Below are 71,400 nucleotides of genomic sequence, written 5' to 3'. Positions count from 1 at the left end.
GACCATAAGTGAGAGAGGAGCAGATTTCTGAAGAGCAGACATCACCTATGTATTGCTTTGATACAAAAGTTACCCTGTCTACCACAGCCTCCCCAAATGAGCTGGTCAAATTCTCTGTGGAGCACTTAGCACCGGAACTCATTTGAACCTCAGCAGTGGAGGTAAAATTGAATTTCCCTGACAGAAGGAGGAGCTGGAGCCAGGGTACCTCCTCCAGCAGCTGCTGGAATAGTGAGAGGGCAGGACTATTCTTACAGCTGCCCCAGGCAGGTGGCCTGCATGCCAGCATCTGCTGCTGCCCTGGACACTGTCACCTGCCCAGGCCCTATCAGCATGGCCAGGGTGCTTTGCTATCCTAGCTGTCTGCTGCTGTGAACATCTGCTTGCTTTGCTGGTGCCTAAGCAGCAGGGGAAATCACCCAGTATGCAGAAAAGCCTGTAAACCCTAGAATAAGAATTGAGAAATGGGCAGCGGAAGTCAGTAGGGATTAGATCACTCTGCTTTGCCTTTCCTTACCTTTTTTTTTTTTTTTTTTAATCTCCACAATTAATCTAATGCATCTCCTTTGGTTTTATAAAAAGTGACTCGAGAAGTTAAAAGTACCAAACTTCAGTAGCTTTACCCATATGTGCTCCATGCCTCAGGCTAGACAGCACATATTGGTAGCCAGACTGAGAAGAACATTTACGACATTACCTCTTCAAAACTCACTTTATTTTTCTTGTTGAGCTGGCCTCCATCCAATGTGACACTCCAGCGTGAGCAGTGTAGTGACAGCAACAGCCTCCATGGAAACACACCCGAGCATGAGGCCAGCCGTGGGGTAGACAGAAAAGGCAGCTCTGTCCCTTGTCCTTAGTCTGCGTGTTTTTGCTCTGAAGAAGCTTTCTTTTCATTTCTAAAGCATTATTATGAGTACCTCTCCTATGTTATTTTGTCTTTGCTGTGTCTCTTGTAGCAGTGCAAAGTTATGCTGAACCTGGAAAACCTGGGGCTGTTTGCAAGGCATCACCATTCCTCAGTCTCAGAAACCTCCAGTCCTCTTTTACATGCTGGAGCCAGGAGGGAACCTGGCATTCCAGCTGAGACACAAATAAATGCTGGCTGCTGTGGGTGGAGGTTTGAATGTGCACTGTGGAGTGGCTGGCTCTTGTGGACAGTGCCCTGCTGGCAGCCGTGGTGCTGCTGTGCCAAAGACCCTGCTAACTGAATGCCTCTTCTTGGCAAGATGGAGAGAGCAAAGGAAAACAGCATCTCAGAAATTTCCTTGACGTCTCAGAATTTGACATACACCCTGTGTCATCTAGGAACAAGTGTATTGGGAAAGGGTGGGTGGAGGGGAGGTGATAAGCAGGTTGCTCTCCCAGTAGAGTACTGGGGAGACTTTGATGATCAGGATGCCCTGAGAACAAAACACCTCATCATCAGGGCTATCACCACGCTTTCCTCTCTAGTTGTCTAATGCCATAATAATATAATTCATTATATCATTTCCTCTTAATATTTCTCTGAATTTTTCCTTCTTATACCGTAGAAGTAAATCTCTCAGTCTGACTATCCACTGTTTGATGCAGACAGTGAACCAGGTAGCTATTTGGCATTGTTCCCAGTCTTCGAGCATTTCACAGACAACAGTGTAAATCCAGCAAAATTTGTGCACCTACATGGTAGCTGCTACTGTGCTAAACTTCCAGACACCTGGCTTTACTTCCACTGACAACATGAGTTTCACTTCACATCACTTGTAGGCTCCCAGCTCTGAATTCATACTGTGCAGTGGGAAATACCTATTCTGGATGTGAGAATCAGGTGCCACAGCCAGAGTACTGAGCAGGGAGTGTCTTACACTAATCAAGAAGAATGACTGAAAGCAGTTGTATAGTAAAATTTCCCATCTCAGCATGTAAGGAGCCTACACATGGGTTGCAATGCAGTAGTTTTTGCTGGGTAGGAGTCACAGTGTGGTTCTATTCTGAGCTGAGCACCTCAACCATCTTTCCAAGGAGCTGAATTAGCTCTTTTTTTAGTTTAAATGATACATCAGTACCCTGACCATATATGACATGTAATACAATATGTAACAAGCACATTTTAGTGTCTAATGCTTTAATACATGTTATGAATAATAATAATAACACATTTGTCAGATATCTTTGTCATATCAAACATTTCAATGGACATCAAGAGTCACACTTGGCTTCCACATGGACTCCAGCACTTCCGACACTGATTTGGTTGCTCCTCATGTCTTTGCAATCCCAAGTGCTTTGGATAGTTATGTGTAACACCAGGTCACTAGGCTAAGTCTGCTGTGAAATCTTTCAGGTATAAGAACGGATCTTAATAAATCTGGGCACTATTTCCTTAGTTAATTTCCTTGCCAAATTCTTTGTTCCCTGATGTCACAACACACAAGAAAACTAATTGTGCATCATAAGGGAACCACTCACCTGGCTTCCTAAGTGATACTTCTCATCTACTTCAATTACTTCTCCAAAATCACCACAGGTTCTAGAATTCCACTTAACACCCTTAATATCAATTTCCAGTGCATGAGCCTAGGTCCTGAGTTTGTATTAGTTTGAACATTTACATTGAGCTAGTAGTCCTCAGCATGTTTATCAAGTTGTTCATGTGGTCCATGAACGTGAGAACTTCCCAGGATCCTTCACATCACTTTTCACCTTTTCTCTTCCTCATCTATCTTTCCTTCTCATTCTAAGAGAGCCTGATCATTCCAGCATCTTTACAGTGTAATACATTGAAAAGAAACTTTGTTGGCTACCTTTAAAGTACTTTATATCGCTTTATATCACTTATACTACCATAGAAATACAGCAAAGAATGCCATCTAATTTACATAAATTCACACAAAGGTTAATTAGTATATGGAGGTTAATTTCAAGAAGAGTGCACTAGGAAAGCAGCAAAAAGCAATTCTTTCCTTAACTGGTTTTGTACACACACCTCCTTCTATGTTTTACAAATGTACTTAGGAATTTCTGTCTTCATTTTCTGGGAAGATTGCATGTCAGGTAGAAAGGAAGTCTGACACTATGTCTGTCTGAGTGGTTACTTGCTGAACTTTTGGTGTGGGATATAGTATTTGGAAATATTGCCATCACATGCTGTCACAATTGCATGGTGAGCACTGTAATGCTACACTTGCATGCATCCTTTGCAGTGGAACAAAAATAGTTCTCCTTCCACTTGAATAATTTGATACAAACATCACATTAGAAATAATACATGTTGATTCAAAACTCACATTAGCAATAATATGTTCCCAGCTCTGTCCACAAGGAATGGAGAGAAAGTGTTAATTTGGTGAGCCCACATGCTGGAGGAAAAGCAGGGCATTTAATGTTAGCAGGGAAGGACAAAGGTGATTCTTTTTCTGTGTGAGAAGAAACATTCTGGGGGCCATCAGAAACTGCTCCCAGGTGGCAAAGGAAGAAGGCGATCTCTGGGTCTTGCTGGATTAATCTCTAAATTTCAACATTCAAATCTGTTTATTAGCTCTATATCCATCTCTAGATCCTATGACTTCAGTGGAAGTGGTTATATTTTTCAACAAGAGCTTTGATGGACACATTACAGTTTAATTTGAAGACACTTTTTCTTTCAGAAATAATAATATACATTTCTACTATCAAGACCCCAAAACCATGATGGGTTATACTACAGTATTTTTAATGAGTCATTAGCGGTATCATTTATTGCAACTAGATATCTACTTGAGCTTGGTTCTTGATAACCTAGAACTACTTAATAGTATTGAGTTTGGCTGTTCAAATACATGCTAGAATCCTTGTGTTCACAGAGGCTTTGGAACTATTCTAATCCCAAAATGTTTCTTGCTCAGAAGTAAGTAGGAGAAATCCCTGCAGGAGGGTTGAACCACAATAGCAGACTACGAAGACTTCAGTGTTATTTCTGTTTCTCCACCAAGCTGGTTAGACACCTAACAAAGCAATTCCAGTGGTGCAACCAAGGACCTACTCAACCTCCTGGTAGAAATGGAGCATCTCCTGCTCCTGGATCCAGTGTCAAAACCATGGGCATCACGCTGCCTTCCTGACTCCTCCCTTCTCACTGCTGCAGCAAGGTGGTGGCTTCACCACCGCTCCTTTGAAGGATGAAGTGGGTTTGCAATCCTGTAAATCTTATTTCTGGTAAATATTTGTACAGAGGCTGCCTAGAAACCAGACCTGATGCAAGCATCATATTCATGATGAATGGATATATACTGGTACAGCCTCTCCTAGGTTACATAAAACTGGATGCTACATTTGGCAGTTGTAACAAGGTAGTCAGCACCCTTCCATTTTCCTTGTTGATGAATAAAACCATCCTTGACAATAAACATCTCAGTGTTCATTCAAAGGATGACATATAGTAAGAATACAATCAACATTGAACTTATTTATTCTACCTACATATCCATTATTCCTTATTATTCTTGGTGCCTAGGAAAATGTTCTTTCTCTTCCTCTAAACAAATCTTGTCCTTTGTTGCTATTTACAATCTCCTTATTGTTGCTGAGGGTTGTCCTATTCCCTCCCTGTCATCATTTAGCAAAGCTAAATGCATTTCATTATTTTAATCTTTCTTGAAAAGTCAATCCCTTAATTAGAATCTATGGCTGTGGAGCTCCACTGGTGTCCACAGGCTAAACACCACTAAGGCTATTTTCTTACTAATTGTGCTCACAGGCAGGACATTTGTTACTGTTGTTGACGGCATTAATTTGTTTGGGGCTTTTGTTTTTGTTTGGTTTTTTTTTTGTTTTGTTTTGGTTTTTTTTTCAAGACTGTTTATCTAGGTGAGAAGCAAAAGGCAAAATTCCTTAAGTCAGATTTTCAAAGGATCAAAGCCTACAAGGCTTAGAAATTTATTATTTTCTTGGTTGGGATTTTAAACTGAAACATGCAAAGACAAACCTGAAAGTCTGGGGTTTGTAGACTGAGCTCATCAAAATCTCTCAGTAAAACATGGAGATTTTAAGAACATGCTTTTAAAAGAAGGCTGTCAAATGCTGATCTGCTCTCTTCTACCAATTCCTAATGAGCATAAAAATGTGGAAACAATCCTTCATGCCTAATCTATGAAACACATTTTGCTAAAGAGACATTTGGAAATCCAGTGGAAAGGACAGTAATGCAAAAAAAACTTGCTTACCTTGTCATTTCTCACTTCTGTCTCCAGTTTAGTTCACTAATCACCCTTCATGCAAGTTTTTAGGAAGGATTTTGTTATTCTAGCAAGCAATTGAAGAAGAATCAAAGAACCTTTACAAAGACACCACAATGACTTACTGAAATAAGTTTGGATGAGCTTCACAGTTTGTAATTTCTTTTCTACAAACTTAAGGATGTAAATTTTTTACATATGCTACTGCTCTCCACAGCATCACACACACTAGTTTAGACAATAAATGTAATAACTACTACCTGAAGGATGTATCTTTCACCCTGCACATAAATTTACTGATGTTTGAATGTTTCTTGTGCTGCAATATGTCCCATTTTATTCAGTTCTATTTAAATCAATTTTTTCACTACACATAAGTTAAAGTTGCATTGTTTGGACATACAGACTAGTGGTATTTCATTAATGTGTGTTCAGAGTTTGTTTCCATTTGTCTTCTCTGGCCACAGAGATTGTTAGGTTCAGCTGTGTAGTGTGGCTTCCTCTACAGTGCTCGGAATTAATCCTGCCCTATCTATCATCATGTAGTCAATTCTCCTGTGTCCAGCATTGTAGTCTTCTACTTACTTCCAGTCTAAGAAGTAGCCTTTAAAAGGCATTTTTCCTTTACTTGGGAGATGAATCTTAACAGTTGGGATTTCCTAGGCCTTCCCATGGCCACAACTGATTTTTTCACATCAGTGCTAGACTTGATGTGTCCTTACCCCTGGTGACAAGTGCCAAAATAGCACCAGATCCCACTTAATGATTTAGCTGTGTGACTAATAGCATGCTAATGTTTGGACCTCTGCCCTGGTTGCCCACACAGATGTGGCTAGAGAAAAACTACCTATTGGGCCATACCATCACCATGCCTTTGGGGATGTCCCTGCCTTTGTATATGAGCTTCTCAGCATTCAGTAGCACCTGCAGCATCTATACCTCTCCTAAGGTGTACAACTGCTGAGGCAGACAGGCTTTCTCTTCCCTGTTCTCCTTCTGCCCATGCAGCCTTTCCTCCACCACCACTTAACTTGAACAGCAGAGTTTACTCCCTTTACAAATTTCTCCAGCATTGTGATTTTTAAAAACCAAACTCTTGAGGTTTTTAAGAGCTGCAACCTAAAAACCTGATAGGTCAAAAACCTTCCCATTTCCAAGGTGAGGTGGCAAACACTGAAGACCCTGAAAGCTGAACTCAGAGTCCAGTAGGTTAAGGCCCCTCTGGAAATTTCAGAACAGGTTGGGCATCTTGTCTGGTCAGTCTGGAGTATGAGAGATCTTAGGTGAAAGACATGGGGAGTGTCCTGACACTGGGCTGCATCTGAGCTGGTTCAAAACTTTTCTTTAAAGGATTTGACAGCTGGCCAGGATGTTTCTGGAGAGTAAATATCTAGTAAGTTAGGCAGTGCTAAAGAGACATCAGGCTGGATCCCTGGGATTTAGGCCTGTGGATTTTGTCCAAGTCCCAGTATAATTTTGAAGGGTGTGTTTTTATTAATGCCCGCTCCTCAAAAAATCAGGCAAAAGATTTAATGTGCTAACATCTATATACCTATAGCCACATATCTACTGACTTTGATTTTCAATGAAACCCAAGTTTACACAACTAAATTATCTGTCTGCATCAAGAGGCCCTTGGCATCCAGCTCGCTACTGTGCATTGCACACTACATCTCTGTCCCAGGCTGAGGGCAAAACTCCTTGACGTTCAGCCATCCTGGTACTGTAAATGGAGAGATTCATTCCTCCTGTGTAAATAGGAGCTTTTAGGTAGCACAGAAAAATAGCAGTGAATGCTTTACCTCTTAAAATAGTAAAAAGCATCTGTAGAAGGAAGACCTATCTTTTAAAAAGCATAAAAATTACTTAAATTTGGCAGAGAACAAAATATTTTGAAATTATGCAACATGAAACAGACACTGACACTCCTACTGAAACATGACACTGGTTCCAGGATGTTCAGGCACTCCTGCTGGGATAGATAATCTGCATTTAAATTACAAGATTCAGCCATATGTCTGGCTGGGAAATGAAAAGTGTGGAATGATAGATACTACCTTGTGCTTCTGCTCTTGGAGTCTTTTTCATCCTGCTCAGTCACTCTCATGCACTGAGGTCTGTTCCAGGATAAACCCTCTTCCTATTAGATAATATCCAAATGTCTCCAGGGCCTGTTTCAGAATCCAGCAGCTTCTTTTTTTTTGCTTTAGAAACTATATATCAAATCTTTGGTGGGAGCAAGCTTTTGACTAATACTCCCCTCTGGTTATTTAACTTGTAATAATGTATCAATTTAACCCATGCAACTTTTATTCGAGATTTAGGCTATGACATATGGTTGGGGATTCATACTGTTCAATTTAGGAAAAGACAGATCTTCTTCATTTACAAAAAGGGTACACCCCACCTCTCCACTCTTGTGTGTTTGTGTGTGTGTGCGTGCATGAGGTTTAAAATAAGAGATCAGTATTTCTCTATCATTCAAGTGATTATTTTTTCTCAACTTGTGTTGTCTGTCTTTTGCTATTATCTTTCAGGGAGAAAAATGTATTTTTGTTGGACCTTCAAGTCAAAGCAACATCTTCTTTGTAGCTGCTGAATATATTCTGTAATAGCTTGGATTTTACTTTGTTTAGACTCTGAGAAGTTGCTGTTATATTTCCAGTAATTTAGTTGCACATTCTGAACCAAAACATAATTAATTGGTGGGGAAAAAAATCTTAGTTCTAGTATTATAAAGAAGAAAAAACTAAAACAACTTTAGAAGAAATTATATTTGAAATATAGAAACTTTTCCCACATTTTCAATGTCTTACTATTTTTTTTTTTGACTGCCATTGCAAATGGCTTGGATTCAAGAAACAGAAGAATGCAGGCTTAGTAATTTGGTTATGGTACACATGTACCATAACCAAATTACTAAGCCTGCATTCTTATGGTAAAGGCATGGAATGGTAAAGGCACAATCTGAGTTTAGAAATCTGGTTTCTGTGCTCTTCAAATCTGAAATACTCTCGTAATTTATAGTAATCATTGCAAACCATGCAAGTAGTCAGGAAGGACACTGCACAGCACAAACCAATTGCCATGCTTGTAAATGCCAGTTGGGAGTTTGATAGGGATATTTTTAAAGTATGCATACAAGGAGCTGAGCTGAAAACTAGTGCTCTTCTGAGGGATAATCTGCTTTCCTGGAAAAGATCGTTTTCCAGGTGAGCAACACAGTGGTCAAAAGAAGCCTTACTGTGGTCTACATTCTGTCCATCCAACCTTGCTCTGGTTTGCCCTCCCTGCCTTTGATACCCTGCAATTGGACTGAGCTCCTGACTTTCCCCTGGCCAAATCAGTGTGGCATGAGGAGTGTCACTGCCCCTGGGAATGACAAGGAAAATCCATATGGTTCCAGGCTGCTACCTGGATTATGCTGTCTCCAGCCAGCAAAGCAGACCTTTGAACTTGGCCCTCACCTGCAGATCTCAGTGCTTTTATCATCACTTTGAAAAAAAGGTAGAAGGACCATTAGTTTAGACTAAGTATAAACTGATAAAAATTAATGTCCTTGTGAATTGCTCTTAGAATTGTCACTGGTTTCTAGTAAGAGCAAAGAAATACAAGAATTAGCATAATTACTCTGAAGGTACTTATTTTCATATACTCTTTGTTGTTGTTTTATTTCAGGACAGGTTTAATTAGAAGTAAGCACTGGCAGTAACCATATGGTATATGCTTCCTTTTGGAGCTTTGAAAGATCTTGCCTTGTGAGGGTGATAAATCATCTAAATGAGCATGCATGAAAACTTGTAAAATGTAATTTGGTACAGAATTTTTCCACACATGGTGCATGTCCCAGGCAAGTGTTTTATAAGTGAGACATGCAAGTTTTATGGAGCATGGTTTGGTATATAGCTTAAATAAACCAAACTTTGCATATAGGCCATACTCAAAATGCTATAGTTATCTGCTTAAAGGAAGACAGCATGACAAATCTCTAGGAGCCACAAAGTCTACCTGGTGCATATTAGGCATCTTAAAAACAATTGCCTAATGGATGTGCTGATGCCAAAAGAACCCTTTGGGTCTTTCTGAGAAGAATACATACATCAGCTTCCATGAAATATGTCATCCCTTTCACTCATTTTACTAAGGAAATACCAACAAAACACTGTTTTTAAATAGCTTTAAGGATCTGATATAAATCAACAATAGCCAGGAAATTTAAGAAAGCCAAAGACTGACACTCCCTCTTCAGCACATTACACCCTGTTTTTCAAAAAAAAAGCTAGAAACCTTGGGTATCCCATCTCATTTCCAGTTCTTGCTATGTCAGACTCTATGGAAAAAGTACCAGCAACAACAGAAGATTCCACCTCAGACCTTGCATGCCAAGGATGAAATCACAAGAAGTCATATGTGCTTTACACAAAGTATCAGTAACTTTTTCCCCTGACACATGACCATTCAGCATCTGAGACTGATTCCCTGTCCTACACAGCTGCTTTCACCCTGAGCTGCTGGTGGTGCAGACACAGTGGCCTGAGGAAGGGACAGACACTGTACACATGCAAGAGGAACAGCTCCCCAAAGCCTGTGTGGAGCACATTTTCCATTCTGGCTTTGAATTAGGGGCTGAGGTGATCCTTGGGCAGTAACACTGCCACTATCACTGCTTTGAGTCACACTGTTCCATATTTATTTGGCTTAGGCAGGTGATAATTATTTCAATAAGAACCTAGATATTTTAAAGAAATGTATAAAAATTATTAAAAAATCAGAAAAGAAACATAGTTCTATTCTTGAAATATGGGTTGATTGGATGCAAGTGAAACCTTCTGGATTATGACTTTACTTCACATCAGGCTTAAAATACAGAACATTTCCATCTGATATTTACGTATGAGAGAGATCAGATATAAAGACATAAGAAGACATGACAAGTTCTAAATAAACATAAAAATCCTAAACATATGTGTGCAGAAAACCAGCTCCTTGGAGCCAAAAAAATCTAGAAAGGGGATTAAAAGTTTTTAAGCCTTCCAGACCAGGCACATATTTACCCCTAGATTTACTGTTTAATCCCATTAAGCACAACTAACTATATCAACACAGAACCAAACTATTCTGTGAAAAACATCCAAAAACCTTTATTGGTCATTGTTAAAAGGCCCATGTGCTAGGTGCCAAATTGCCATAAATACTGATTCCCCTAAGTTCTTTTCACATTCCTGCGGTGGTGTGTTTTTCTTTCATTTGATATTTGTTTAATATCTGTTTCCCCCCCCCAACCCCCCTTTCCCTGCCCCTTTCCCTAGAACCTTCCCTGTCATTCATTCTAGCCCCCTCCTCAGCTTCCAGATGTTAGTTCTGCCCTAAACTCCTCCCCTGCTATTCCCTCATTGGTTACTGTTCCTACACCCGTCCTCCTGAGTTCTGTATAAAACCTTTGCCCCCCCGCCTGCCGGGGTCTTGGGGCTCATGGAATAAAACCATCTCGTTCCCCCCCCAAGTCCCGTGTCGCCTTCGTCTGTCCCTGCGCGCCACGAACTGAAACTGCAGAGCTTGCGGGGGAAAGCGGCCGCCCGTTCTCTTCCCTCACCGCCCAGCACGGCTCGGAGTGCCGCGGCGAGGAGCGCATGCCGCGCCTCAACATATGGTAGCGAGAGGATGGTTCCCTCCTTCGTCTTGTAAAAAAAACGGGCAAATTTGTGGGGGCGCCCGCCTCACAGAAGAAGAAGGAAGGAAGAGGAACATCTACGGCCGTAAAAGCTCTGCCTGATGCTATGAGGAGCTGAGCGCCGAGCGAAAAAGATTGAGGCTCCGGGACCTCTTTGTTCTCGCCATCTTCCCGCCCGGGAGCAGCCGCGCTGCACGGGCAGCCGGGCTGCAGAGCTTTTTGGCGGGCAGACTTACCCGAGGACACAGAGAGCGGTTTTGGCAGCGGCTCGGGGGAGCCTGAAGAGGGGCTGACCGAGAAGAGGTTCATTCCTCGGTCAGCATCTGCAGCGAGACCACCGGAGGCTGATAGTGGCCGAAACCAAGGCTTCGGGGACGAGTCTTGGTTTAACGGGAACACCCAGGCTTCCGGAAGGGCCAAACCGAAAGAGAAGGAACATCCCCAGTTTTTAGCGCGACTTTTCCATCGAGTCGAGGAGAAGATTCAAGCCATCTCCGTCCGAGCCTGCAAGGTAAGGTAGGCTACACGGGGTGGGGGTCGCCCCGACGGGCGGCTGGGTCTGTCACTTTTTTTTTCTCGCGTTTTAACCCCCGTCTGCGCCCAGACTGGGGCTGTAGCCGTGCATGTCCCTGGCAAGCGGGTGGGTTTTCTTTTTCTGGGAGAAGCTAGCACTGAGTGCTATCCTTCGCCTAGTCTTCTGTGGGGACCTAGATTAGATCGCTTTTTCTTCTCCTCGAAAAAGTTGTCTTCTCTATCCTCCCCTCCCCATTCTGGGCTGGACGGAGGGGGTAGAAAAGACACCAGTAGGGATCAGCTAAGAAGACGACACGTTAGCTATAGGAGCGTTGTTAAAAGGGGCCCTTTACACCCACGCATTGCGCCGACATCCAGCTGCGTCGAGCGGCCCCCCCCCCCCTCCTATAAATTTCCCCTTTTTGCTTCTGTGAAGCTCCCTATGCCCCCATCCCCTCGGACTTTCCTAAAACCCTTTCCTATCCTCCCTTGGGGATTGCTGTGGCCGAGCCACCCCAAGTGCCCTGCCGGACACTGCTCAGGCCAAGTGCAGTGTGCCCGGCACCCCTCCCAAGATGGCGCTGGCCACGCCGCTCGGGACCCATTTCCCGCCTTGACCCTTCTTTTCCGCCCCTGGCTTCCCGCCAGTCCCATTTCTCTCCCAATAGCCCTGCACCGTCCCTGCACGAGGCTAGTCCCTGTTGGGGGAGGCGGGGTTGGATATTCCCCATCCTTCTTCGGGCTCGTCCTCCGGGGGGAGGGTCGGGAGGGATCTTCTCCCGAGGAAATGGAGCCGAAACCCGGGACTGAGGATCCGTCATTTTGTCTTCCCCCTGAAATGGCGGCGCCCCAGTCCACCCCTTACCGATACCCCCTGTTAATCATGGCAATCACTAATTAAGTGATTGTCTGATTCCCCTATCCTATTCCTTAATGTACCCTACCCAATATTCCTTTTTATTTAACTACAAATTCCTCTTTTTGCTTTTGATTATTTTTGAATAATCTGTTTGTTGAGTTATATTTTATAGAAAAAAAAATCATCCCAGTTAATTATTACTCAAGATATTATGCCCACCTCTCAAACGGACATTCAAATTGAACAAACCACATTGCTATCCGCTGACTCTGCTTTAAGACAAGCGCCGTTATCCGCTAACTCTGCTTTAAGAATTTGAGAAGCTGAACATCGCAAACGCCGCGACGCAGCAAATTCTAAATCAGATGAAGTCACAAATCCTGCTGTGCTTTGTACCCTTAATTTGGACTCTCATTTAAGACAATTTTATATACTCCAGATGAAGTTTTTATATGTTTCATATGTTATAATCACAATTAGTTTATCATTTTTTAATGTCTTTCAATTTATGTTTTTTTAATAATATGTAATGTTACAATTTGATTTTATATTAAGTTGTTTTGTTATAATTATAATTAATTCAGTCTTTTCTGATATTTTTTAACTTAAAGGCTGTGTTTAACCATTATTGCTACAGGAATCACTCAGCTACTATATCGCTTCAGGCTTGCTGCATTGCTGCGAAATTTAAAAATTTATTAGTTATATTTAGTTGATCTTTTATTATATTTAATTCCAATAATTCCATTTAATTATTTTATTCAAATTAGATAGTTATAATTTTAATCATTCTAATTAAATTTTTTAGTTTAATTTCTGTCAATTATTTCATTCTATTTCAATTATTTACATTATTTACATTATTTTAAATTGTTACTCAGAACAGCAAAACAGCAAGTTTTGTGCAGTCTTGTGTCTAATTTAAGCTGTTACTACTCTTCCTGCCCTATAAATGCAATAATGTGTCTTTCATGTCCTTTAAGTAATTTACAATGTTATCATATGATTTTATATTATTTGCATGTTTTATTAATTTGCTTAAACCACAAAATTCTCCTTCTTTTTGTAAAGTAAAAGAGGGAGATGCGGTGGTGTGTTTTTCTTTCATTTGATATTTGTTTAATATCTGTTTCCCCCCCCCAACCCCCCTTTCCCTGCCCCTTTCCCTAGAACCTTCCCTGTCATTCATTCTAGCCCCCTCCTCAGCTTCCAGATGTTAGTTCTGCCCTAAACTCCTCCCCTGCTATTCCCTCATTGGTTACTGTTCCTACACCCGTCCTCCTGAGTTCTGTATAAAACCTTTGCCCCCCCGCCTGCCGGGGTCTTGGGGCTCATGGAATAAAACCATCTCGTTCCCCCCCCAAGTCCCGTGTCGCCTTCGTCTGTCCCTGCGCGCCACGAACTGAAACTGCAGAGCTTGCGGGGGAAAGCGGCCGCCCGTTCTCTTCCCTCACCGCCCAGCACGGCTCGGAGTGCCGCGGCGAGGAGCGCATGCCGCGCCTCAACACATTCCCATCTAAATTTTCAATAATGATAGCCATCAGACATATAATTTCAAAATCCTAATCAAATATCTTCTCAGAGCATTCATAAAATGAGATGCTGATGCAGCACATTCTGTTTAATTGAGATACACTTAGACTAGGAAGTCCTCTTAATCAGGACGTCTCTCTTGGAACAGTTTAAGTCAAATGATACTTAATGGCAATAACACTACTGCTCCCACATAACAAGCAATGGGACAAGAGGAAATGGCCACAAGTTGCCCAAGGGGAGGTTTAGGTTGGATATTATAGAAAATTTTATCACCAAAAGGCTGTCCAGGGAAGTGGCTATCTCCATCCCTGGGACCATTTAAAAGATGTGTTGATATGGTGCTATGGGACATGGTAGACTGGACATGGTGGGCTTGGCAGTGGTTGGATTCAATGATTTTATGGTATTTTCCAACTGAAGTGATCCAATGATTCTTTGACAATATTTGATTCTGGTGCAGGGTTAGATGATAAAGAAGGATTAGTAAAGGTGTTTTTGGACATGTACTGCTTTTCTTCAGGTCCCTTCTATTGCAGTTATATCTGCAAGTTATCAAATGCCAGTGTCTATTTTGGACCCATGGAAAAGGAAGGAAGCATCTTCTCCAAAGATTTCTGGACATCTCTAGCCCCAGCAGCTTTATCCTAAAGCAGCAGCTTCTCTAGCCCTATACCTTTTGTCCCAGGGATCTCCCCTTGTCATGTCTGGGCCTAGGGGATTCCTCCCAGACAGAGGCAGAGCTATCACCACCTCTGAAGCAGCAGGAATGACCCAGGGTGGTAAGCCAGGACTGAGGTCAAAACAGGCCTGAATGAAAGCCCTGTCTCCTTTTTTCTGCTTTGTAATCCTAGTTACAACCCTAATTCATAGTTGAAACAATCTGATGAAGTGAAAAAAAAGACTGCCCTGTAAGAAGATTCCTTTTTATTGTCAACTTTCACACAGTCAGAGGATGAAATTCCCTAGGCAATTAGAGCTTCTAACATTACAGGTACAAGGTTTGTTTTAAGAAAACAAGTACATGTCAGCATTTTAAAAGTTATTTTTTCAACCTTTAGACACATTGGCAAAGCATCTATTCAGTGGTTTTTTTACTTGGGGGCATATAGACAGGAAAGCACAGTACCAGGTGGGAGTGCAATATGCCACTTGTCTGTTAATGATAAAGAGCAAAAATGCAAAGAAACAATAAACCAGACAAAGCAAAGGAGGAGAGAGGCATCCACAGAAGTGGGTGTGTGGCAGTTACCCAAGGACTGGAGATTTCCCAAATATCTAAAATAATTAACGTAAAAGCAACATTGGTTAGGGATATCTGCATAGCTGTGAGTAGCTGAAGGCTTTTGGTTTGGAATTTGCTTGTTTGTTTGGGTTTTTTGTACCAAGTCTTGCTTTCCATAGTGGCAGTGGTATACAAATAAACTTAAACTAAAATTGATTTACAGGGAACTTGATAAACACAGTGTAAAAATGACCACTCATTCAGCTTGAACCCTCTGTCTGTTAAATGTTACCCTTGATTTTTTGTAATACATCTTAACAAAGATTACAGCATCTAAAATGAAATGTGATCATTCTGTGCTTTTATCTCAAAGCGCTGCCTTAATTTGTGCTAAGTAACCCCTCTGATTCAAACTTGTTTATTACTGAGGTGGGCCGTAATTGTAGCCATCAGTGGCAAACATGATAGTTCATATCTAAACAAAAAATTCAGTGTTCCTGCACAATAAGTTTGAGCAGTGTGACAGGTCCAGCACATATAATATTTTTTTCAGTCAGCTTGGTGAACCCATCTTGAACAGGTAAAACCTGAAACCAAGAAAGTAGTGATCAAAAAGGGAGAGGAGGACTTAACAAATAGTGCCAGAGCCCTGAGCTAGCAGTTTCATATCTTTTTCCCTGAAGTGAATCCGGGACATGCAGAGTCAACAGCAGAGGTATTTCCCGAATTCGAGCGCCTGACCTTGCAGCTGGACCCTGCCCCTGCGCAGCCGCCCAGTGTCCGCAGCAGAGCTGCAGCCAAGCCGAGACAGTTGCGCATACAGATGTGATGACTTGACCAGTGACCTACATAAGGCTCATTTCCTAACCCACCAGGCAGATAGTTTAAGGGCACATCACTGCCTCCACTCCACAAGAGAAACTTGCCTCAAAAGGACATCTCTGTGTGGGACAGCTGTGGTTTCAGACCATGGCAGGGGCTGTCATTCAGAGGCAGAGATTGTGCACGGCAGCTCTGTGAACATAGCAAAGAACTGGAGGGAAAATATGAAAAGAAGATGAATCTGTTCAGCACTAAAAGTGTTTATTTTAACTTTTTGCAGCTTCTGAAAAATCACTGAGCAAAACTCCAGGGTATAAATCAAAGTGTGAGAGAGAAAGAAAAACGGCAAGTGAAAGAAAGTCATTACTTTGATTGGCAATGAAGGATTACTCAGGATCCATAACTGTGTTTACCTAGCTCAGCTTAAAGTTCACCAGTCTAAACTCCTCTAAAGAATCTCATCTTAAAAAACAAAAACTAAACTAAAAAAACCAGTGTCCACAGAAAATTGCTTGTGTAATGACAAGTGGAAGTTTGGGGTGTGCCACCTATGCTTACACAACTATATTTTCTTTGCTATGAAATGCATACTTTATGTAATTTCAAGCTTTGTCTACTAAGAAGTTAAATTACAAAATAAAGCCTAAAATTATGAACACAAAGATCTGATATTATTTTTATCCTTTCAGTATCATGTTCTTTAGCTATACCTTAGCACAGCCCAATTTACAGTCTAAGGCCAGAAAGTTAGCAGTACTAGGCACACAGTTGCACTAAGTACTGTTCTCACTTGTTCACTATAAGCTCTCTATTTCCTTCTTAAAAGTTGTTTTCAAAAGGATCTGCTTGCATAATTGTGCAGCAACAAGGCTTGGTAGCCTCAATCTCCAAGAATGTTTTCAATGACCTCTTCCTGCCCAGTTTTTCCATGAGAGAGAGAGAGAGAACTGTTGGGAAAGGAGGAGCCAACAGTGTTACCAGAGGGTAAATGAGTAGACAGATGCAGAATAGAGATTAGTGTTTTAGGAAAGAAAAAATTTCTCCCTCTCTGGTGTTACAATTGCTTTTAAAATACACCCTCTCCTTCTAACATTTCATATCCTTTTTGTAGGCACTTCCAGCAACAAACTAGACCATAATTTTAGAAATTAGAATATTAAAGCAGAGGAATGGGCATGCAGTGTGGCTGCCAGCAGGGTCAGTCCTGGCAGTGAAGAGGCTGGGCAGTGTTGCAGGGGCAGTGTGAGTCAACATAGCCATTTGTGGACAGATAAGAGAGTGCAAACAAAACCAGAGCATCAAAAGTGAAATGTCTGCTTCAGTGGGAAGCCAAGCTCACTAACACACACATACCTGTACGATGTGTCTAGCAAATCAAGATTTGTTTATTTACAGTATCAGTTTTGGCTTTGGAGAGCTCTTAAAAATCTGAGGGTAAAATAACCTTGAAAAATTCACATTATTAAGAATTAATTATTACCCTCTGACAGACTCCATTTATCACCATGAAAACCAGATACATTAATTAGAGCACTTCTGGCATCACAGCAAACCTGTTTCCTTCGTGTTAGATTTTGGTTTAGATTTTGTTTCTAGAGGGACAACAAAAGTTGTTAAATGTACTAAAGAGCAGTTTAAAGGTTTTTCCACTATGATGAATTTAAATTCAGGCTTTTTGTTTGTTTTTTTTTTTTTTTTTTTGTCCCTGAATCAGGCTCCACAGTAACTTCTATCACCAAAGAATTATCTTTGCTACTGACAGATTAAATTAATAATCAGAGTTTAATTTTTAACCCTGTCACCTACAGCACTGATACTGAGGGCCATGGGGTAGATTATTTAGCAATTAACATTATGTGATGTTGCTGAATACAGCATATTTCCTGTAGCTTAAAAACATGCCATGCTGTGGCAATGCAGAGTAGGCAGCTTTTAAATTTTGGATTAAATCTTAGTAAAAGTCTCCCATGACTCATTCAACTCCTGCCTTTACCTTATGTATTGTGATAATGGTGTAATGCAAGGTAGGGATTTAAAAGGACAAGAACATAAATCTTTGAGATTGATGGCATTTTGCCATTGCCTGTGTGTCAAGAGGAATGAGGGAGCTTGCTGTGTTACAATTTCCCATCCTAGTCATAGTGGGAGTGCAGAATGAAAGCTTTACATTCAGATCAAATCCTGTGTTTTGTCTCCAAGACAAAATTTCCTATGAGATTAAGACCTATAAAATGTGGTCCCATAGGGAAGAACTCAGAAATTCTCAATAACATCCCAAGGAGGCCTTACCACTTTTTTGTCCACAATCAGCTGCAAATTCCCCACCACCATTTTGGTCGCATTTTTCTCTGCATGGGAGAAAAATATCTGGGCAAGCGCAATACCCCAGTGCTCCATAGCTTAGCTATTCACCACAAATGGTCTGCCTCTTTAAATAAAGCACAGGCTGGGACACGCTATCTTCTTCTCAGAAAGCTGAAGGTGGATGCATGCCAGGGATTTGTGCAGCTTCCTGGCTTTGCTGATAAAGAAAGGCCACTGTGAGGTAAACCTCTGCTCTGTCCCTGACACGTTTTCCCAGCGGCTGCCCAGAATCAAGGCACCCGAGAAGACAAGGAAAGCATGGATCCTGTGCCACCACAGCTATTTGTCTGCACAGCAGGGCTGGGAGGAAGCTTCTGAAGAGTCCACACGGGCTCGTGCTTCTGCATTTAGAAATATGAGCTTCGAGCCCAAGCATTTGCATCAGCAGGTGGAAAGTATGAGAGAGCACATCCAATGCTGAAAGTTAATGATAGCATTTGACCATGTTAACCAGTAAGTGACAAGGCAGGGTCATGGGAGTTAATTATTCATGTAAGTGACTGCTAAAAGAAATGTTTAAGAAATGCTGGTAGTTTGCGCTGACTGCAATGGAAAGTGACTAATCATTTCAAAGTTTAACCTTGACAGCTCTAAGCAGACCCCTCTGGCTCTTTTTTTTCTGGTTTGTTTTTTAAATCAATATTGTCTACTTCACAGGCAGAACATTAGAGGTTTCACAGCAGAAAACATCCTAGCTAGCTAGGAAGGCACCTGTGTCATGAAGACCTGAGCTCCAGGAGAGAAGCAATCTGGCTTAGAGGTGTTCAGCTTTGGGAGAAGGGGGGTGCTTCCACCTCAACTGCCGATCTCCGGAGTGATGTGACACCACCCTCCCCAGCTCCCAGTACTTGTGTATTTAAGTTATAACCTCTTTGGGACAAACTCTACCTTGTTTGTTCAGTGCCAAGCACAATCAGCCCCTGCCTATCACCGGTGTCCCTCGGCAGTGCCACAATATAAACACTAACAAAGACAGACTGCTCATATCTGAGTAGCCACTACTGAATCCACCACTTTAAAAATGTCATTATTTTTTTTGGTGCCCAGATAATTTAAAAAATTCTCGGGGAAAAAACAATTACTGCCCTGCCAGAACTGCTAAGCTTCTGTGGGACATAGCTGCATAATTTTAAGAGCCAAACATTCCTCTAGATCTCTTTGTTTCAACAATCAAATACCAGAGAGGGAGGTAACATTGACTACATATCGCTCGTCTTCTGTATGCGGAACTGTATTATAACTTCTACTCATGATATGTGAATCTAAAATTTTAAAAAAAAGGGCAAGTATAAGCTACAATTTTATAACACTACATCATATATACAGCACTTCTCATCCCAAGAGTACTTACAATACTTGAGGTCTCAGACGAGTACAGCTGTCTGCAGACTGGGACATAGCATGTGCTTAACAAACAGTATCTGAGGCTTGAGCATGGAGAGCAGCAATTTTTCCAACTTACACCTTTGGTAAGAATAAAGCAAAAACAAAGGCATGTTTAATGCACATAGCCTTAATAATTACTGAAACTAAAGGGAAGATAGACTTGGAGAACTTAAATATGAAGAATATATTAAGTAAGGGTAAAAATTAAATTTGAGCTGTAAGATGAGAGGATAGCTAAGTGAATACTATTTTTCCTTATGAAAAAAAGCCCTTAAGGTTACAATTTGGTTATTAAGAAGCATGATTATGTGAAAACCAGAACCCTCAGTACCCATTGATGTGGGCAGTGCACTGGGACACAACATTTGGGGATACCTCAGAGGGAAGGCTGCAAAATCATCAGGGAAGTTCTGAAAAATTCCTAGTGAAAACAATTTAGTTGTTCAAAAGAAATCTTCTGGATGTGTGGCATGAAATCCCAGAGTTAGTGGGAACTTCCTGTTCTTCCTGCTCATGTAGGAGGGCTGGAGGTGTTATCTTACTGACCTCTCAAAGAGACAAGGAAGTTCACTTGCCGGATGGGTCAATATGTAAGCATGGTCAACCATTTAACACTTTGTTAAATGTTGCTTTCCATCTGTTGCCCAAAATGCCTCTTCAATGACAGAAAACATTGGAAGAAGGACGGTAGGAGGCAAGGGGCATAAGTGTTAAAAGAACCTTTGATGTAAGTAATACGTAAGAATAAATATAAAAGAACATAAAAAATTTTAAAATTGCTGTTGCAAGCAATTCAGTACCAAGTCAGCCTACATTAAGGGTAAATGATAAGCAGGTAAATTAAAGATTGCAGAAAGCAGATGTTTACGTTTTAAGCCACATTGCTCAAGTCAAGAGCAATTTCCTCTCATGTGGTACTTGGACAGAGGCAGAGGGACGCGGTAAAGGCAGTGTGGGTGGTTCACAGTGTTCACTTTGCTTTGGCATGCGAAGCTAGGAAGCCACAACAGTTCTTTGCTAGTAAGCTTTCTGTTGCTTTAAGCATGAATGTCCTTTTTGTCCTCCAGCAATCCCATTTCTGTTTTTAAGATGACAGCCTTTGACCCTTTCCTGGACTAGGAATGAAAGTCATCTGAAAGTGTATGTTGTTCTTCCAAACCTACTTTCTGGTGCTCTCTTTTGACACCATTGCTGGCATCATGCAAGCCAGGGTGACTTCAAGCAACTTTGCTCATTTGCCTTCATCAGCCTATACCAAATGATAACCAGTGCTCATATGATTTTTTCAGTTTTTCCTGCACTAGCCTCATTCCCTAGGGGTGATTTCATCTGGTGGATGATAGATCCTCATAGATCAATCTTATGTCTCCCAGACGTAAAAGGGACAGAGAGGGGTCCTGCACTATCCTCTCTCAATTCAGGCCTGCTTATTTATCCATACAGTGAAACTTTCCATTTTCAGTCAGTTTCTATCAGTTTTAGTCAGTTTCAGTCCATTTCAGTCAGTTTCAGTCAGTTTTGAGTTTTCCTTCCTTCTGTGAACCTCTGAGGGTGAGGTAGTGTGGCAGTGATACTTTCAGGTAAGTGCTGGGACCTGTATGTCCCAGAGGTGCCTTTACAGACATTGGACATGATTTAAGGGCAACAGTCACATATTCAGTGTACTCACAGGAACCCCGAAATACCCACTGTTCTGTCTATCTGTCTAGACTCCAGCTGCTACTGTGGAAGGGTCTTCTGTGGGTCAGCCCTGGGTCACATCTGCCACATCCACATGAATATTTTGGGTATTTTAAGTGATCTCAAACAGTGTGAGATCCCTACCTGTGACAAATAAGAGAAGCATCTGTCTTATATCAACTAGTTCTGTCTATACCTATTGGTAAGAAGCATGTGTTTCTTTCACCTATCTGAGAACGAGACTGGGCTAGTGTATACCCTGGGGATTCCTGTCTCTGACCATTGATTTAATAGGAATTGAGGTGAGTAGATGAGATGTGATGACTAATTTTTTAGATAGCTATAGTGAGATGAAATGAATCCAATCTGTCCTGGCACATGATTAATGTTAGAACAGTAAGCACCTTGCACTTTGCTCTTAAATGTTGCAATCACTTTGGTCAGATTTAATGTTTTTTTAAAAAGTGTTACTGTTTTTATTAAATTGATCCTTGTTAATTATAATCCAATAATTTTTAAAAGAAGCTTTGAAGGTAATCATTTATGTGCCTATATTCAAAAATCAGAAATATCAGACAGCAAGCCAGAAAACTCCTACAGAATTCAGAACATACATTTGAGAAGTGATTTTAAATCCCTGTGCCATCAAACAGAGGGAAAAGTATGTACAAGACATACTGCTATATTGTGACAAACCATAAGGAAGCTTTCAGCTATATAGCATCTTGACAGGCTGTTCAAAATCAAGTGTTTAACTTCACTCTTTACCTTGATAATCAGGTTTCCTTCTTTGCTCCATACATGTATTATGCCATATTTAGCACACAAAAGGAAAAAAAAGGCAGTCGTTACTTTAGAGACATCCAACTTTGTTGTGATGCACCCCATCACTCTTCTTGTCTTTTAGTTAGAAAAGCATCTTGTACTTGCTTGTATAGCAAAAAGATCCTTCCTAGCAGTAGTCTTGATATGTGTAATAGGGACTTATGAGGCTGTAGACCTATGCCTCAGGAATTACTGTGTTAATCTGCCAAAGAAAACCCAACCAAGCAACCAAACATAGAACAATCCCAAACTTATTTTTTTTAAATCCTGTCTGTCTAAAAATATGAGCTTTACTTACTTACTCTGAGCAGTGTTCACATTAGTGACATAACTTTAGTGTTCCACTAATGCTCATAAGACTTTCGAACTGTATTTAAAAAGTACTTTCTAACTGCATGTAAAAAATACTTAAAAACTAAAAAAATTGAAGCCAGGACATGTCCTGTCAGAAAAAACACTTCATTTGCAACATTTGTTCCACAAATTTAGTTATTCATTGCTCATTCACACCTAGCATGGGAGTCTTTCTGGTCAATAAATACCTACATACATGTTGATTTTCATGCATTATCTATATAATTTGCTTTTCTTAGATTGCCCTCAAATCATTGTATTTCAGAGTAGAAACCCACCTTGTCCAAATTCAGTGACAGTATAGAAGTGTGAAACAAAGAAGTGTTTCTTTTATTTCAATGTACACATGTACCCTATGCAGTATTTATCTTTCTTGGGGAAAAAAAGTATAAAAATAGACACTGCTAGCAGCAGGAAGTCTGGATAAAGGGACTAGTTAAAGAAAATTCATGTGATTTTGAAAGCACCTACACTAATCAGAGGTCAGGCACATGCTGATCTTTACTTGTGTCTTAATAATGAAGCAATCAACATGTTACCTGGTAAGAATAACAGCCACTACCAAATATAACCCAGCACTCTACATACAGTGACAGTGACACCTGAAGATACTTGTGACAGATTATTATGGTCCTCCATCATAACACTGCAGCAAAAATTCAAGGCTGCAATAAAAATTAATCTGTCCATAAACTGGCCTATAGTTATTTTCTCCCCCTTACAACTACAACACTGATGTATAGAAGCCATCAAACATGACTTTGTGAGGGCATTAGATGTACATAAAGAAGAGGGAAACTGACGGTTGCTACAGAAAACTCAGAAACCAGCTACTTAGAGGGTGTCTTTTCACATCTCCTGTGTCATTACAGATAGTTCCATGAATATTTGACTTACTAGTAGGGTGTTTTGAAAACCTACTACCAGAGAGCTGTAATAACACTTCACCTTTTCTGCTCAGACTACGGACTCAAAGTCTGGCCCAAGTCAAGGAAATGTAATCACTTAATTGCTAATTTGAAATAAGTCAATAGTTATAGTGAAAACCCTAAGGGTGAAAGCCTTCTTTACAAAACCAGGGCCATCTCTAAGATTCCTCTGGATCCTCAGAGAAGGTGAAGGAGCTAAATACCCAGAAGAAACTGGCATCAAGCTGGGTAAAAGCCAGGGGCACTCTGTGTTGCTGCTAGTGGCAGAGCAGTGTAAGAAGACTTCTCTCTGAGACTTACCAAAGCTATTAATATGACTTGTTCAGTCACATACTGACTTGGAAGTCAAAAGAAGCACTGTCTCCTGCTAAAGAGAGGACTATAACTATTCATAACATAAAGGGTTGTAAACTATGTCCTTGGGTTTTCCTCCCTCATGTGATTACTTTTGTATTCTCCATTTGCAGAGCATCTGTATAATCCATATGTGGCAATAATTTCCTGCACAAACTTTAGGACGTGCAGTGCCGTAGAAGTTGAACAAACCTTGTCAATCACCGAACACAGGAAAACCTGTTGGTGGAACAAATTTACTGCATGCTTTAATTGTAGACAAAGAGGCCTAGCTTCCCCTAGATTTTCATGGTTTGTCATTCAACTACAATTTCTTCCATGCATCTGAAATTTGCTCCAGGTTATATGACGTTTTGCGGTCCATGACAACATGGCATATTACCAATTGATACTATATAATCCACGATGAAAATATGTCCTTAATGCCCCATGACAAATTGAAAGAATGTGGATATCTTATTTAAAACAGTAGACGGGAAATGGAATATAACTCAGCTCTGTTTTTTTTTAAATTTATAATTTTTGTTAAAGCAAAAGAAGTATAAAAATAAAAGATACCTGAAACTTAGATTATCCATAAGAGGAACTGAAAGACTTCAGCTCTCCTGAGCTGGCTTGCATGTTTTTTTACTGCTTCCTATCCATACTTATTTCTGTAATAAATGTCCCAGTACATTTTTGGTTGTGCTTTTATGATATTAAAATCAGCTTTCTGGAAAAACAACCTAGAAAACTTTACCCTTTTGAGATCAGTGAAAACAGCTCTCTTGCTTAAGATTCCATTTGCACCATTTTTAAACTTTCTTTTGACATTTCCCATCATGGTAGATACAATGCCAACACAAAGGGTATATGGTCTCTACAAACAGCAAGCATTGCCAAAGAGAAAATTTTCTGTTATATTCTACAAACTCATTTCAAACTCAGTGGATGTGTGGTTTAAAACAGATTCTATAGTCTTTTAAAAAGGTATCCATAAATTCTCTCACTGCAATTACTTTAAAAATTTCTCTCAGCCTTTCCCCAGGGATCTGCTTATGAATATTAGCATTATAGTGTTAATACTTTTTGGTTCAGGTTTGTTTGTAAGTATTACTGTGACAGTACTGTAGGAGAATAATTAATTATGATTTTAAATGCATCCAAATATTTTGAAAAAGAAATAAATAGATTTGATTACTGTTCATGATCTACTTAATGCATATGTAAGTGCATGTTTAAATACCTTGCACTTGCAACTGGAATTGAACCTTTTTATCCTACCTGCAGCTGGGCTATGAACTGAGTGCATAAATAACAGGTGTTTTGGTTTCACTGACTCATTTCTCAGCTTCCTCAGGGCCAGATAAACCACCAAATATTTATCAAATGTGCTTACAATATAGGGTCTCAATTCAAAACATTATCAATGTGGAATGCCTCAGGTTGAGATTAATCATCCTCTTATTTGAATATCTTTCTTCTGGATCAGTGGCTGTCCTGGAATGGCCAGTGTTCATGACTATACTGGACAGGTACAAAAATATCTCCTTTTCTTTCATCAAAACTTGATTTTGTTTTTCTGATGCTGCACAATGCATTTTAATGGAAATGTTTTAAGGAACTGAAGTGAGATAGGGCCTGGAAAATATTTCACAGTCTTCTGTGATTTACAGTTCTTCCCTTTCCTTCCCTCCTCTTCTTCCACCATGTGAGGTGGACTGCATTGCATCAATGCAGTGGCAGGTGACCAGCAGTGCTACATTCAGCAGTTTGTGATAAACATACCTTGAATGATGTGAAATATTTCTACCTTGGGAGCAAAATATGATACACTTTTTCTTCTTTTTTATTCTGCCTGAATGAACAAGAGACAAGAACTGAAAATCAGCTCCCAGAGCCTTGCATGACTCTGCAAAACATTGCCATTAAACTTATTTGTCTCTGGCAAAGCTGGTATAATCTGTAGTCATTTAAATTCACCTTTACTGATTGAAGGCTTAATTATTGCATTTTGAGGCATATACTTTTTAGGTATAATTATCCAGTTGAAGACATTTCAAGATCATAATTAACTAGAAGACTGAGAACCAAGTCAATTCAAAGTCAATATGAAACATGGTTACTTCATGGGATCAAAACAGCAACTGTAAGAAATAATTCTTCACTGAATAGGTATATTCCTAGATTATTTTGGCCTCTATGCTGTTGAAATTCTTGTCATGGATAAAGAAAAAGCAGAAATATCCCTCCTAAAGTATGTAGAAGTCTAAAATATTAGGGGAGTGATCAGACAATATAATAGATTTTGGTTAATAGTTTAATAAGGCTACATGTTTTTTGGCATGGTGACAGGAAAACTCATTCATCTACAAATAATGGGCAAAGAAATAAATCTGAAGAAGCCTGAGAGAAATATATCAGGTGAACAGACTCTTTCATGATAATGCAATTTTTACACATAATCCAGGAATTTATACTCAAAAAAATGTAGGAGGGTTACACAATGCTGTGTGACATCCTGCTGGAACAATAAGCCCAGCTCTGGTGTCTACAATTTGATAAAGATTCTGAAAAATCAAAGACATTTCAGACAAGGTCCTGAAGAATGATTAAAATGGAAATTCTTCCTCATGGAACTCATGGAATGAACTACTTAAAACATTGAAACAGGGGGAAAATTACTTAAGTACCTACCTGGAGAACAGGAATTTAGTAATAACTGGCTCTTTGATCTCACAACTAAAGGTGTGGCATTGTGAAGGCTCAAAAGACTGTTTTCAGTGAATTCAAAAGGGCAAGGCTTCCTGTTCCACTGAAGTGACAGAGACATGGTCAGTATTAAAACTGACGGGATTTAAAGTTCATCAGTTCAGGGGTCTTCAGTCATCCCTTCTGACAATTGGTGATTTTTATGCATGAGGTAACTCACTAAAGTGAGAAGGACGCAGTTCTTCCAATTGAAATAGGGGAAAGCCTTATGAGCAGATTTTTGTACTGGATCCCAGACACTTCTTGGAGAAGCACAGTTAGAACATTTCAGCTAAGTGCTGAAATAGGTTAAATCACAGGAATTTCTGAAGTCTGACCATTCAAAAAACCAAAATGAGAGTGAGGCCTTGAAACAAAAATTGCTGAAATACACTTGTCATGTACAGCAGTGGAGAAACAAGCCTGACACGTGAAGGGTCTCTCAGTGCTATGAGCAGTGCTGGGTTGAGCAGAGTCCAATGACCATCAGGCACAGGCATGGCCACCAGCCAGGTGCGAGGTCAATCCAGAGGGATGGTTCAAACCACGATTTGGGGCAGAGGGACACCTCCAGAATGTCTCAAGGCAGGGCTGGGTGCCTGAGGCTGAACTGACATGGGGCCCCTGGGTCATGGGCAGGGTGTGGGGGAGGCCTCAGGCAAGGTGGCCAAGGCCAGTAAGGTCCTTTGGGGCACGGATGGAAGCCTCATAAGGCTCAGCCATCAACATTTCTTTAGGCTTATGCCAGAGACTCTCCCAGGAAAGATGTTTTCAGCATATCAGCATTTTCTGTGGATTGCTAATTTGTATCTCTTACTACCATTTCTGAGAAGGGGTCGCCCATCCTTTCACAGCATATTTGAAGAGTGATGTTCTCACACAAGCATGGCATTGTCTTCTGAGACTGTGATTCCCTGAGGCATAGAATCAGTTTATGAAGTGATGGCAGCTCTTGGATCATATCAGTCTTTTTATCCTGGCATTCTCCTTTCTTTATACAGCAGACAGCAGATTTTAGTAGTCTTCAGCATCCTGTCAAGTAAAATATCAGTGAATGACAACCTAAATTTAATCACTGCCCTTCTGTAATTTAATCTAAATACAGATGAGTCTGGTTCTGCAGGTTATTTTACAGTGCTTTATTATTTTGATACTGTTTTCTAAAAACAGTTTAAATTTGAGATAACAAGCATTGGCAGTTACATGACTCTTCTCCCCACAAAATTCTTGAAGGTGTGTTTATTCTTTAATTAATTTTTGTGGCCTGTGTTTAGTTCTTTCTACACTAGAAGATAATTTGTTACAAATAATTGCCTATTTATTTGCAATATTTTCTAGTAAATATATCAGAAGAAAGTGAAAATAACAAGACTAATATTAATTTCTTCAGCCATCATAAACAAACCTATGCCTATGTTGCTCCAGGGGTCCAAACATTTCTGTGGTGCCAATAAGAGATCTTTCATTTGACTTGGCTTGTATTTCTGGCATATAGGACAAACTTATAAATATTTCCTTTTCATTTCTTATATTTCCAATACCCGTGTTCCCTTTCTGTGTCCTTTGAAACAGTTTTTGTGCAACATCTTGGAAACATTATCTAGGCATATTTAGACAAAATCTCAGCTAGTATTTTGAGGATCATCCATAAATCAATAGCAACAGCTGTTTATACACTATTAAGATGAATTTAGTATCTTATACTTTTGTTTTAGATATTGTAATACGACAGTAAAACTAGTACTTTCCTTAGTATCTCACCTCAACCAGTAATCTGAATTGCATCTAAGAACAGGCAGTTTGGTATTTTTTCTTTATCAGATATTCAGATGCACAGTCTACCTTAAGATTTTGATTTGGTGCACTTCTGCTAAACCTTTATATCATGGATGTCCGACCTTTTGACTCAGGGCTGGATACCTGTTCTGGAAACCTCTGCAGTTTGTGCTCTCACACTACTCCCTTGTGTCTTATGGATGCAGCAACAGCTCACAGCAGTATATCTAGTAATGCATAAATGCATTTTAGAAATATAAAAACTATTTTTTGGGGCAGATTAAGTTGTCATTTGTAGAGCCCTGCTGTTGTGAACATTACAACTAATGCATTTTTCCACAGATGTGAATTCAATCTGAAAAAAAGAAAGCATGTGCTCTCCTAAGTGTAGAAGGCTGCTTGTGAAGTGCTTCTGACAATGGCAAGAGTGGTTTATGATTACCTTCCATCCACACCTCATAAATTACATTCTCACTAGTGAAGACAAAAACTTGATATAACTAACCACTTATGCCAGAGTCCCTCTCCATTTGCTCTCATCACCATTCTGCATTTGTCAGTCTCTCTGAGGTAGTGACCTCTACTTTCGACAATACAGTTATGAGAAACACGAAAATAAAAAAGAAAGTACCTTCTGACTTGTTGAGACAGAAAGGTATTGGCCTAAGCTGTACTTTCATTTCCCTAGAAGTATTGTTGGGTTAGTTTCTGAATGAGATCTGCTATTTCCACTGAAACTTATGTATGAAATTTACAATTTTTTGCTTCTCTTTGCTTTATTCCAGAAGCTCAAACACTTTTCAAAGCTGCCAGGACTCTTCTGTCAACTGAACTGTATTCCTCACATCAAAGCTTCATCTATGTGTAACTTAACAACCTCCAAACTATCAGAAAGTTGTATTTTCAGATTAAATAGCTGTTAAAAACAACTGAGATGGTGATGTTCAAAACCCGTATTTCCCAACAGGGAGGGAAATGGTCAAAAAGCTACTTTATTTTCCTTTTGCATCAAGGGCGGAAAAATATTTCTGACTCTTCTGTACAGGAATGTGATGGGAAACATTCTCACTTTAAAGGTTTTGGACCTATACAGAAGTGAAAGGTTCCACCCTTTTTTCCACTGTGCTCCATGCTCTGGCCAGGAAGCTGCACCCATGCTACCTGCTGTTTCACTTGCTCTCCTCCTGCAGAGCAGTAACACTGGCCTGTTCCAAAGCACTTTCTATTTTGGGATGAAGGGCGTCCTCATAGGAATTTGAACAGGGGGGCAGAGGAGAGTGGCAAAAGGAAGAAAATATGATTTTGTCTTGTGTGCTCTGAAACCCACTGAGCCCTTGGAAGACAAGCTCCAAAGCTTTTGTCCCTTTCTTTCCAATATAATCTCTGCACAAGTGTTAAGTCCTAGATCTTAATTTTGTGTTGCTCATGTAACAGTTACCCCTTCACCCCTCAGCCTTGTAACACAGCCCCTCGCCTTCTCTTCCCATGTAAAAGAAGGAAAAAATCCTGTAAAAGCACAAGACTCTTTTAGTGAGCTCAAGACATTGATAGTTTTACCTAAGCAAATGTTGCTGCAAGGTTGAAAAGTCACCTGGCGCCTCCGTTACTGTCGCAAGTGTGGGACTGGCATGAGGAAAGCTGTGCTTGTGCCTCTGCTGTGCTCTCGCAGAGGCTGGCAGCCAGTCTGAAATCACCAGTGGAGGTGGGCTTGAGCAAAGGACAGTTCCTGTGTGACGGAGATAGTGCACGGGCATACATTTCCTCCTGTCAGTTCTGCTGAAGGGTGATGACCTGTTACAAAAAGACCGTAGCAAACAGCTGGGGAGAAGTGTCTGAGCTGTTCACTACAAAGCTGAATGAAAGCCTTAAACCAGCCACAACTGCTCATAGTTTAATTTTCAATTTTGTCAGTTTAAAAAACTATTTCATAATTTTAGTTTTTATATGAAGTAGTATTTTCCTCCTATTTCTACAGTACTCTCATCATTAGTTTCTTCTATTGATGATAGTTGAAAAGAGTTAAAAACATTAAATGATTCTAAACAAGCTCTTGTCAGAAATAAAGTTAATTTTTGACTATTCCTTCCAGGCACTACTTATAAATAGAGAACACTTATTTATGTTTTTCTACTTGTCTTACAAATTCAGAGAGCTTTAACTCCAGAGTGAGTTTTTTCTTTCTAGTTCATTTATCCCTATGGGAATTTTAAAATGCCTTTTATTGTTGATACCATGTGTGATTCAGTGGCTGCTGAATGTGTGTGATTAATTCAGCATATGAATTTTAACTCTTCAGCATTTGCCACAATCTCTGTGACCAGTCACCCAACTGGATAAGAACCTTGTAAAATATAGTTCCCACATTTTTCACTTCATCCTGTTTGCATTCATTAACAAACTTTCTGAAAACTATCATGGTGCAAGAGTAAAAAAATTAAGATTTCACTCATCACTCTTCTGATTTACCTTTGACATATTGCTGTACATGAGACTTTTGTAAAATTTCAGGTGGCATGGACTTGAGATTTTGGGGGATGGAAGTGTAAGTTCTGTTGACAGAAACTGTTGAAATCCAAGGGCTCATGAATTGCTGCATGGTAACAACTGAGATGCTCCCAGACAGGCACTGATATATTGCTATTGGTTTCTTGTCAAATGTGTTCCCCTCCGTGTAATTATATACAGAACATGAATACATTAAACCCATTTCAACTACTACATTTTGCCTCCTCAGCTCTTACAAACAGACCTGCAAAAAACATGCCAACATTTTTTCCTTACTCTCAAAAACCCCAGTATCTTTGCTTCCCACCTTTAAAGATAATCAATATTTGACAGCTGTCTTATGGTTTTGCCATGTTCCTGATTTCCCTCTGCTTTTGGCATTGCCAACACACTCCACAATATGCCGCAGTGTCCTTAATAACATTTTGGAACAGCCTTGCTAGAAATGCCAGTTCACAGAGGACTGAATTAGCATGCACCATCTACACTGTGGACAGTTATAGTTTTGTGCCTTTCCCAGAATTTTGTTGTTGATATTTCTTTTCAGATGGGTTATACCTATGTGCAGAATGTCCCAGTTCTGTGACATGCTTCCATTTTTTTTTTTTTTTCTCTTACAGACTTTGGCTTAAATATTGCTAATGGTGCAAAAAAAAAAATCTGCATTTGTTGACCTACTAGGCGTATTGTTATGATTATTATTTTAGTTCAGTTTCATGTTCCATTATTACTAAGTATATTTGCCATATACAGGTTGGCTATCTGTGTTCTTTGGCTGAGTATCAATCATTTTCAGAGCCTGAAACTGGATTCTGAGCCTCCAGCTACCCAGATAAAAATAGGAACTGTAATTTGTCGCAGGTGTTTGCTGGAGCAATTCCAGCAATGGACACAACACTAAAAATTGCAGAATAACATTAGATTTATATGACATGGTGGGAACACCCTTGACCACTATCTGGGATCTGTTTCTAGCTTTTGTGACCCTGTGCAACCTTCTATGCTAATTTCTAGACATTGCTGTTATAAATACATCTTCATCTCCACCTGAAAATTTTGAAATCAAGTTACAATCAATACTTACTTCTTCCTCCCATTATGGATTTTTTAGTAGGAGCCTTAGACCACGTGACACAGAATCATGAATTTGCAGAATCAGGTAGATCAGATCTGGGTGACATGCCACTCATCCACCCTGCTCAAGGCAGGATTAATTAGATCAGGTTTCTCAGATTTGTGTCCAGTTGAGTCTTTAACGTGTCCAAGGATAGAATGTTTTTCTCATAGTGTCTCTGGGTCTCTTCCAGTACTAAATCAACCTCATAGTAAAAAAAACCTTAAACTGTATTTTAATGTTCCCCCTTGTAGCCACTGCCTCCCATCCAGTTGCTGTGCATCTTCAGGAATAGTCTGGCTCCATCTCCCTTATGTCTTCTGATCAAGTAGTTGCAAGCACAACATTTAGTTTCCGATTTCCCCTCAGATCTCTTTTTTCCAGGCTAAACAGGTCTAACACCCAATGCCTTTTCTCATAGGTCATGTGTTTCAGCTCTGGAGCAGCTTGTTCGTCCCCTCAGGACTCAATCCAGTATGTCTAAGTCTTTTATTTATTGGAGATCCCCAAACTGGGCATGCTGTTCCAGGCACAGTCTCACAAGTGACAAATACAGAAGGAGAGGTCAACTCTCTGGATCTGCTGCCTGCAGATCTTGCTAGTACAATACCCAGGATGCTGTTGGTTTTGCCAGCCAGCCACAACTATGGCTCAACATTGCTGGCTCAACTTCTTCTCCTCCAAGACTGCCAGGACCTCTTCAGAAAAGCTGTTTTCCCAGTTAGCTGACCATCAGTCTATATTGTTGTATTAGTTTATTCCATCCCAGCTGCAAGACTTTGTATTTGCTTTTGCTGAACATTGTGCAATTCCTGTCAGCTCATTTCTCCAGGCCGCCAAAGTCCCTCTGAACAGCAGTGACTGCTCCCCCCAGTTAGGTGTCACCTGCACACTTGTGGAGAAGGCAGTTTGTGCCACCAGCCAGGTCATCAATCAACACTCCTGTCCCAGTCAGGCTTCCTGAGGGACACCAGCAGTTAGTGGCCATCATACAATTGACTTTGTGCCACTGATCACAACCTGATGAGCCCAATATTACAGCAAATTTTCCACTCACTTTATCATCTAGCCCATATTTCACCGGTTTGGTGATAAGAAGTCTACAATCACAATCACAATCTACAGTCACAATCTGAAGGAGATTGTGGCAAAGCTTGCTAAAGTCAAAGTATGCAATACACATTGCCCTCCTCTTGTGCACAACATTATCAAAGAAAAGAAATTAGGTTGCTCAGGCATGGTTTGCCCTTGATGAATCTATGCTGACTTCTTACAGTCACCTTCTTGTCCTTCATATGTTTAGCAATAGCTTGCAGGAGGGTTTGCTCCATAACTGTCTCAGGAACTGAGGTAAGGCTAACCAGCCTAGAGTTACACAGATGCTCTTCCTGAATATGGGTGCAATGCTTGCCTTTTGGTAGTTATTAGGAATCTCCCCTCTTCAAAACTGTCACAACCTTTCAAAAATGTTACCAGCATCACAGTGGCATTACCCAGCTCCTGCAGCACCCTTGTGTGCATCCCATGTGAATGTCTAAGTGGCTTAAGTAGTCCCTGATTCCATGTTCTCCTAGTATGGGTTCTACTTCATGCCTGCAAACTGCTAGAAATCTTGGGGATCTGGAGGGCCAGAGGCAGACTTGCCAAGGAAAATTGAGGAAAAAATGCATCAAATACCTGAGTCTCTTTCATATCTCTTGTCATGGGATTCCCATTGAGCAATGCCCATTCTCACTGTTCTACATTCTCATTAGTCTTCTTTCTGCTACTGGTGCACTTAAAGAAACTTTCCTTATTGCCCTTTTCCTCCCTTGCTACTTTAAACTGGACTTGCATATTGGCTTTCCTGACTGTATTCATACATACTTGAACAGCGTCTGTTCATTCCTCCCAAGCAGTCTGTCCCTGCTTCCACCTGCTGTGTACTTCTTGTGTTTGAGCTCAGACAGGAGCTCCATGTTCATCCACACTGGCCTTGTGCCATACTTGCTCAACTTTCTGAACATCATGCGCTGTTCTTGTGCTCTGAGGAGGCTGTCTTTGAAGATCAGCCAGCTCTCCTGGGGCCTTTTGCCCTGAAGCACAGTTTTCCATGAACAGACTCCCTGAACAGACCTAAATCTGCTCTTCTGAAGTCCAGAGCTGTAATTCAGCTATTTATTTCACTCACTTTCTTAGGGTCCTAAACTCAGCAATCTCACAGGAGCTGCAGTCAACACTGCCCTTGACCTTTAGGTCCAACATCCCCTTATTGGTTCATTGATCACCTGCACCAAGAAAAACGTTTTCAATATAGTCCACAAATCCAATTAAATGTGCCATATTATCCTTCCAGCAGATACTGTGGTGGTGAGAGTCTTCTGTAATCACCTGTGCCTCTAATTCTGAGGTTTTCCTCAGCAGCCCAAAGGATTGATTTATTTACCTTCTCTTACTGACCAAGCTTTCTCTAGGGATATCTTTTACAATATTGCCTGTGCAAGTCCATCCCCTGATCCTTCCTGTTGTGGAGACATAAAGTTCAGCTGGCCTAGGAGCAGATGTTGGAGCTTTTGTGGTACTGGGTGGTAAAAGGCAGGCCATTAGCATGGGAAGCTGTCAGCATTATCAGCACTTCACCAATGACTGATGCTGGCAGGCACCAGCTGAGATGGGGAGCAGAGGCTACAGAGTAAAGCAAAATTTGCACTGGCAGAACTCAGTTCCACACTGCAACACCTGCATTTAAGTGGTGGTTATATAAGGAGGTCTGATCTCAAGGTATCGACACAGGTTTTATCTGCAATGTGATGCATCTCATTTCTAGGTAAGGCAGCTGAAATCAGAGCTGTGGAGATGGGCTGCATTTCATCAGTGAAAAAAGGGAAAGATCCCTGCAGCTGGAAGATGATAACTAATAAAATGCTCACTGTAGAGCTGTAAGCATTTGAGAACCTCTAAAATTCAGCTACAGAGAGGCTTGATGGAAAAGTCCCATGAGAGGTGAGTATCTCTAACAAAGCACAGAGTTTGTGCTGAGCTGGGGGCGATCCAAGGCCCCCAAGGATGAGCTGGTTTGGTATAACACACACTTCTATAGCAACGTAACTGGAGCCATTCAAGATGATTCAAGAATTTAAGTCTATACATAGACCATTGCAGAGATATTTAAAATCTAATAAAAAAACCCCCAACCTTTGACTAGCAATAATGAATATTGATCTAAGTTTCTTTTTTGAAGCTTGGTGGCATTTGAACTGACAGATATTATAACATTATATATGTATTGCTATGTTGCACTATCTCTTATTACAGGGAAAACTAATTCCCATGTTTTAAAATTTCTTTTAAAATTTTTTACATTCACCAGAATGTTAAACAAGAATATTACATTTCAGATAATATTCTTCTTTCATGTAAGTGCCATAGGCCTAAATACAACACTTGTTTTCTCTCTTGGAGGTCTGTCAAGATTTTATGGGTCAGATATAAATTTCTTGATATTGTTCTTTTTTCTTTCTGCTCCAAATGTGTATGTGTATTTGTTTTTTCTTCAGGCACCTCCTTGTTACAAAAGTCAGGAAAAAACTTGGCAAGCTGGTGTTTCTTTTTATCTTTCTTTCTGTTTTGGTCTCTTTTTCTTCTTTGTTTGTAGTTGCTTGTGGGGGCTCTCTTTTACTCTTACAGCCCCTGGTCAAACTCCAGTCACCTGCCCCACTCCTTGAACTTTACTTTTGCTTGCTCTTTGTTTCAAATAGAAAGCCAGCTGCTTTCTCCTGAGATTATTTCACTAACCCCAGGAAATCTACCCTCATCAAAGCTGATAAATGCTTCTCACTCTGCCTCTATGTTGCTTTCTAGAACAACTATTCCTGGATATTCCTATAAACCTACTGGCCTTGTTCTCATCTTCTGTCAGCAAGGCTGAATTCAGGCTTTTTCCCATCCTTTTCCTTCATTATTCAGGACTTGGCTGACTGTTCACTTTTGCTTACTATTTCAGTTTAATGTTCTGATTCTTCAGATATTTTGGAAGTCAAGATACTGATCCTACAGTTCATAATTTCTCCAGCAAACTCAGGTCATACATATATGTTCACAGAATTTAGCTCTTTAAAATAAAGAAATGCTTGTATATAAAAGAAAGTATATTTTTAGGTACATTACAATATCTATTATAATAACAGAAATTGTTCTCCCGCTTGATTATCACAAAAGCTAGCTAGTGCCTTTTCCACTGGAATCCAAAGTAATATTATTAATGTTAATTAATATTATTTCTAAAATACACTTTTGCAAAATTTCATTATCCAGTATATGACAGTTACTACAAGCAACTGTAAAATATTAAGTTCTTTCACAAAAGCCCATACTAGTACCAAGTGACACCAAATCTAATGTATATACTGTAAAATCACCCTTTGTGGTAGGGGATAATAGCACATTTTATTGTGAAGCTGGTTTATGTTGTCAACAAAAATCACAATAAAAACAGGGCATTAAGATCAGGCTGACATCAGGAATGAGTGCAGGTTTTCAATTACAATCAGTTAACTTAAATCACAAAATCAACTGAATTACATTTTTCCTTGCCTGTTTTGTGAGTATTTTATATCATAATATGTTCCTTAATCTGCTGAACCCCATTTTAATTTCTTTCCCTGGGGTTTTGGAAATGGTCTTTGCAAGAAGGGTGTCAGAGAGGCATGTCCATGTCAATTCAGGCAAATCACCCTCCTCACTCCCAAAAATAAGGGGTCTTGGGAAAGAGATCTCAACTGCCATAAAGAAGAGCAATATTAGCTCTGCATTCCTGTCTGGAGGATATATGACTGATATCTAGAAAAAGCCAGGCCAACTTGCACAGCTGTGGGTAAGAGACCCAAGTGATATCTTGCTATAATTTACAGAAGCTTCAGCTTTGACTTCAGCTTCAGCTAAATCCCTGCAAGTTTTGTGACTTTTTTAATGTGTTTTGTTGCTTTGTTTTACTCATGGAGCTATTTCTGTAAATGTGTAAGCTATTTTTCAATATTGCTTCATACTGAAAAAACCGTTATGAATCTACCACATTCTTCCTATGGTACCTCTCTTCAAAAAATCCCACAGCCTGAAACTGCTCCTGATAGTTTTACTCTTACAGACGAAAAAGCCCCATTTATTTCAATAATGCCTCCTCTGGATAGAAATGTACTCAGTATAAATAAAGCTATCCAAAACCTGGGTTGCTGACATGGTTAATAATTTGTTGCAGGCTTTCAGTGCATCCTTCTCATAGAAACAATCTCTTATAATGTCAAACTTAAGACTCTACAGAGAAACTTTCAGTGTGTATCACAAGCACTTTCAGAACATCTGTAACAAAAGGTATGAGGCTATTAAAGTGGTTCTTTACTCCAAAGACAGAAAATACATAGTGCACACCTCAACTCATACAGGTGATTAAGATGGCCAAATTATGTTCTCATGTATTTTATTGAAATCCTAATAATTTTATTCATTTCAGGAGGCTTTCTCTAGTCTTGAATATTGCAAAAGAGAATCTGAGCAGTATGTACACATTAGCTGCAGATTCATTAGTGTCAGAAAATTACTTTAGTGTAGTGCCTGGAAATGACTTCCTCACTTGTTAAGCCTGCCTTGCCAGGAGGAAGATATTTACTTTAAACAAAACACAAACTTGGAGCTGAAGATTTCTTGTGATCAAATCTGTCAGCTTGAAAGACATTATTTTCTTTAGCTTCCTGCCTCCCACCACATGCCCACTATATGCAAGTTTCACAGATTAGAAAATATTGCTTTGTAACATGGATTCATGACAAGTTTTTTTTATCCAAATTAACCTTTGCAAGCTCCATTACTTTCCTGTCAACTTTCTGGTTACTGTCATAATCAGATTTCTAAAGGTTTAGCTATGTCTGAAAGACACAAAACTGCAATGGGCATTTAATCACTCTAGTCAGAGCTCTGGGAGAATGCTGTCATGAATATTGAGTGGGCCCATGTTGGTATATGCTACAAAATGGTAATGACAGAGGTCTCGTTCTGTAGCTCTGCAGGCTTGTTGGCTCATAGGGAGAAGTATGGTCACTCTCTCTCCTCATAACCCCCTGTATCACACTGTGAAGGCAAACTGCTCTAGAACGACTTTTAACAGGGTTTTAAGCAAGAAATCCTCTTTGTGGGGTATGTAAGCTAAGGAAGGGAAAATCCGAGTTAAACATCTAAATGGGTACCTCAACAAGCTAGTGCTGAACAAGTAATTTTGTATCTTTTTGAAGAGAGAAAGTAAATATTTTGTTTCCTTTCAAGTTATTCAAATGCAGATTGATGATGAGCCTGGGGACGCAGAGACGGTCAGTTGCCTCTGAAAAGCCAGGGAAAGCTGTTAAGGAGAACTGGGAGCTGGATTTTGAGAAGTCCTGGTTTCATGATGAAGGGAATGGCCCAACTACCAGCAGTCCAAAAGTCTGATTTACAGGAAAACACACATTTGAATTTCTCTCCACCACTCAAGTTTTTGCTCTTGAAATGAGGTATGTTAATGATTATTGTATGAATTAAACAAGCAATGATATTCCAGGAGCTTAGAAAGCTTAACCATTGGTCATGTTATTGGTTTACACTTAAAAGAGCTGCAAGGTTAATCTGAAGTGATAACAACACGCTTGACGTTTTATTCAAAAAGTTAACAGACTGGGTTCCAAGCATTTCTAGAGGTGTGAACCACAACTCTGAGAGCACTGTTGATTGCCAAAACACATTTGAGATATCTCCAACATACAGGTTACTCTTGTAAAATTTCCAAGGGCAGTGTTTGTCAAGAAGAAAGACACAAATTTAGTTAGCCTTGCTTGCGTTAACTTCTCTTTCTTCATATAAAGAGAGGGGGATAACTGTAGGCCTGCACAGTCTGGTGAAACACTAAAGCACTGGGAAACTTTGGCTTGTTTAAAATCACACTGAAAACTACTATATTTAATGTGTGTAACATATTTATTGTAAATATAGTGTCTGTTGTGGAAAATGTCCTTTTCAAGAAATACCAGTTCCGACCATGAAAGTAAAAGCCAATATACAGTTTGTGAGTTTGCTACAGTAAAGGGGATATTTGAAATTGTAAGTAATTTCTTTTTTTTTTTACCATCTTTTATTTCACCAGAAATTATGTCAGTGGATATGTTCACCATATCTTCATGAAAATTCCTTTCAGACTTTAACTTTACATCTCTCTGCTTAGATTTATTTCAGACAATCACAGCATTTTTTAGATACTGTACTTGAAGATTATTTCATACAACTGCTGGTTCTGTCAATCCATAATATTTCTTCTGACTTTCTCAAACACCAAACACATTTGAGCTGTTACATTTTCTTTAAAATACAGGTATTCGAGCTGTGGTAAAAATAATTACTGTCATCTCACACAGCTCAGTGACTGCATAAAAAGAAATTATATTTTTTACTTTGCTTAACATACATTTGCATCAGCCATAACCAGTGTTTTCCTAGGTAGTGAATACAGAGACCAGAGGTTCTGCTGCCCATCCCAGATGAAACATTCACTTATATTCAAGAGATTCCATCACAAAATGTATGCCTTTACCCTAATCCAAGACTTGGTTACATATTCAAACTGAATGTGGTATGGTTCTCAAGAATGGCATAGAAGGGAGAGTTTAAAGAGCTCCCTCCCTGACAAGAAGATCTCAGCGGAGGTTTCTGGGCTAAGGGACCACAGCCCCACCAAAGCACAAGGCAGTGCCCAGCTGTTGCTCTAGCCCTGAGGCCAGGCAGCATCATGCAGAGGGAGATCTTCAAATGATTGATAGCAAGTGGAGCTTCAGTGCCTAATTGATGTTTATAACTTTGGGGAAAAAATCCCCAGCCTTCAGTATCTTTGGCAACTGGGATCAATTTTCTCTTCTCACAACAACAGCAAAAACACTGCTAGGTGCACCTGAAGGAATCCTGTCTGGCAGGAATGATGCATAGGCACCTCATTCCCTCAGTGTGCCCACAATGATGCAGTTCGACCCATGGAAAATCCAGACTAAAGGCTGCAATGTCCTGCTAATGAATTGCTCTCTACAGAACATTTTCCTATGCCTTGTTGCTTAAAGTGACCACTCCTTTGCTGATCTGCAAAAACTACTCTGTGCTGCTCTGTATCAGCATTGGGTACCTTTGGAAGATATGCCTGTAGAAATTATTCTGAGGATCAATTACTCCCAAGAGAATTAATTCAGGATTCTGATCCCACCACGTCCTGCATGCCCTGCTCCCAATAGGGGAGATGCTCAGTGACAGGTAGAATTAGAAAACCTCAAGGCCTGCTCCTGGTCTTGCAAAAATGAACTGTAGAACTTCAAAAATCTTGTGCCAGTGAAGGATCAGAGTCTTCCTGGGAAGAAGAGGTTACAAAAGAGCAAATCTGTGTTATCTTTTCACAAAAGATCACTCGGTGCCACTGTGTAATGTTAAAATTCACCAGAAATTTTCTGCAGGCTTATACACAAAATAATTTTACACAGGGAATACTGTAATGATGGCTAATAATGTATCTCCAAAATACCATGTAAAATACATAAGGCTGAGATCAATGGTGACAAAAAGCACTGAAATGATGGCCTTTCACTTCAAACAAAGCACAGTATTAAAATTCTGGTGGGTGCGTTTAGAAACAAAAATGGTCAGCTTCTGACTGATGGAGTCACCTCCCTGGCTGAGTGTCAAAATAGGTCAATGGAGCTTTCTTTTCACAATAGCTAGAAGTAAATGGAAACTTTGCTGTGTTCCAGCCTAGATCAGTAGGGAAAGAGACATTCTCCCTGACATGTAGCTTTTATATTTGTTACATGATACTCAGTGATATTGAATAACAGCTGGCAGGTTTTCAGCGAAAGACTCTCGTCCCCGCGGATGGCAGCACCCCTTGCATGCTCGCACCTCAAACCTTACAGCCCAGCGCTGTAAAACACTGCAGCACCTCAAGGTTCAGCTCAGCCAAGCGTGGCAAGGTCAGTCGGCGGAGCAGGAGGAGGGCGGGGAAGGAGGGTGGGGGTGGAGACGGCAGCCTGACCATAACTCTAGCCACAAGGGCTCAGTTTCTAATGGCAACAATCTCAAAAGCCTCTCTGTGCACAGCTTCGTAATTAAGTGTTAAATAAAAGTGCTGTGCTGTGAACACTGCATCCTCCCTTACAAATTCTGATTTTATCTTCATACCTGGCAGTCTATTAAATAATTCAGTCTGAAAATTCCTAGCACTTAAGCAGGGACTGTAAAATTAAAACATAGTATGGATCTCAAGTGTTAAACACAGTGATTTCCTTCACCAAGTATGGCTTGTGATCACCATGTTCCTACGACTTGGAGCTGCATTTCCATGTTAATACATTGCTAGGACATTTTCTAAATGCATGTCTAGCTTCATCATGGAAAGACAAACTTGATCAGAGTAACAGATTACAACCACAGGATGTGTGCACAGAAAGGTGTAAGTGGAATGAAGGTAAAAAAAGAAGCGTAACTTCTTTTTCAAACTTACAGCAGAGTTTTTCTCAATCATGAAATATAATCCTTTTAAAAACAGGCTTTCAGTCACACAACAAATCTGCAACAAAGCAAGGCTACCAGAGAAAGCAGTATTTGAGTATTTTTAAAGGTAACACAGAACTCATACCATAGTAGTGAACTAAAAAGCAATATATTAAAACATCTAAATGAGAACATATTATTCATCACAATGCTTTCATGATTACAATCAGAACAAACACGTTTGTGATGCTTCCAAACATTGGCAGGAATGTTGATATGTTTACATGTTTTAAACAGAGATTTGTCTATTTTTCATGGAGCAAACTATTATTTCTCAAACAGGGTAGGAACAGGAAAGCAGACATCACAAAGAATGATTGATCTACTATCTGGTTTATAGCTATCACTATTTTTATGTTTTTAGAGACAATTATATATAATCCACATTAGAGTGAGATTTTAGCATTTGATGTGGGATTCCACCATGTTACAGATGCTACAAACCTGTTCTGTGCATGCCCTGGACACATATATTTCAGTATGGGGTGGATTAGAGTACTGAATGAGGTGTGGTTCAGAGGGTGATTACGGCAGAGGTTACTTCTCCCTTTTGAATTCCTCAGGTACAGGGGTACCCATGGTGCCCTACAGCACCGTATCTGGTTTCTCAGGTAACTGCTCAGTTTTTTCGGCTCTTCCTTTTCTTTTTGTTTGTATGTGCCTCTAGGTGTGGTGATAATGAAGGGAGGAGGGAAGGAAAAAAAAAAGGGTAGGGCTCAGTATGTCTGCCACGACCCTCTTAAAGCTTCTCCAGAGCGAAAACAATGCTAATAGTTTTCGTCTTTTTTTGGGGGGAAAAGAACTAACTTTATTTAATCAAGGCAGATTTTTCCCATTCAGCGAGAGGCGTTCAATAGGAGAGTTTTGGCTTCTAGCCACTAGAGCAGAAAAAAAAAAAAAAAAAAATCACCACACCACCTCATATGGCTTCTGCATGAAGTAAAGCTAATAGCCTTAGATTTATTATTATTATTTTTAATTGTCCTGCCACCCCGGAGCGGCCCTTTTGACCTGCGGGAGAGCCGCCTGGGGCTCGGCGAAGCGAGGCACGGGAAGCTCCGGCTTTCCACGGGACCGGCGCTGCGGTCCCTCCCCTCCCTTCTCCCGGCTGCTTCCCCGCCCTTCCCTCCGGGCCGGCGGCGACACCCGACCCTCCCGGCACAAGCGGGATTTGCGTGCGGGGCCGGACGGGGCCGCCTTTGTCCGCCCCGCACCCGCCGCGCGGAGCAACGAGCCCGGCCCGCCCCCGGGTTGCCGCGGCAACGGCGGCGCTGGGGCGGCGGCCCTTCCCTTCCCTTCCCTTCCCTTCCCTTCCCTTCCCTTCCCTTCCCTTCCCTTCCCTTCCCTTCCCTTCCCTTCCCTTCCCTTCCCTTCCCTTCCCTTCCCTTCCCTTCCCTTCCCTTCCCTTCCCTTCCCTTCCCTTCCCTTCCCTTCCCGAGGCAGCGGGATGCCCGCAGATGGCAGTCCTGTTTCTGGGCCCCTGCTAGCTGAAAGCGACGGAGACACTGCTGCCGCTGCGCTCTGCTGAACGCTGCTAAGGGCCCCCCTTCAGTAATGCAGCTGGAGGGCGGACACAAAAATCACATCTCCAGAGGTTTCCGCAGCGTCTCGCTGCCCTTCCCTGGCTCGCTCGGGTTAGTTGAGGGCTCCGCACGCTGAGCAAGGGACAGGCGGCTGAGCTGCTCTTTCAGCTGAAAACCGTGGGCAGCTGTGCCCGGGTGCTGATGATCCCAGGTTGAGCCCTTGCCGATGACTCACTGCGTGTGGACATCTGCTCGGGGAGCTGCTGCGCTCCCTCCTGTGTCCTGGAGCTGGATTTCCATACTGACGTTTTTCAGCTCCAGACAGGGTTGTATTTAGAAACAATTTTCTGCTGGGAAGAGTTAAATTGCCGGCTTTATACAGTTATATAATATTTTCTAGTTTTTGTGTGCTGGGTTTTTTTCCCCTTTAAGATTTGTCATCGCAGACCAAAAATAAAGCAGAAGAGAGCAGAAAAAAAAAATCTGGGCTGAACTGCACTATGAGATCATTCGTGGGATAGGTTTTGATTTGGTAAGCTATTTAAGATGAAATTGGAAAGAGGGAAAAAAAAAGAGGATAGGAGATTAAACACTACTTGAAAAAGCTAAAAGTCAGCAAAAATAAGACTTAAGCTAAATAGCATAAATTAATTTCATTAGGAATTTTGCTACTGTAAAAGCCATAAGCAGTTCAGTCTGAGAGGGGCTGTGTACCCTGCAGAAGAATCATGTTATGTACGCTCAGTCATAAATTAAAGTGAAGCCCTGGCACTCGGAAGAGTGGCACTGCTTTCCTGTGTGCTTTCGTTATATCTCATGACTTAGTGTATCATGTCATTTGCATTATGTAATGCCTAAAGAACCCCAAAATACTAATTCTCTTAAGACATTGCTGTTTATTTATATACCTGATCCCAAGCATTTAAGAGGGTGATACCAGTTAATCCTCATGATTAATGATTCTAATGTCTGATTTCCTAGGTAGATGAATTTTGGGAGCATTTGTATTAAAAAAAAATCCCACTCTCAACTGGCTTTTTGGTTGTACTTAGCAATGTATTGCTATTGTACTTAGCAAGGTTGCTATCATACAAAATGAATGAAAAGTGACAAAAAGCAGATACTGAAGAAGAGCACTGGGAATTTTAAAAGACTTTCAGTTCAGCACTACCATTTTTCTCTTTTGCTGTAGTCTCACCAGCAGCTTAAACAACTACAGCAGGCAAGCCAGGTTGTGCAGGTGGAGGCGGTGTTTAGCAAGGCATGCTGCTTTAGTAAGTCACCTGTAAAACAAGGTGATCTTCAATGTTCAGTTGTTCTTACTATTGCCTTTGTCACCTGCATTATCTGAAGTGCAGCTTGGAATATTCCCCTATGAGTTAAGCAGTAAGTGTTCTGTCAGTATTCAAGAAACTTGGATAGTCTTCCTGTGTGAGTTACTTGTTAAAAGCACCTCTTTTTGTCAAGCAAATCAAGAAAAGTCATGCCTACAATTTCTTTTCTGTGACACTGTAAAAACGGAATATTAAATCAGGGAGTTATAGAGGTATATATGGATATGGTGGGGAGGGAGGAACAGTCTGGAGAAGAAGTTTCAGAGAAACTCAGAGAAGGTCCAGCCAGGATGCTGATGAGGTCATAAGAGAAATAGACTAAGAAAGTGTAGAAGCCTTACCAGAGACCTACTGCTTACCCCAACATTTCAAAATGGGGTTTTGACTTTGAGAAATAAGTACAAAAAATGAATTATCTATACTCTGTGGTTCCCAAGGTATTTGAGAATGTCTTTAATGTTTCCACTCTAAAAGAGGGTTAGTTCTTTTCTCTGCACACTGCATTTCAAAGGCAGTCCCCTAGAGTGAGGTTCAGCTTTGGCTTCAAGCACAGAAATTTAGTTATGGGAATGTGAGTGAAGTGTCTTAACTTTCCATTGCAGACAGTGGGGGTGGGTTTCATGTTCCTCCACGGGAGCCATTTGAGCCTTGTGCTTTCATGTGTGGAAAGGAGAGCTTTGAATACAGCACCAGGTGATTTCTGGGGAGACAGCTAGAGGCCAGGCAGGGTTAACTAAGATAACTCCAATGGCACAAGATGCCTATTTAGGCAACTGGAGATAACCCAACGTGTTCAAAGGACCTTGTACCTTAAAGTAGGTACTTTGATTTGGTGAGCTAAGTCTGTGTGCTCCTGGCTGGTACTGGTTGCACTGGCAAGACCTATAGCAAGCATGACATTGGCTTGAACACCTAGCTCACACCAAGGTGTCTGTGCTTAGGACCTTAAATTCAGCCATTGAACTCTATCCTTGCAGACCTAATTTGCTTGACTAAACATTTGTGGGTAGCATGGTGTAGCTCTGTCATTTATCACATAGATCTCCTAAAACCCACATCTTTTGGAGTGGCAGCCTGTCCATGGGCTCAGCCTGTCTGGAACTCCTTTCCTCTGAAAACTTGCCTCTGAAAACTCAGTTTGTCAATCATTTTTCTGAGAAAACACTCCTCATCAGGATTGCCTTTTTCCATCCATAAAGATGTTTTATACACAGACTCAATATTTTCTAAAAATTCGAAGCTATCTAAGCCTAAGTATAAAATAACTAAAACAAGACCTTTCTTTTCCAGATTCTTTATTGCTGTAGAAGGCAGACCTTTGTTAAAAGGATTAAAAGGGTGGGGAAGGGAACCTGGGTGCCATTTAAGAAATTGAAAAATGTGATAAGGTAAAAAACGTGTTGTTTTGTGAAGTTAAATGTTGACCAAAACCTTTACAAGACAGGGCTGAAAGCACATATCTTGAGTGGTTTCATTCAGGAAAGGACTGCAAATGAAGAAGGGTTAAGAAAAATCATTGATAATAACAGTAAAATAAAAGTATACAGACAGTGGGAAGAAGTCTGGGAAAAAATAATAAGCAAACATGCTTTTCTAAAAATGCAACACAGAGAAAGAAAATCTGATATGTATGGGACATATCCTCAGAGACTATTCACTATTGAGCTTAACATAAATTTGAATAAAAGGGAGGGAGAAGATCCATCCCTAGCTGCAGTGATCTCCTACCACTTCCTTCCTTTATGACATTTCTTTATATCCATTCCCTCAGAGAAACCTTCTCACTGTTAGCTTCAGAATTTCTCTTATTCTTCCACCTTTTTTACCTCTGAAAATGAAAAAACTTCCTCTACCTTCAGAGGACTTATTTTATATGACAGAAAGTTGGGTCATCTTTTTACTCTTTTCAATGTTTTATGAGAAGCTTGGCAGGCTTCACAGATTCTTTAAGTTTTAAGACTGCAAGAGAAGCAGCTCAACCTTATGCTCTTGTGCAAAGACTGAATGCACTTTTCCTGGTGCAGTTTTTAAGCCAGCCACTTGAATCCTCCAACCTTTTCACCTTTTCACATCAATATCAGCTTGAACTCTCAACTGCCATAGATACTATCACAGGGCTGAAGGCAATAAAAGAGTTAAAGCATCTACAGCAGGACTTAAGTGGAATTGCATTGCCTGAGCCCAAACTGCTGATCCAAAATCCAGCTGTTAATCTGCTGCCTAGCTTGATTGGGTGCCTTCTTGTAGCACTGTGAAGTTCTTGAGACACTTAGAGCCAAATGAAAGAGCTCAATACCTTTTGTCTAAAGTAACTGGAAGTTTGGGAAAGCAGGCTACGCTCCATCTACAAATGCTTGAGGGACCCAATATGTCAAATCTTTTTGGAGCGTGCCTAATGGATTAGACCTCACAAAAATGCAATGCATGCTTTCCCCTGAAACACATCTGAAGAGGAGGCAGAACTGCTTCCGTGCCAACTACACACACATGCATGCACGCACACCAGATACATCACCAAATGTTCAGGACACTCTCCTGCCCAATGGGGAATGTAACACTCTTCTCAGCCTGAAAAATTCAATGGGCATTAACTGTGTTTCATTCATTTAACTGTGTTCTGCTAGAGGTAAGGACTGAAGCCTACAGATTCACCACAGCCTCTGAATTTCATTGTCATGATGTATCAATGCTCTTCCCTGCTTTGCTGTACAGAAAGATGGAAAATCCATCCATTCTGATTAGTTATGTGACTGATTGTTAGAACCTTTATTTATCAGGTGGGTGATGTGGGTTGCACTGTTTGCTGGGAGAAGCTGGAATCTGAATTTTCAAATTGAAATTTGGACAGCATGCCTTATGTTAAAAGTGGGTGTTGGCACCACTTCTTTTGCGTTTCAAAAACAACAAAAAAACTCCAAACCAAACCAAAACCCCTACCAATCCAAACAACCACATGAGTTCTACATTTCCTCAAGAAGGAATCAAGATAACATGTCCCTGACTAACCTAAGTTCTGCACAGGAATGGATGTAAGGTAGTTTAGTGTTGTCAGTATTTCTTACTCCTTGGCTCTCAGTAGCTCCTCACTCGGGGTGCTGGCTGTTTGAGAACATTGTCAAGAGGTTTTCTTAAGGTTTCCTACCTGGAGAACAGCTGCTTAACATGGATTTTGAGGGCAAAAGCATGGACATGCTACATCTAAGTATGAAGTGACCACATTATTATCTACTCTTTCCCAAACTGTTTTTGTTACAAATGTTGCCCTAAATCTTCCTCTTCCTGCACATACTTTTCTCCTTCAAATCAATGAAAGGAGGTATTTCTTGGATCAGTCTCAATCCTTTCATAGATGTCCAGTCATCCTTCATTGCCATGTGACTTTGTGATAAGCTTTAATCGTCTTACCAGGTGGTCGACTGCTTGGTTACCGGCCCTGCTTGGGTGGGCTGGGTATGTCATGTGTATCCATCTGAGTAACAAATTACCACGGGATAACAATCCTCCACTGTTTGTCCTATATCAGTTCAAACAGGAGGTAAAACATCAGGAGGGGCACAGATCAACCTTATAATCAAAATGCTTGCACAGAGACAGAAAACAGAAGAAAAATATTTATCAATGGTTCACTGTTTAGCTAATACTGCTTTTGAAATTAGTAATTGTCTACAAAATTTTAATATATTTTCACCTGATTTAATGTTGTTTTCTCTTTCTGAAGAATTTATCTTTATGGTAATTTTCTACTGTACATCCTGAAAGAGCAGTTTCACCTTTATTGCTTTAGAAATTTGAATCTTAACTTAGCCAGAAAGATCATCCCTCTGTATTTAAAATCTGACATCCCACGGGCTTTTTTCATTGTGTTCATCAGCTGACAGGAGTTTTAGCTAGAGTTTGCATTCTAGGGCATGTGGAGAAACAAATTACCATGTAAGAAATTACCATTCTTCAGAGTTCTCTATTTTTTTATTTCCATTTTCTTTCCCAGTCAGAGGCACAAAGATAAGTGGCTTGTAGCTGCCCTATTATAGCAGCCCTCCCAGAGGCCAGTTCAAAAGTCATAGTTCTGATACTAGCTAATCTGGCAAGAGGATTTCAATGGGTGGATGAGAGAATAACATCTGCCTTTCAAATCTTACACTTGCCAACATAGGCATGTGAGGTTCTGTGTTGTTCCAAGAACCTCTCATGCATAGAGAAGGTAAAAGTCCTATGAATTGGAACCACCTGCTTGAACTAATGTTTTGGCAAGCTCCTGTGTTCCTGGAGCTGGTTCAGTGTATTCTGAGCTGTGTGGAATGGGAAAAATCCACAAAAATTACTTACTGGCCCATAAATATTTTTGATTCTGTTGTGTTCAGATGGGAAGAGTGTACAGAGCAAGTGTAGTAATTGTGAAACACATACTGTGTCTGTGTGACCACTCCCTTTACTTCACAATCTGTTTTATTTCTGTCTCAGACAAGAGAAATAGAGCTTAGAGATCAAGAGGCAAGCCACTTTCAGACTCGATACTGCAAAGAACACAGGGGATTAATTTGCTTTTTTCCTGAGTCCTCTATTGCATGGTCTCAGTATTTGTTTTGGAGAGCTGAACTGGATGATGTTGAAAGTTTCTGGGAGTCCTGTTATACTTAGATTTGTGTATACAGCCTGTATACACCATAGCACTTCAGTGTGAAGGGCTCCTTTTTAAACCAGAGGCTTGTTATGAACCTCTTAAAACAACCTTGCTGAAGGATTGCTGGTTTATCTTTGAAAAGAAAGATAATAGAATGTCCTCAAATACTTGTACATTTGTGTTAAAATGCAAAACTATGAAAAGAGCACATTTTCTATACATTCTGTTTTCTCAAGCTGGATGAAAATCATATCTACCACTCACAAAATCAAGATGTTATACCTCATCATTTACATAATTAAAAATTGAACCATCTAAGTTCTTATAACCATGGTGCTAAAATGTGCTGTAAGGTATTTAAAACAAACCAAAGGTCTCCTTGATCTGAGGACACTCATAGCCCTTTTGAGTGCTGACATGCCCATAAATGCTTAATTTATGCAAAGTGAAATGTTCTTCAGAGAGAACTAGAAAGTCTAAGCCAGAATGCCATTGAATAGACCGGTCAGGATGTTCCCCAGGAGGTTCAGATGGCTGCTCTCAATCAGGCATGAGAGATGTTAATGCCCATATCTCTGCAGCCTTCAGTCAGGGAATGCCATGTCATTACTTTCATTAATTTTTAAGTGATGTGGACAGTCTTAGATTTTTCTACTTAGCTTTTCTTGGTTGGTCAGATTTTCTGCTGAGCTGCTCCACCAGCTGTAGAGGAATTGCAGTGAAATAGGTTTCTAACATACGTATCCAGATGCCTAAAGCTGTGTGATATTACTGCAAGCTCTTGAGGATATCGCACTTTCTTTTGTTAGAAATGCCTGTAATTAGAGTGATAACTCAGGGTCAATCAAAAGTTTAATGTGACCTCAAAGTATTTATCTTTCAATTATGGAATTACTGTGGATTTTTTAGAAGGGTTACTTTAATCTCAGCTCATGTGTGCTTTTCATATTTCTGAGTATGAATAGACTCCAGCACTGACTTTTTCCTTTGTCCTTTCTGGTGTATTTGCTGGATATAAACTCTATGTTATTCCTTCTTTAAAGTGGATACTTATGATCTATCTTTCCTTGGCATTAGCACCAGCACTGGCACTTTATAGTGCCTCAAGCATTTAATCACATCCTTCCTCTGAACTTTAATCTGGTGGGCATAATTTAGCTCTCCAGGGAAAAGTTAAGTACATAAAACAATTTTAAAAATCATTGAGAGCCTGTTTGCCCTTAATTAGAAAGCACAAGGGATGTATGAACTCAGACAAAACAATAAGATTCATGTATGCCATTTTGACTTAATTTTGTTACCACTCTTGGGTATTCTTTGGAGGATATGATCAACATTCTTCAGTGTATGCTAAATTTTCTTCCATGAGATACTTGCCAACCTACATCATGGAATAAGTCTATACCTCTGCTAGGGATATGGATCATTTTCCATTCATGTAGAATGTTCATTCTTTCACTCATTAAAATTACCAGTTATCCTTTTTCTTATAGGCACTAATTCTCTCTGTCAAATGGCTGGCCATAACATTTTCTTTAAAGGTGGTTGAAGGCTATCTCCAGTTAGTGAATTGTTGGTCTCTTCAGGTTCATACTGGAAAAGCTGGTGTTTGCCTGAATGAGCAATTTTTTTTCTGTGCTGGTAAGAAAATCATAGTTTAATAGCTGTTGATTGTCAGCCTGTGCTAAAAGGTCTCTTGTTCAGATCTCTGGGTTTTAAATCAGTAGCAGGGCAAAAGATAGAAGGGGTTCTAAAACAAGTCCACATTAAAATGATTTGCTCTCTAACATAGCACCCTTAATTCTCTTGGTATAGAAAGATTCCCAAGTTGTCTCACCTAGAGGTGTTTTGCAGAGCTGCTGAGAATTGATAGTTCCCATGGTTTTCAGTTCACAGTATGGTATCTCAGCATGCCTGAAAATTAGGGCAATGTTTTTCTACATGTCCATGTGAGAAGGATCCACAAGGTCACTTCAAACATTTAACCCACCCATCACTGTGGTATTTTGAGTGCTGAAGTAATGATATGGTTACTAAAATAGCTTGGATTAATTTAGAGGTTTGCTGAAATTAACTGGTTCCATCAGTGCAGCAATCAATTTGCTGAAGTTCTTAATTCAAGTGCAGATGCTTCTTGCACTGTGTGATATTTGGAAGAATTTCTTAAAATTTGAGTGTATACATTTAGGTTACTTTCACAGTATTTAATATATAAGGTTCCTCATAGATTATAATCTTGGAACCTGTATTAATGAGCACTCTAGAAATGGTTAAAAAGATTCTGAAACTTTAATACAAAACTGTAAGTTAGTTTTTTAAACATGAAAGAAAAGACCTTTACAAGATCATACTATGATAAATATGCATAGAAATTTTCACAAAAGACAAACATAACTTACTGTTTCCTCTGCTGTTAAAAAGAAAAAAATCTGACACAGAAGGAAAAAGAAATGTATTACTCCGTTTTAATTCAGAATTTATCCATATCTTTCTTCAGTACCCACAAAAATGATCCTGAAGAAACAAAACACTAACACATACATGCAGAGAACTATGATTGAATGTCTGGAATAATCAGAAAAAATATCCTGCCATCTCCAATCAAGTTTAACCTGTATATTTTGGTGAAATTCTGCAAGAAAAAACAAAGAAGCTGTCATCACATCTAATGGCTTTCTTACATTCAGAATCCCCTCTGGAATAATAATTACATCAGTGTATCCATACTGATGTATCTCTGCTCTGCCTGCTCCCACTGTTGTGCCTGCACCGTTAGATGTTACCTATGATTTATGTCAGGCGTCTATAGCGTGCTGTGCTGCATTGGTGGCTGCACATTTCCATATGGATGGGTATCCCACTGATCCTGGCACTGCTCCCGGGCCCTGCTGAATTCCAGGCCAGTTTTATACTAGATTGCAAGGTATGTTTAGAGGCATGGGGGATTGTGGGGATGGGAATCAATTGCTTGTAACTGAGTTCTGCTGTATCTCACAACTCATGTAGCTTATCAAACAGTGTGCCCAAGCACATATATACATACATATACATATACTTTAAAAAATTCTTTAAAATTTTTATTTTTTTACCTAGGCCTGTGTCCATGGGTAAATTTTCACCACAAGCAACTTTGTGTGCAGATATGAATATTGTAACCATGTACCTGAAGACATTTTATTTATTAATTAAAGTGTTTCAAATTCTTACAAAGTTAATTGAGTTTAAGAAGTTGTAAGTCAAGGTCCCTCATTAAGAGTGGGGAATCCACTGGAATTTATGTCATACTAAAATGACATCTGTATCTGCTTGACAATCTTGGATATATTTTAATGCCTTAAATAACTATGGGAAGTGTACACTAGCTTTGGGCTAATAACGACATTCATCCTTAATGATAAAGAGCAATTACTTTCATTACTACTGCTACTGCTATTGTTGTTGTTGTTGTTGTATTACCTAGAACTCTTTCTTTCTAACATGTTTACATATTTGAATGACAGTCTCCTTCCTTATGTCACCTGACTATTACAATACAAATTTTGCACAATACTCACCTTGTTACCAGTATGATATTCTTCTGTCTTGAGAATGCAAATTCCAAGAACCAGGGAGGAAATAAAACTGCAAAGGATTAAACTCATCACAGGAATGGTGTGGTTTGTGTTCTTTATCTAAATAAATTGGTCTTGAGAAACCCATGCTTTTATGTTCCTGATTTTATTTCTGGCAGGAGGATGGAGGTTGGCATTTCTAGCACTTCAGAGACTCATAAAAAATATTAAGACAGTGAGCAAGTTAGGAATCAGCTGGAAATTGTTCCTGGCACATCTTACATTTTTATCCATGATAGCAATGTATCAAAACAAGTCAGCTGTGCTATACTAGGAATCACACCTAACTTGATAACAGGCCTCTAGTCAGACAACATCATCTGGTAAAATTTGTCTTCGGCCACAGATGCCTCAGAGGGAATGTTTTATATTGACAACTTCAGCATGAGCAAGGAGGCAGTGGCACTGCTAGTTTGGGCATTGTATGTTATATTTTCTTTGATTTAGCCTTCACATCTCTCACCCTGTAATTGCTTTCTGCTTTTGGTTTGGTGATGATCCAGGTTACATAAAGACTGTTTGACTGGAAAGATTTGGATGAACTCCCAGTGTCTGAAAGGTAATCTATGTGAAATGGCAGGAAATAATTTTTTTCTCCCTCCCGAATTCTTCAGCAAACCAAGTAAACCTTTTGCTTCACTGGTTTCCACCCTCCTTGTGCCTGCCAGAGTGACTAATCATAGCAACAAAGTGGCTTCCCAGCACCTTCGCTCTCCTCAATTAAACATCCACCACTGTCCTGTGAAAACTTTTACCAGATTCACTGTGGAGCTTTCTTTTGTAGCTGGAAAAGGCATTTTATACATCTACAGGTCTGTCTTGCTTAATTTACTGCAGTGTTCACTGTAACAAGTCACCACTGCAAAGCATGTTTCCCAGGCAAGGAACCTGTCTTCTTATCTCTACAGCATCTCCTATCTCTTATCTTCTTATTGCTACAGCATCTAAAAAGGCTTCTTCTTCCCCATTGGTTTGAGTAGGACATTATTTTGCCCTCAGATTCGCTGCCTGATCCTGTAGGCTTACGCATATATTTTGGATTCATAGTACTATAAGTAGACATGCCTCCTGTTGATAGATTAACAGTTTCAAATCCAGAAATCCCTAATTGCTTTTCCAGACAGCAGTGCTTATCCGAAGTTGAACACAGCTCCATGGAGTAATCTATGAAGCAATCAGTGGTGCTGTTTCATAATAAATCCATTTGCAAGCAGTTTGCTCCTGGTTCACGAGTGCCACGACTTCCATGGTAACACATTTGTCCTTGTGCTGTTGGCATGATGCTATGTCAGATCAATGGGGCTGAGTGCCCATTTTGCACACCAGTTTAACTTCAAATGAAACTCAGTGTTATGGGAATATTTACATATTTCTAGTGCAGAAGTGCTTTTTAAAGCTGCTTAAACAAACTCGCTGTGCAGCTTAAATGTGTGCAGCGCTGCAGACAGAGTGTAGAAGGGGAAAGCTTCAGATTTGATTAAGCTTTTTAGCAGACGTAACAATAATGACACTTATGTTCAAATGCAGTCCACAATTCACTGCCAAACATTACAGCAAGTTGCATGAAGAGTCAAGAGTTTATTTCACAACAGGAGAGGCCATTCACTGTTTATATTTCAATTTTTTATTCTAACTGGACTACTGAATACAAATACCAAAGAGTTATCATTTTGATTTTGTAAAAGAACTGTCACTGTTCTATGGTCATCTAATGCAGAAATGCTGCTTCACATTTCTTTGCACTACCTCTTTTCTTAATGATGGTGTAGTCCATAAAGGAAGTGACAGGGATAATAAGTTCTCTTTCTTTTCTGGTACTGGCTTCATTGGCTTTCTTTTAATCCAGGATGTGAATAGTAGATATGGTTAGGAAAATGTTCATCATGTTGATTATTATGAGGTAATTTTAAATAGTCTTCTCATTTCCAGACTTCTTTTTCATCCTACACACTTAGGTTGTATCTGAATCCCATCGCACTTTCATTTATTTGATCCTTTTTAAAATAGGTTTAAAAAAAATCCCTGTCTCCTATAGAAGCACAGTGTAATTTAATTAATTGTGTAAAAAAGTCAAGATCTGCCACAACGAGCATCATAAACCCCAAAAATAAAGTTCTATGGGAATGACTTGTTCATGGAGGAAAAAAAAAAAGGAAGTTAGCTTTACCCCACCACGATTTAGAAAAAAAACTTTGGTGAACAAATTTTAGCAAAAAAATTAGCTTAAAGTACTTGATCTATCATAAAAGTCAAACCTTTGTAGAATGAATTAATTCTTAAGTATATATATATATATATATATATATATATATATATGCATGATTACATTTTGTCTAAAATGATCAAAGAAAATATGTTCAATTCATGAAAATAATTTAAAAATCATAGCATAATCACGTCTCCCTCCTTCCCTCCCTGATTCCCTCTCTCATTCCCTCCCTCTCTCATTCTCTCATTCCCTCACTCACTCCCTTTCCCTTTCTTCCCTTTTCTCCTAGTCTCCTTCTTTTTCTGTCTCTCTTTTCAGAGTGAAGTTTCTTTATGTTAAAGGTCTGCCATAGAAAGTTTCAGTTTTGAATAAAGAATGCTTTTTTATTGAAAGATTTTGAACTTCTTCAACCCAGAATGAAGTTAATAAATTTTCAATGCAGAGCTTGTGGAGTGTTCCATAAATAAAGCTCAGGGCAAGGGAATGTACTGCAAATATTGAACAAATAGCTGCTTATTCACTTTAAAGTAACCATCTGCTTTAACAGGGAAAGGTCTTGTAGAAAAAAAACTGTGAACCTATCTTGGATGTCTGAGAGGATTGAACATGTAAACATTGTGCAGAATTAATGATGAAATTTTCTAACTTTTAACAGCTTTTCTTCATATCCTTTGTTTTAATATAGCTCTTCAGTATAAAGTGTGCCTATATGTATTTATAAATACTTATATATCTGTACACATTTTAAATGTGAATCATCTGCCCTGCCATGCAAAATGAAACCTCCTCTTCCCACTGCTTGTTCAGTGCAGCTGAATCCGAGTGCCACGAGGGCTGCAGGGAGAAAGGCAAAGGGTAAGGGCTCACTCTGAAAATGGTGATCCAGTCTGAGGCAGCAGGAAGGATGTGTGGCACAGACACTAAAGCCTCCTGTGTGTTCCTCACTGAGGCAGAGATGTGAAAGAAGTGGGGTCTTAAATACAGTAACTGAGTAGCTCTGAAAACCACAGTGCAGTTGCTGCTGTTTCCCAGGGGTAGAAAGGCAGAGCATTTCTCTTGTGTAGCTGGTGCTGGATAGTGATGGTGTACAGTGTACACCATTTTTACCTGTCTCCTTTGTGGCACACCATTCAACAGTGTGCAACAGGGACAAGTCTCTGTCTCCTACCCTTCAACAAAACAGTAGGAAATAACACTGATTGCACTAAAAAAAGACAGGTACATTTCATCCAGGATACAGAGGTTTAGGGAAATAATTTTTAAAAAGGAATGAGAACAAACAGTCTTGAGTATGCTGGCTCACCTGCATCTTAGGAATATCCTGAGGCAGGACACATCCCATACCTGTTGCATCCAATGCTCACTGGTGGAAGCATGAACATGTCTGATGCTCTTTGGAATCTGTAATAACATCCATCATTGTTTAGCACCCAGCCTTCTTGAGGGACCAAATTCTTCAATGCCCCATGTATTATATTAGAAAGGACACATTTTTTTGGGTTTGAAATTCTTTCCTCATTACACAGAATATAAAGCTGGCAGAAATATGGAGTGTCCTGCTACCAGTGGTGACTGCAAGGGTGTTTAAGCACACAGGGAAACGTGGAATTTCAGTACAATGTGTCACCTCACACCACAGCCAGTAAAACACATTCCAGCACTGTAAATAAGGCCCTTTACTGTGTATCACCTTCAGATGGCTCTTTTTGAAGAGGGTGAATCCTAATCTTTGTCACTCCTACTCCATATGTAAGCTTGTGTGTATAATTTATGGCATACTTTCCTAAAGTGGGTTTATGTGTTCTAATTGCCAGTTCATCCATTATTTTCTTCTTGATAATATTTAAATTGATCAAGCACTAGCAAATCTGACACAAGGGTAATGATCTCATAAAAATTATACATTTCATAACTACCGGTGGTTGACTTTTGGTAGACTCATAAACTGAGCCTCCACTTTGACAAGCATTTTCATTTTAAACTGACAATGTCACTGAAAGCATTCCTTTCCTCCCAGCATTTGAACTAGCAGTGAACCAGACTGGGGAACCAAGCCAACTAAATCAAAATAGTAGTAGACAAAAAAAAAAAAAAGGAGAAAAAAATGCACTAGTGCTGACATGGGTACATACTAAAAGTGCTCCTCCTGCTTCTTCCTCCAGGGCCACCTGATGCTGTTCAGAAAGATTGCTAAAGGAGAGCCCCAGGAAAGGGCCTCAGCCAAAATTCAGCACTAAACTGCTCCATTTCACCTGACAAGTGGCCAGCCACTGGGGATGTTACCCTGTGGCTTCAGGAACACAGCTCTGCTGCTTCATGTCAGAGACAGCAGCCAGGATATGGGCTGGGAGCGAGGAGATTGGGAAATAGGCAGAGGAGAATACGGAGGCACAGGAGACAAATCCATAGGAAATGAGGCTTTGCTAGCTCTGCTGTTGTTGGAACAGTGTGTTGCCCATCTACTTAGGCTGTTGTGCCACCAGAGGTGAATGGGGAAAGAAAACAGGCAAGATAATTATTGTTCACTATGCCATACTTACCTGTTTTCCTACTATTCTGTTGTTTATTGTTGTTTTTTACCGGTTTGTCTGATACTGTATTATATTCCTCTGTACTTCCCAAGATCATCCTTGGACTTCTTGAAATAAACATGATCCCATGTCAGCAAAGACATTTCCCGTCTCAGCTGGAACCAGATGTCTCTCAGTTGTTTTTATACTTATGGAGGATTTAAGTGAATGTGTTGAGAAGTGTTATTATTTTAAATACAGTGCTCTTTAACAACTAGAATTTTGCAATAAATGCAGCAGAAACAGATCCATAAAAAAACAAAACTATGTTTCTGTGACAAGGCAGGAAAAGCAGTAACATTTTGTATATTTCCTATGCATATGTGTAATTGCAAAACACATAATGATGCAGAGGACCTAGCTGCGTGTTTCTTATAAGAGGCATTGTAGAGGAGGAAGTTAATAAAATAGTTCAATTAAAGCTGTAATGGCCTTAAAAATGCATTTTGAAGAGTCTTAAATGAATATTTAGACATCATTCACCAAATGGTGGCTTCATTTTTTAATAAAGTAGTTTCATAAAAGCTATCTATGTGTGTTTTGCACTAGTTGAGTTTTGGATTGTTGTTTGATGTTGATGATGATGATTTAGCTATTTTAACATTCTGGTAACTAGAATATATTTAGGAGTGAAAAAATTTTCTTCACATTAAAATTAATCTTTTTTCATCAGAAGTATCTCTTAGAAATTATTTTCTGGGGAAAACCTTTGATTGATATGGAAAATGAGAGGATGCTTGCGCAATTCTTATTGAATTGCTCATTCTCTATTGCTTTGTCACTGCACATCAAGCTTTGATTATATCTACATGGGTAACTGCATGCAACATTTTGGAAAAGCTGGACAGTCTGTGTGGCTTGTCCTTGGATGAATCAAATTGCTGTCCCTGAAAATAGAGACAGCTCATGCCTGTTTCCCTGTGCTAAGCAAATTCCCCGTCTGCCACATTTTTGTCATGAGCAAAGTCATATTGATGTTATTTGTTTACACAATAGGTGATCTCAAGATGTCATATAGAAGCTGGGAAATTTCCTTTCACAAAAAGGGTGACAACCATGTATTGATTTAATTAGAGTATATTTGGTGTCTGTAATTATCATACAATGTGGGAACCTGGATCCATTAATGATCCAACACTTCCCAGATACCCTTGATAAAAGAAGACTTTGTTAAAGATTGTATGCCATGTGGTCATATGATTTTTGAATGGGTCTAATGTCATTAGTTTAAATGCAAGAAAGTTGATTAAGCAAAAAACCCATACGCGTGGCGAGAAGAACAAAGAACTAATAGAGGCAGCTCATCATAGCCAGCTCTCTGAAGGACTGCATATTTATGCTAACTTCTAACTTTCAGTAAATAACACAGAATCTGCCTGGATTGAAGCTTCAAGGTGAAAACCGGAAATGTCACATTTGAGCTGTTTTGCTGATCCCTATCAAGTCTTACTGTGACACGCTTTAGGAGATGAGAGGGTCTCTCAGGACAGGAGCATAGTCATAATGAGAGATGTTAATTACCTCTGTGTGATCTGGATAAATCTTTCTTCAAAGACTTAATTTTTAGTCATCATGAGAATGACTGCAGCGAATGGCAGCCAGTGAGGAAATGCACAAGTGGTCATGCTGATGTGCCTGCAGGTCCTGGTGTGAAGCAATGCTGCCCAAGGACTCCTTTGTACCAGAGGTTCTAAGGCACATGGCTGCAGGAATGACACAAAGCAAAACCCCTCAAACACCACCACAGTGTTTTAATTTTCAAAACTAGCAAATTAAAAAAAAAAAAAAAAAAAGAAATCTTGCTTAAAAGGAATTAAAAGATGCTGAAAAAAGATACAGATACGTCCAGCTGTGTTGCAAACAACCATGTTGAATTTTCAGGGGAAATGCACATCAAACCTTAACAAATATTATGCCAAAACAATGAATAAAAAATAAGATCCAATAAAATTCATACCATTGTGAGTAGCAAGTGACTTAAAAGATAAAAAGACTATTCAAATAACTATACATCATTCCAGGAACTATATATTGTCATGTGAGGAATGAGTCATTTCATCATTCAAAGATTGAATTATATGCTTCCTTCCTGAATAAGGAACTGTGGAAAATATAAAATATGTCAAATTAAAAATCAAAATGCAATCAGATGAAAATATTTTGTGCTTTAGAACTAATAAATAAATGCAATTTAATAAATAAATCCTTTGGACAAAAATCATGTACATGAAGTTTCCAAGAAGCTGTTGGCTGCAAAGCTAATAGATGGCCAAAGTTAAATGTGCTTATAGACCACCTTCCTGGAGAAGACCAAGCAAATGAATGAATGAACTCTTGACATTTGTGTTTGTCATGGAGGATCTGAAAAAGTTTTTTCGTGAAAAGAAAACCATCTACATCAGAGACAGTTCAAAAATCTGTCCTAAGTCATAAACTGGTCCAGAACAGAGGGTGTTGTGCGCTAGAAAATATATAAAGTAACTGATTGAGAAGGAAATCAGAGTGGTTTTATACTAATCTATGTTGACTTTGTGGAGCCTATTTTGACTGTTCTGACCTTTGCAGAACAGATCAGGAGAGGGAAGCTACAACAAGGAATTCCAGCTGGAAGGGCTGGCAGCGAAGGGAGGGGAGATTGAAGGGAGAGTGTTTGATTGGTACATAACAAAAGTAGAAAATATTTGACAGTTAAACAGCATGTTAGGGATTGAAATAGACAAATGAAAATGGGTTGAGGTGAAGGAAAACAGAAGGATGCAGTTAGTTAGAAGAGTTCAAAATAAGATATCTATGCCTTAAAGACAGCCTGCTCCAGTTTTTTAGATCTATGAAATCCTGTCTCTGAAAGCCTAATACATGATGGTTCTTACCAGTAGATCCACTGACTGTCCTCTCTGACTGTTTAATTAATATATTCAAGATTTCTTTGAGAAAGTAAATATGTTAAAGATTACTCTATATATTAAGATCTTAATGTTTAAAGTAAAACTAAGGTGAATATAGCTATATGAATTTTATAGATGATGAGTAACATTAAACTGGAATGGAGGGGTGGGTGAGAGGGTGTATTTGCAGCTTAACTATAAAAGTTTAAAAAGACTCATAACCTCAGCTCCATACTGTGGAGTTACTCTTTTCAGCAGCAGAATGAAGAAATGTGTTTCTCAAGAGCTTTTCAGAACATGCCAGCTCTGAGCTAACTTATAGCTTAGGCAACCTTACAACCTAACTAAAGAACTAGAGGAAGATTCTGACCATTGTTTCACCTAGTAATGATTACTTTCCACTACTGCAAGATCACATTTTAATTTTTAGCTGCATAGAGTGAGGTTAGATCTTTGCCTCAAGCTTATTGTATGTCTATCTGAGCTTGCCATTGGTGACTTCCCCACATCCTGAGTCATTGCAGAGATCCAAACCCTCTAGGGCATGCTACTTATTTCAGCCTAAACTAGATATTTTCCTTAGAGGAATCATGCTGTATTGTTTATTTCTCTGTTGACTCTACAGGATCCTAAACCAGGTCATATCCAGCTTTCTATGTTGCAGATATCCAAAGTTACATGAAATTAACTTTATCCTGAGTATGAGTATCTTATACACACAGAATTTTCCAGGTGTCCCAGTCTTGGAAATTGCATATGAAGGTGAACTTGGAACTCAAAACAGGTTTTCTTCCAGCATGTGTGGAAGAGTTTTGAACTGGGCAAAAACCATATACAGAAATGGGCTGACCCTGCCTGGACCCACAGAAACCATCCCTGTAGCCCCCCTGCTACCAAAACCTGGCCATGTAAACCCAGCACATCTACCTCCATTAAAAAGGCTATTTCAGGATTTTTTTTTTTTTTTGTAAGCAACAGAAGGAAAATAATTTTTAATTTTCCGAATTGCATTATCTTTTCACACTATCACTGACAATGTTAGCGTTAAGGAGGCTCAGACCATGATTCAGATGTCTTGAGTTCTAGTACTGTTGCCTGTGGTTGTTTTCTGATTGTGTGTCTGCAGAGGCTCTTCACATTTTCTGTGACATAGTTACTGAATATACTGTCCACTGTGGATACATGAGTCCATCTCACCTTTCACCTCACATTTCAACTCACTTTCTTATCCAGGGGAGGTATTGTTATGTCAGTGAAAATAAGATAGATTTTGACCATACTGTGTTATTCTCGCCCTCAAAAGTGTATTCATGCTGCTAAAGTAAAGTACCAAACTGGAGCTGGCACAAACACAGAGGCCTCTTTAGTTAAACTAAAATCTGAGTCAGTCACTGTTACTGTGTTTATGGTGTACTTATTATTGGTTCACTTGAAGTACAAGTAATTTTTTACTGTTATTATTAATTACACGCTGACTTGTAGCTGTTCCCAGGTCAGCACTTTTATGAGGCCATGGCAAATTCTGCACCTAAACATTCATGTAGATATTTCTCAGGCTCTTTGTACCTACACTTGGTATTTTATATCACATGGCACAGCTGCCATATCTGTAAGTCTAGTCCAATATGTAGCCATCAAGGTGGGCTCCTAGAGGAGAGAAATAGTTGCATGGAGATTACCAGTATGGACAGTGGGATTTTTTAAGAGGATGCCCAAATCACCCATCTATAGGATCTAAAGCCACATTTTTTTTGTCTTATCTTTGGAGATTGTATTGTATTTAGAACTGCTCAGTCCCTCACTCTAAGATTTTAGAGCAGCTGGTATCACTGGGCAATCATTGAAGGGGCCTCCTGTAACTATTGCTTTATTGAAAATAAAGAAAGTGCTGCTAACAGTAAGCTAGTGAAATCCATATATCTGTTTTTATTTATTTCATCCTCTGGAAGTTTTAATGTAAGATATTGAAGATAAAATTTGTACTACACATTGATATGGGATACACCACTACTTTCTTCACATTTCAAGTCAGTTCAATGTCACAGATTCTCCCATACACTGGCTGTAAACCAGTGATAATTCATAAGGACAGAAAAAAACCCCAAAGCTCCCACCTTCAAAATAGAAAGTGAGAAAAGAAATGATTTTATCTTATGTTTGGAACTTTCTTATTCATCAATAAATTGTTTAGGTTTTAAGTGCACTGTGCTTTACATGTAATCACTCCAGAGGATATAAACACTGAAAAGCATTTGCTGATTTGTGCTGAACTATGAAATGTTTTATGCTATTTTATCAAAATTGGGTAAAAAAAATAAAACAAATTTTTAAGAACCCCATATAGCAAACAATCCATATGTGAAAGCCAATAAAAAGCTTTAATGCCTGGACTATCAGCTTCCATAGTATCACACACACTTCTATTGTACAGAAGCCAGCCAGAAGTGGAGTTTTAACTTAAACATTAACTCAAATGGATATTAATCTCTTGGGTGCCATTTGGAAAGCAAGTCAAGAGGTGGAAGACAGGAACACAATTGCAAGTATTGCATATCTACAGGGAAAAACACTACTTTACTTATTAGACCTCTTTGACCTTGTACATAAAGATGTGAAAAGAAAATTGAAATAAAAGACATGCAGTGTGATTTGCAAGAGTTAAATGAACAAGAAAGGCCTAAAGCAAAAAATCTACAAACACAGCTCCACAAAAACCCCAAAATCTAAGAAAACAATCCCAAACCAATTATTTTTGGATTAAAAACGAGTGACTGCATTGTTAAATTGCCATTTGTTTCTACAGTTCCAAAGGTAGAAATAGTTGTTATGGTGAGTCCTAGGTGTACACCAGATACACGTACTTTCTGAACCATGGGTCAAAAAAATTACTTGGATTCCTTTTTATTTTCATTAAGCCACGGTTTATTTTTATATATCTTGCTGTGTGATTCTGGATTTCAGAAATAATTTGCACAAGGGAAACGTTGGTGTTCTTTATTTTCATGGAAATAGAGGACACTATAGAATCATGTGCTACCCAAGGTATTTTGAAGTATCCTTCAACAGGTGCATGGCAAAGCAGTACCATGTTGTGCCTGGAAGCACATTGGAGTTATGGCACAGGTTTTTTAGCTGTTTTCCAGTGGTTGTCAGAGTCTCTGATTTGTTCTTTAGCAATACAGCTGAACACTTAAATGATCAATGGTCATGTCTTTTTCCTGTTCTCACCTCTTTTTGTAGGTGTCCAAAGTGAATTGTGACAGCAGACACTTTGGTTTCTCCCTTCTTTCCCCTAAAATTGCCTGAAAAATTAATCTATAAAATTTCTTATGTTACACAAAAAAGCCAAACCAAACCAAAAAAACCCAAAACCAACCAAACCAAAACCAACCAACCAAACAAACCTATAAGGTTATATCAGCTAAAATTTTAGCTTGCAGAGATCAGCTTAATATTTTGGACTGTGAAGCAAGTACATTTCTACACTTCTATTGACTTACCTGGAGAAGCTGCAGCTCATTAATCTATCTGTTCCAGGTGCTGACAGATAACTCATCTATATCTTCTCCAAATCAGTGTTTGTTTGTGTCTTTTTTTAAAAATACTCTGAAACTGTTTGGGCTACAACTCCCTTCCTATTATGAAATGGACACACTCTTTCTTAAGGCTTTTTTTTTACTGTAAAAAGTTTCATTTCCCAGCCCCAAACTCTTTTTGCCTGGTGTCACAGACATTTGACTGAGACAATCTAATCTTTTTTAACCTCTAAATGAGTAAGAAGTTAAACTGGATGAAACAGAGCTTTTCCTCCACTGATGTGCCAAGGGCTGAGCAAATGAACTACAGTAAGTTCCCAGGTTTAAATGCCAAAGTTTAAATAGCATCAAGTCACAGAGAATTACTTTGTAAAGACATTAGCACATTTTAAGTAAACCCGAGTAATGCAGTTATTTAAAAAAAATCAATTCACACAGTATTTTTTTCAGGAGGCTTTCTTAATTCACCCTAAATATAGTTGTAGATCTAAAACTAAATACTATCTGAAAAATTTCAGTAAAGTCTCAGTGAAAATTTTGACAGTTAAATTTTGTATCAAGCAGCACTTTTGCCAGGAAATGTTATCTTTTCATCAAATCGACAAGTTCTGGGTGAAATCTGTACATTCCTGGGGTGTGACTAAAAATGTTGAACCTCCAACTTTTCACTGAAAAATAAAAAATGTCCCAGCAGTCTCTCTGTCATCTCCTGATGAGTTGGAAAAATACCATTGCAACATTGACTTTACATAAGAGAAAAATGACAACTCCCAGCCTCTCTAGCTCCATGTGTGTATAACACAGCCCCCATTTTCTCTCCATTTCAGATGGAGGTATCTGCACTGCTGAAAAGACGAGCTGGAACTCCGGCAATGAATCCCGATCCTCCTGTTACCCCCCAAAAAAAACCTGCTATATCTCTTCTTGTGGAGAAAGCTGATTTTGCCACTCCTGCTAAGGGCTAGAAGGTGGTCCCATCACCTCCTCGATTCACAGAGCTGACCTGTTGAAATTGCATGGAACCTGAATGGGCTACCAGACACAACTATGGCAGAAGAAGGCAGCTATGGAGAGGGAGGTGGCGGTGTGAGAAGAACCCACAGACTGCCCTTGGGCCACCTCTCTGAGTCAGGGAGGTCACCATGTCTCTCTAGGTCACCCTGAGCCATCAAAGGATGTTTCCATTCTCACAAGGAGGAGAGTTCTCACCTGGTAACACAGATTTTGTAGCTAAGTTGTTTCCAGACCTTGTAAACCAATGGGCTTATGATAGGTATGGGAAAAAATAGGATAGTCTACACTCTTCCCATTTCAACCTAGAGAGTATTTTTCCCCACATATTTAACCCTGAATAGTAAAGGATAAGACTGTTAGAAATAGCCAATGGAAAAAGAAATTAGGGGCAAAAATCTAGGCGGGGAGAAAAACAATACATGTTTCATGTCAAAGACATTAAACCACAGTGCATACAAAAAATGTAGAAAAACACTGCAAGCACTGTTCCTACAAGAGCAGAAAAATTAAATGGTGCAGATATTCAGCTACAGTCCTGTGTTTTTTATTAGAACATGTGGTTTGTATAATGTCTACACAAAAATAACATCACAGAATTATAATCATTATGTAAAACATGTAGACAAGGCTCAGGAAGGTTAAATATTCTGAGTGGAATTCAAATCCTTTCAGATACCAGGGGAAAAAAGCGATTTTGCATAGTCCTTCCTGAAACTTGTGATACAATGATTATAATTTGTTCACCAGGTGCAGTTTTGCATACAGAATAAGTACATTAAAGGAATTTTGAGCCCCTTGAATATAAGCAGAAATCAAAATGGAATGAATGAATGAAAGGTCAGACACTATGACAATATTCTGATATATGATACCTATATACATTTTGGGACACTTATATAGTTGAAATTAGATGATCTGAAGAAAAAAGGAATGGTTGGAATCTGCTGCAGCAGAAAGTAAATTCTCAGAAGGAGTTTATGCATTTTTTTTAGAAACAAAACAAAACAAAACAAACCCAAAAGTAGAGGACACAAAGAATGAGCAATCAAGACGGCTGCGCAGGAGAATCTGAGAAGCACCTATGAATACTATTTTATGAGCAGTACAGTCAGCAGATCAGAAAGCAAACTCTAACAAAACATATACAACTGTCAGAATACATGGCAACAGAGAGGGAACAGATGTTTTGATCATCCTTTCCAGCTCAGCTGAAGTTTCAAGTCACACCCACTGCCTACCATTTATGAAGACTGAAAAATTGTGTGGAAATAGTGAAGGTGAGAACATAAAACAATATGTTGGTATTAGAAGTGACACAAAGAAATGTTGTCAGGACATTTCTGCTTTGATGGATACTACTGAACTCAGTGGGAAGAACATACACTAGAAACAAGGTTCAATCTCTGGTGGTAAAATATGAAGACCTGAGCTCATCAAAGGAGTATTCTTATTATGAGCTCAACCAAAGATGAATACCATGCCCTAGCACTTTGAAGTCATGTCAGTAAAATACAGTGTATTAGATCAAAACTTTTAAAATACTACTCTTATGCCATGCTCACTGTCCAGGAATAAATAGCATTAATATTCCCAGGACTGTTACAAAATACTTTCACTGCAGCAATTACTAACATACTGACAGAAGCCCAGATGGAGACTATCAGATTTTTCAATTCCCTGGTCTTTATGTAGTCTTAGAAGGATGTAAATGAAATTAATTTTCTCTCCCTTCTGCACCCCTGTGAGAAGCTTGGCGGGCTATGGATTAAAGTATAGTAATGATTATTTAAAGTTAGTATGATGCATGAAATCATATGGAACCACATATTTTTCTACACCTTGAGGTACCTGAAATGAAAGCTTGTGCTACTTACAGGAAAACTGAGAAAACCCTTTAAAAAAAAAAAAAAAAAAAAAGGAAAAAAATCCTACTTTTAGGCATACACTGAAGTATTGATCCAGCACAATACTGGCACATGCTGAAGCCATTTTCTTAACATAGGCAAAGTAAACCACAAGCTTAAAGTTAGGTTTAGCAAAGTTACTAAATGGGAACCTGAATACTCAACCCAAATTGTGCAGCAGTGACAAACCCATTGCAAGTCAGCCTAACACATTAGGCACCATAGCACATCATCACAAATGAGCAAGGGTGTGAGGTATGATCTGCTGAGAAATGATGTTTCTGTGGCTTGTACCCACCACTCTTTTGGGATTGTCAGTATTTCCCTCTTTGGATCTTCCCTGTGCATCTGCCTTTAAAATAAAACTCCCACAAGCAAATGAGAAGGGATGAAAAAAAAGAATGACATCAGGCAATCAAAATAGCACAGCCACTACAAAGAAAAAGCCCAGAGCTACAGTGCTGTTTCATGAGGCAAAGTAAAAATTGCCCAGGAAATTTAGTAACAGTAACAACCCAGGGCTCCCTTGTTCCATACTGTTTATGCTCTGTTCTTAAGCACACTTCTGCAGAAAAATACACAACACACTCTCTTTTAAATGTTCCCTTTTATGCAGACTGTCCATTCTTAATACACTTCCAGAATTTTTTGGGGATTAAACATTGTATGTGCAGCCCTCACACTCTGCAGTTCTAGGCCATGTAGAAAAATTGTTCTATTCCTCCCTCATTGTACATATTAGCTTCAGTTTAATATGATTAGTCTGAAGAAACACTTGCAGTATTGCTGGCTGGAAGCGTGGAAAATACCTTTTATGGCCTAATGCACCAATGTGTATATAACCCTTTACCCTTATGCTTCTTGTTTGATTCTTTTTATAGTTATTTGTGTGATTATATAATTAGCTGACCTAGTTTATTATGTTTATTCCATCATTTTCTCCTGGATCACAACAAGATCATAAATAACAGGGAAAGAAGCATTTATTTCCATATACAGTGGCTCAAATTCTTTCCTGTGATAGATTTTTTTACAACACAAGGGTGTTGTAGGAGAAAAGAAATTCTGACAGGAGACTTAAGCTTGAAATAGTCTTCATTTGGTGGAGAATGGAAATTTTCTTGGAAAATTTCTTGAAATCTTTCTTGGAAATTTTGACTTTAAAGGGAGAAAGTGATATTTTAGTCCAAAATAATACACACATTATTTGAGGCTCTGAGGAAAGCTGGAAGCTCTTAAAAACTCATGTGACTGAAGCTCTAATGTAGCAGTTAATGAAAAGCTATAGAAAATGCCACTGTTTACTATCATTCATTTGTCTGGCTCCATTCATACTTTACAGCAAAAATAATTGTGATGGAAATTATACCATACATCTAAATATTTTTCCTTGTCAGCCAGTACCCTGTTATTTTGATTATTTGTTATTTTTGCCAATATTTATTTCTCATATGTCTGCTTAGTATGCACTACTAGTTTGATCTGTAGGAACTACTACACCATAAATGCCAACCATAAAGAAGAACCTTTAACATGGACAATTAGGAAGTAATCTGTCCTTGAGGAAATTAGCTCCCTAATTCTCTATTAGTGGCAGATGCTACCAACTGATCTAGAAATGTTTTCACTCCTTCAGTCTAAGCAATTCACTTTCCCATTCTGCAAGCTTTCCACTGTGTTTGAAGCTGACTTTATAAAATATAGCTATTTTGGAAGCAGAAGGCCTGTAAAATGTAATGTGAAATGTGAAATTAGAATTTTGCTGTATTTTTTGTATAACATTTTGTAAAATTATATGAGTGCATCCTCTGTAAGATATTTCATACCATTGAATTTTCTTCCCACAGAAAGGAAATCACATTTCACACTCTGCAGCTTTCTAGGATAACTGTTATGTAAGTGAATTGTGAACTCTTACTAAAATTCTTCAGAAAGTTTATCTACAGTTTATCTATCTTTTAACTTAAAGCACTTAAAGGACTGGAAACACTTCTGCATGAAGTGCTAAAAATTCTCTTCAATAAGCTGTCCTGTGCTGAAAAGTTCAGTGGCCAGTTTTCTCAAAGGAAGTGGATTTTTCTAGCATTAACTTGAAGCATGGGAAAAAAGTCATTCCCCTTCCTCTCTACATAAATTAACCAAGGTCTCGCTACAGTTCTAACCCTACAGTTCTTTTCTTTATATAGTGCATGCATTTATCAGGTTTTATCAAGTTTAATTCTGCTATGGACCTAAAACTGCTGGATCTAAGTTTCTTGTCCAAACATCTGTGGCCTGAAAAAGCAAATGAAATTAAATTAATTTTGGACCTACAAGGAACAAATGAACTTGTTTGAAAAAACAGAAGACAGGGCAGAGGTTTCCCAACTTCCTTGTCTGCTGGTAGCACTAACCCAAGACTCACCTTATGTGAAACCAGCACTTTAAATTTGGGGCCTCTTCCATCACAGGAGAAAAACCACAGTTAAAGCAAAAGGAAATGCAAAATCCTAAAAGTAACCTAAGGCCCAGCCTCTATTCCAAGCAGAAAATAAAACCAAAACCATCTTTCTAACATGTTTTGTACATTATATCAAACTTTAAAATATTTGTTTTAAAAAGACTCAATTATTACATGAGAAAAATGTTACTTGGGTTTAAGTTTTCATGGGGAACTACAAGAGAGGTATTCTAAGGACTCCACATATTTACCCAGGCACATCACATGTTAGAAACATGGATGAAGCTATAAAGGAACTTACAGGAGAATGTTCAGAAATGCACAGAAAAGCACAGAGAGGCTGGAATACACTGTTAGCCCTTGTTGGCCATATTACACTGCTGCAGAGCTACTGTGACTGCTATGTCAGCTTGTGCTGCTCCACCTTAACAAATTGTTTCAAACCTTGTATATAATTAAGCTGTATTTTCATTTTAGCACCCTACTGTCAAGCACCAACCTATTATGCTTTAGGTTTGCAATAAAATATACAAACCTATTATGCATAGTAAGAAGTAGAAATCAAGAATATAATATTACTGCCTTTCTCTTTGCTACTTATTTGCTACTGTCTTCTGACAGGCATTTGTCTTGCTGTGTAAAGTATCTACTGTCGCTGGGTATTAAATCCATAGAAGACTAATGAATAAATAATAGTAATACATAGACTTCAATTCTATTTGCCATCAATTTGTAGGTTTATTCACTGTAAATATAAAGTTTCAGTGTAGTTTAAGAGGTATACCAGTGATGAGATAGCAATGAATACCATTTCTATCACCCAAATGTAAACAACAAGTTGTTTACAAAAGCTTATCTTACCCAGCACAGTTCAGTGATTGTCCTACCAGAAGCCACTGATTAATGTAGGAGCTTTCAGATTTGAAACATGGTAATTTTTCACCACTTCATACTTCTTCCAAAAGGGGGTGTATTTAAAAAAAAAAAGACAAGGGAATGTAAAGAAAATTATTGACTAAATTCAGAATTGATTTTGTCCTGTCAGTGTTTAGCACATATTGCCTGACCTCTTTTCAAATTGTCTATTATAACTCATTGTAATCCTTGGAGAGTGCAATTGTTCAGCTCATCTTTAGGAATGGAGACCAAGATCTTGGAGACACCAATATCTATTCCTTCTGGGACGCTAACATCTTTCAGCAATTGCAGGCATTTAGCAGCTATTCCAATACATCCTACAGTTACAGTGGCTTCTCCATGCCCTCCTTTTTCTAATTTTCCGCAGCCTCTGAAGAACATGCAAACCACGTCTGATAAGTAATCCTAATGAAGCCAACGGCTTTAAATTCCAAGTCTATAAGTCATGATGTACCTGTAAGTCTTTCTGTGACTCAAATCAAACTCAGGAATGAGCTAATCAGGAAATACACTTCAAACAAACTGATGTTTCCTGCTATAAACTAAAGAATGTGTACTGTTGAGTCTTAACTTCTTTTTGCCAGGTTTGGGATTAAATGCTTGAGATAGCATTTCTTGTTTGGACTCAGATGTTTATTAGTTCTTATCTATATTACAGTCTCACAAAGTGTGAGTTCTACAGCACTTCACTCTAACAAACTGAAAAATGGAGCTGTATCTTTCTCTCTACCAGGTCTTTGAAGGATAAACTGTCCAATTAAGAGATGACCCCTTTAATTATTTTTACTTTCAACCCAGTAACCAACCACCTGTGCCCCACAATGTGGGCTTTTTTATCCAAATACACAACACCATGCAAACCCATGAAGAAGGTGAAGAAGAAGGTAAAGAAGGACCAGCCTCTGCCCTAAAACCTCCATCTTGCTTTACATATATTACTATATTCTAAAACCTTAAACTCTAAGTTTTCCACCACGTGGTATTACATACTTCTATTCAAGCTACGCACCCATAATCCCAGTTCTAACATTCAATAATCTTGGAAGCTTTCTTCATGGCCTCTAGTCAAATGCAGTGTTCTCTTGGGGGTCAGTGCCTGTCCACACAGAAAGTCTAAAATTCTCAGTATCCAGGGTTTCAACAGTGTACTGGACTTCAGGCATGTTGTATCTAACCTGTTGCTGCTGAGCAATAGACTCTTCAATTTTTTTCAAACAAAATAGTTCTATTTATACCCATTTCAAAGATTGATTTGGTGCTAGGTTTTTGGATTTTTTCCTGAAAATTGGTCCCAATGGCTATTGAAATTTGGACAAAAGGAAATGCAGAGGTCTTCTTGATCTCTTTTCACCTTATGTTTAACCATAGCTACAACAAGGCTAGAATGTAATTTTGTTAATAGCAATGTAATTAATCAGATA

General features: G+C 39.3%; 2 long non-coding RNA genes across 2 annotated transcripts; one reads left to right on the top strand and one right to left on the bottom strand.

The window, feature by feature from the left end:
• Positions 1 to 13,749: 13,749 nt before the first annotated feature.
• On the bottom strand, positions 13,750 to 36,794 carry LOC146768672 (uncharacterized). The gene is made up of 3 exons (XR_014949231.1): positions 29,774 to 36,794; positions 26,387 to 27,472; positions 13,750 to 19,646 (listed from the first exon to the last, which is right to left on the bottom strand). It is a non-coding gene; the product is annotated as an uncharacterized LOC146768672 (long non-coding RNA).
• Positions 36,795 to 40,604: 3,810 nt separating this feature from the next.
• LOC146768671 (uncharacterized) lies at positions 40,605 to 70,590 on the top strand. Its single transcript, XR_014949230.1, has 2 exons — positions 40,605 to 40,834; positions 64,531 to 70,590. It is a non-coding gene; the product is annotated as an uncharacterized LOC146768671 (long non-coding RNA).
• The last annotated feature ends 810 nt before the right edge of the window (positions 70,591 to 71,400 follow it).

Source organism: Lonchura striata, chromosome 1, assembly GCF_050655825.1.
Source record: "Lonchura striata isolate lonStrDom1 chromosome 1, ASM5065582v1, whole genome shotgun sequence".
Lineage (NCBI taxonomy): Eukaryota > Metazoa > Chordata > Aves > Passeriformes > Estrildidae > Lonchura > Lonchura striata.
This window is presented reverse-complemented; position numbering and strand designations above follow the sequence as displayed.